General features: G+C 44.5%; 1 protein-coding gene across 1 annotated transcript; it reads right to left on the reverse strand.

Moving 5' to 3' along the window:
- Positions 1 to 392: 392 nt before the first annotated feature.
- Positions 393 to 26,464, reverse strand: CDC16 (cell division cycle 16). The gene is made up of 18 exons (XM_063102283.1): positions 26,330 to 26,464; positions 24,559 to 24,613; positions 24,355 to 24,452; positions 23,053 to 23,091; positions 22,592 to 22,732; positions 20,589 to 20,748; positions 19,549 to 19,640; positions 18,908 to 19,041; positions 17,999 to 18,078; positions 16,879 to 16,928; positions 15,926 to 15,999; positions 13,665 to 13,790; positions 11,351 to 11,503; positions 9,893 to 9,956; positions 7,317 to 7,378; positions 6,254 to 6,389; positions 4,720 to 4,810; positions 393 to 1,946 (listed from the first exon to the last, which is right to left on the reverse strand). The coding sequence occupies exons 1-18, from the start codon at positions 26,375 to 26,377 to the stop codon at positions 1,687 to 1,689; spliced, it is 1,863 nt and encodes a 620-aa protein (XP_062958353.1). The 5' UTR covers positions 26,378 to 26,464; the 3' UTR covers positions 393 to 1,686.
- Positions 26,465 to 72,089: the final 45,625 nt, after the last annotated feature.

The following is a 72,089-nucleotide window of genomic DNA, read 5'->3' on the forward strand; positions in this document are numbered from 1 at the left end:
TAGATATAGATAGATATATGTATAAAATGGATTATTCAGCCATAAATGAAGTTCTAACAAATGCTACTGTTGAGAAATGTAGAAAATATTATCCTAAGTAAAATAAGCCTGGTACAAAACACACATATTGTATGATTTCATTTACATGCAGTATCTAGAATAGGCAAATTTATACAAACAGAAAGTAGATTAGAAGTCAGCAGGGGCTGGGTGGGGGGAAGGAGTAGGAAGTTATTCCTTAATGGGTTCAGAGTTTTTGTTTGGGGGATGAACAAATGTTGGAGGCAGTGGTGATGGCTGCACAACGTGAATATAATAATGTCACTGAGCAGTACTCTTAAAAATGGTTAAAACAGCAATTTGTATTTTATATATAGATATAGATATATGTATTCTTTTTTAATTAATAGACTTTATTTCTTTGAGCAGTTTTAGGTTTATAGAAAAACTGAACAGAAGGCACAGAGTTCCCTTCACCCCCTCTCCCTCCATCTGCCCACAGTGTCCCCCGTTAACGTTCTGCACTGGTGTGGTAATGTTACAATCGATGAACCAATACTGATGCATTACTATTAACTAAAGTCCACAGTTTACATTATATATATATTTTACCACAATAAAGAAAAAAACAAAAAGCAAATGGATGGGGGTGTCTTACAGGGACATAGGAGCCAAGCTGAAAAAGCTCTCAATGGCCAAAGCTGAAACAATTTAAGCCTCAAAGTAAATAACATTGTATACGGTTATAACTCGAAATATAAAATAAGTACACAGGAGTCCACACTGATAAATGACTGAATAAATAGATAAATGGGAGAGAAGAGACAAATCTTCAAGAAGAATTCCAAATAACAAGTACATATATTGCCCCTCCAGGGTGAAGCTTAGACCCCCGCACCCCATAAAGTATGGAAAGGGAAAAACAGTAACTTGACAGTGAAGAGACATGGCAGACACCACTGTGACCAATGATTGAGGTCGGCATTACCTGTGACAAGTCACGTGGACGTGATGAGAAAGGAGCTTTACCTTCGTGGTATTTCCCCCAGCCCATAATCTAGTCCAATCATGAAAAACACATTAAACAAACTCAAACTGAGGAACATTCTACAGACTACCTGATGAGTACCCCTGAAAACTGTCAAGGTCATGAAAAACAAGTGGAGTCTGAGAAATGGTCACAACCAGAGAGCATAAAGGAGACGTGCAGTTAAAGTGCAGTGTGTCCCTGGATGGGACCCTGGGACAGAAAGAGCAAATGAAGGAAAAACAGGTAAAATCCAAGGAGAGTCTGGAGTTTACTTAACAGTGATGTGCCAATGTCCACTGTACACTAAGATGCTAACAACATGGGAAAACTGGGTGAGGGGCACACAGAAGCTCTCTGTACAATCTTTGCAACTTTTCTGTAAATCTAAATTAGTCCAAAATAAAAGTTTACTGAAAAAGAAAAGACATAACAGATGATTGACCTTCTTTATTCCACTAACTACTGTGTAGGTTCAGAGAATCAGAAAACATCTGTTGCAAAGGTGTACTATCCAGTCTTTTAAGGCAGGTCTCTGTTCCTAAATGTAAAGATGTAGTCTGGACTCAGGCTAGGAAGCGGGAATTCTTAGGCCATGGCAAGGATGTAGGGAATACAGACCTACACTAAGACAGACAGACCAGGACCACTGTCTCAAGTCATGTGCTGTGGTCTGACATAGATGTCTCTAACATCATGTCACTTTCGTTCATTTCAATTTCAAAGGTTTCTTCCAAGGAAGGTCTGGAATCTGGAGTTTTCCTTGAGGTTTCCAGTGGTGTAAGCCCCGTTTCTTCTGCAGTCTGTTTTTCTACTTCAAATTCCCTGAAATCCCACGGAGGTGAAATAATGTTTTTTAGTGTCTTCATTGTATGCACATCAAAGTCATAACATTTTAATTTGTCTTTAATGTCTGCTCCTAAAAAGAAACATCATAATTAGAATAAAATATGAAATTCCATCATCTGTCATTTCTATTGTTATGTAATGCTGCCTCCTATTAATTAAACCAAATTGTACTTTTAAGAGCACAAGTATAGGACAGAAGGAAAAAAATGTACCGATCTTTTTCTTTTACTTTCCACCACTTCCAAGGGCGATGCTAGGAAGACTGTGGAAGCACATGCAGGGAGCGCTCCAGGGTGGTGCAAAAGCCCCACTCCCACAGCCCCTGACTACTGATGAAGCCCACAGGCAACTTTTGCTCAACTGTTACAGACAAGAGCTGTCTATGGTATGCTTGCTGGGTACAGTCACCAGTCCTATGCATATAGAAACCATAATTAAAGGAAATCCACTTCCTACATATCAAAACCTTAAGAATAATGTATATTTGAATAGATATGAATACACATTGGTTTCAATCATTTCTGACATAAACAAAATGATACTTTTACATAGTTCAAACTAATAGCTTTCAGTAATAGGTATTTTGACAGATAAGGACATGCAAACCTTCTGAAAATAAAAACAGTAAATAATGAAAGATAAAGCTGGAAATCTCCCAAGACCATTTCCTCTGCAAGGACAGAGAAATGTCTGTCTCACTCATTATGGTACCCCCAGCCCTTACTTAGCTTTCTATGAACTTTGTATTTAAGCCACACAACTCCTCCTTGAACAAATGAGGAAACTGAGGCTCAGACTTGCCCCAGAGTCACAGGGGCTACTACTGAGTGGCAGAGCTGAGGCTACAACCCAGGGTCGTTAAGATGCTGGAGCGCAAGCTTTTTTTTTTAAGTTGAGATGTAACATACAAACAGGTAAGTGTGCTGGATGAATCCTTACATACCTGTACACCCACATAACCGTTGCCAGGCAGAAACACAGACCACTTCCAGTTCCTGAACACCACCTCATGCCCCTTCCTGGTCAATACTCCCAGCTTTCTTTAGCCTAAAATAACCCCTACTCTGACTTCTCTATCACCACCAATTACTTTTGCTTATTACTAATCTTCCTATAAACAGAAGTAATCATAACATACTTTCTTTTTGTCAAAATCTGTGAGATTTGTCCATGTCACCACATGATTCGTTACTCTTTTTAATTGTGGAGTGTTCTACTATACAAATATAACACAATTTACTTCTCCCTTCTTCTACTGGTGGACATCTGGCTCATTTCCAGTTTGGTGTATTATGAATAAAGCTGCCGTGAACAACCTTGTACAACTTGTTTCTGTTGGGACACCTGGGGGTAGCACTGCTGCATCAGGTCAGTGTGGCTGATCACTACCCAAATAATACCAGTACATCTCCAAGCATCTTCATCTTCAACAGTCCCCCCACACACTGACTGTGAGCTTAATTATGTGGCTTGTTGTGATGAACAGAATATGACGGAAGTGATATCGTGCAACTTTCAAGGTCTTGAAGCTTTGATTCTTGTCTTCTAGAAACTTGAGACCACCATGCTACAAAGAAGCCTGGGACAGAGAGAGTCCCAGTCATCCCAGCTGAGGTCCCCCACCCACGAGTAAGGCCATCTTAGACCACCAACCCAGCCAAGCATCTGCCGACCACAGGTGCATAAGTAAACCTAGGTAAAACCAGCAAATGACTCAACTGACTCAAAGAACTGTAAAAATAACACACCGTTGTTGGTCAAAGTTTTGGAATGGCTTATTAGGCAGCAACAGATAATGGATATAATCGGCTTGTTTAACTTTAGTAGATATGTCAACAGTTGTCCAAAGAGGTATTTCCCATTTTATAACCCCCCCCTCCAATAATCAATAATATACAAGACTTCCAATTGCTCCACATCACCACCAACACTAGATACTACCAGGGTTATCTGATGGGTGTTATCTCACGATGGTTTTCATTTCATTTCCCTGAAAAGTAATGATGCTGACCACCTTTACTTGCTTCCTAACTACCTAGATATCCTCTTTAAGAAGCTGCTCGTCAAGTATTTTGCCCGTTTCTGGACCTATTTCTTATTTAACGTTTTCATGCTGACTTGTGGATTTGTGTATTCTTGACCTGGGTTCTCTGACAGGTCTGTGCACCGTGAGTCACCTCCAGCCCACGGCACGCCTTTCACTCTCTTCATTGTGCTTGTGATGAACTGAAGTTCTCAACATTATTGAAGCCCAATCTATCATTTGTTTTTCCTCTTATGATTTTACGTCCTGTTAAAAAAAACTTTGCCTCCCCCAAAGACCAGATCTTAAGATATAACTTCAATGCACCCTCCTAATCTCATAATGTTCGTAACTGAGTGCCCTGTATAGACGTTCCATTCAAATACCCTATTACTAGCCTATCATTAAAAAAACTTTAAAAGAATTACATATCACTGTTATGTGAATGTAAGGCATCTTAATATTCCACTGAAATGTAAACATTAAAATTACGTTATACGCTGCATTATAAAATAACAAGGACAGAGCCCCTTCATTTGTTTATCAGAAAAATGTCTCTAAGATTTCTTTTCCCATTACGCAATTAGATTAACTCTTCTATAACACAGTGCTTTACACATATTCTGTAACAGTATTTTATTCTGTAACAGTAATACAGCAAGGACTTGATCCTCACAGCACTGTTTTAGCAAAATAAATGGAGTTTCTTGATATTAATGTGGTTAAACTTAGAACCTTAGATGAGAATTTGAGAAAACTCAACATAGAGATACAAAATCTAAAAACTGGAATACAATGCTGAAAATAATTATGATCTTACCGATATAAGCTTCAGAATCACCAATGTACATTTCGATGCAATGGCCAAGCATTGTAACAGAAAATGTGTCATCTCGCCTAAGACCAAGGGCCTGCCGAGAGAGATTCAGCATGCCTGTTAAAAGAAAATGTACTTCCTTCTCTTTGGTTTAAAGACATTCCCACAGTGATTCGCTTCAAAATACTCCAGGGAACCCCAAGGAGGAGGGTAAAGGGGTTTGTTTGTGGGGTGGTGGAGGCGCATTACACTATTCTGTTTTCTTATGCTTGAAATCCACACCCCTCCACATAGAGCCCTCTGAGCCTTCTATACTGATTAACCACAGAAGAGAGATAGATTATACAATATGAACATACACATATTTGAAAGAGCACATAAGACTAGAGAAGTTGCTTAATACACACTGCTGACTTCATCAGTATTCTGGTTACCATGGTGGCACCTTCAGGACTTCATTTAGCCTGAAAATCTCCAATTGACCCTAGGAAATCAGCTATGAACCTATATCTCATGAATTTATTTTTGAAATATTACATTTCCTCATATTTTATCTCCTTCTCCAAATGTGATTCCCACATTTTCTGAAATTCCAACATTTCTGAACCTGGATGTCTTACAACTGCTGGCTTCTTACTAGTACTGCCAGCCAAGCACAGCTGTGACTCACTGTCCCTCCTGTGAAGTGTGGGCTTGGTGGCTGTGTTGGTGGCACAGACTAGACAACAAACCATATGAGGAACATTCAAAGAAGACACGTGCACTGTAGCTGTTGTCTAAAAACCTTCTGTCGGCACTTAGTAGACTGAGAGGTTTTGAGAGAGATTTACAAAGCAGTTGTCTGTGGCTAGGAGGAAACCCAGGGTCAAGAACAGCGTGTGTGCTGCATTAGGAAAGGACTTTGGGAAAACAAGGATATGGACCACCTGGGCAGAATATCGTTAACCATTTATTTCATTTATTTTCTTTTTTATGTATGTACTAGAATGATCCCTAATAAAAGTCTATGTCTAAATAAGCAATAGGAAAAAATCATGTTAAAGTTTAATTGGCAGCATTTTGTTTCTTTATCTTCCTTATTAATGGCGTCCTAGGTTTGATGAAAGACGGTGTATGGATTAAGGAAAAATTCTTTCCTTGTGATGAATGCACAGATTGTTTTGTTCATCCACTAAAGTGATCTAAGGGAATTAATTATACGAGTCACAATTAGGAAGACTGGAAGTTTCCAAAGGGCTCTCACTGTGAACTGGTGTTTCTGAACCCCTGCCTAGACGGGAACACCTAGGCTACACTAGCTGACAGTGTCCCTGGCACTTGTGAGCAGCACTGTTCGCTCAGGACAGATCTCATTTGTTTCAGTTTGAGCAACACTGCACAATGAGCACGTTTTTCTCTGCAAAGGAAAGAATAACACACAAAGTTGCCTAAAGAATTTTAAAACAGTAAACAAACAAACATTGCCTGCAAAAGATCTTTTAAAAAAAAGTAGTGAACGTTAACCGGATTCAAAGTTAGGTACAAATAAAAAACATACTGTGTGGAAATAGTCCACAGCATTTTCGAAGTTGCCCATCAGACTATGGATATATCCTATGGCAGAATAGGTAGATGCATTCTGAGGAATCAACACCAGCGCCTGGCGGTGGTAATCCAATGCCTCACCATACTTTCTGCGAGAGAAAACCAGGCGGGGTGGGGGAGGGCAGAAGGGGAGAGAGAGAGAGAGAGAGAACAATTATTGGGTACAGTACAGCACTACACTCCTCAGTCTAGGAAGAGCAGTCATCTACATGAACACATAAGAAACACTTTTCTCTATTAGAAATGAAGTCTACACTGGTAACTTTCCTCCATTCTCACTTTCGTGTACCTCAACACCTCCTTACAATGAATTTTCCTGGCATGCTCCCTGAGCCAGCCGAGGGCTCTCCTGCATGAATACCTGCTGTCCACCCGGAGGTCTGCTGGAATGTCCTTATCACACACTGCCCCTTCATGTGGCAGTAAACCTCACACACTGAGGTGGTTAAAGGCAGCCAAGGACTTTTGCTTTAAAGTCCAAAAGATTTACTTAGAATGGTGTTCGCCAAAGTTCTCTGGAATACCTGCCCTGTAAAATCTTTTGTATAAAAAAAAAAAAAAGGTTGTATGCTCAACTGAAGTTTGGGAAATGCTGCAGCTCATAATGCATAAAAGATTCCAAGAAACCCTGCAATAGAAAACCTTGTTAAATTTTGAGTAACCTAGAATTTCCCAGACTTATTTCACTAAAGAAATCCACTTTTCAACTTTCATCTGTTAGACTATGGATATGATTTTAATTAGATACTACTGTCCTAATCCTTCTAAATTAATTTGAACACTAAAAACTTTTTAGTGTAAAAAAACCAGCTACTAATTCTCAATGTTTCTAAAATAAAATTGTACCAACAGAGATAAATAATAAAAACAGCTGATTTTGATGCTTTTTATATCTGAGCAGCCAAGTACAAGAAAGCTGGAGGATCTCATGAGATAAAAATATGAAAAAGGCTATTAAAAATTAAGTAAACTTTTAGTCACAAAGTATATTTCTGAAAATGCTCTACTTCACTTACTTAAGTTTTCTGCAGACATGCCCCAAGTTGTTCAACAAAGGTTCCCATTTGTCAACTGTTACCTAAAACACAGCAACATCAAGCCCACGAGTTACATATGTCACAATTCAGCCTGAGCTGAATTACTGCATTACTGCATGTCTCTGCAAGCTGAACTCTCTCCTGGTGTATGCCTCCACCATAGCACTAGGCAAAGGCATCTGCTGGTTTATCCACTTTTCTTTACCACCAGAGACTCCCTGAAGACTATTGATATCAGCACAATTTTATCAAAGAGCCCATCCACGCTGAAGCAGTTCAAATTGTATACCTGCAGCCCCGAGCTTTCTGAAACACCAGATCTTTATATCTATCTTCCTACTAAATATTTTTACTTAGAAATGTTACAAACACTTTAAATTCAATGTGCCACACACCAAATTCATTGCTCCTGTCATCCCAGCTCCCTGACCTCACTCAAGAACCCTGTCAGTCCATGAGTGACACCCATGTCATCCCTGACCCTTCCGAGAATCACCAGGGTATGTTCATTCTACCTCCTGGGCATAACTCCAACCCATTTAATCTTTACCTTCCCCATTAACAAAAGACTTGTCTAGGCTCCAGTCATGCAAGTCTGACTATGTTGTCCCCTCCTAAACTCCATTGGCTTTCCTATCTTCCTCAGGATAAGGTGTAAAATCTGTAACATCATTTTCAAGGCCTTAATGACCCACACGTAACCCTCCTGTCCTATTTCTTGACATTCTCTGTGAACTCAAAATCCAAACCATACTGAGTTAGCTCAAATCTTGCACACACCATTCTCTACACCTGACATACCCTTCTCCCTCGTTTCTGCCTGGCTAATATCTAATCACCTTCAAGACTGCGGTGTATGATGTTATAACCAAAAGTGTCCCTGACCACCCTTGTGTCTGGGTGTAGTGCCCTTCTATGCGGACACCTGTATTTCTTCAGTGCCCTGTATTATCACTGCCAGTTTACTTCTTTGCTTTTCCCAATAAATGTGGGGCAGGAATTATCAAACTAGTTCTCTGCTACGTCCCAGTGCTTAGCTCAGAGCCTAGGACATGGTCAACACTCATTAAATACGTGTCAACTAAATGAACAAACAGACCCGAGCCAAGTGCTCTAACTCTGTTGAGATTGTCTCTAGGAGGCACAGCCCAAGTGAATGAAAAACAGGCCCTTTAATGATTCCTAGCCATGACTGCTTTACCTTGACTACTCTGACATTTGCTGCAGTTTATAACTAAGTCAAACAGTATTACCCCCTCTTCATAAAACTTTTTAATGGGCATTTTGATATTTCAATTGTATTGTGCTTTCATACTTAAAAACATTACTTTAAATTTCTGTAAGACTCCATAGTGCCGCTGAATCATCAAAGAAGATAGTTTCAACTTTACATGTGGCTTACAAGAGTGCTTCTCAAACTTTTCTGAGCACAAGAATAACCCGGGGATCTTGCTAGGACTGCAGATTTTGATTCAGTAGATCTGAGATTCTGCACTCTAACAAGCTTCCAGGCGATGCTGATGCTGCTGGGCCTGTCTGAGAAGCGAGGCACTCAATTCTTTGAAAACTGGCAAGGTGTAAGTGGCAACCCTACATTAACAAAAACACTCGGATTATCCAGAACTATCCGAGACTCAGCTGAGGAAGAACCTGCTTCATATATATGCATGTCTAAACACATAAAGACACAGTGTTTGTAAGTTCAGATGACAAATATTAACAGACTGGGCAGACTGCCACCTGCCAGGGAGACCTGTGGCGCTGTGTCTGTCATAGTAGAGAGGAGCCAACAGCGAAGGAAGGAGGGAACTGTAGGCAAATGTGCACAGAAAGAAGTGAAAATCAGAACAGAAAAAAACAAGATAAGTAGGAATAAAAATAATTGGGAATCAGAAGTGTAGCAAACTGCAAATCCCTCACCTACAGAAGTTTATATCTAAAATTGTCACTATTGTTAAATACCAATGTACACACATCCTTGCTAGTTGGGAAGTTAATTCATGAGCACCAATTCATGGGGAACATCTTTCATATGACAGAACCTAGTCAAATATTTCAAACACTGAGGTCTAAATATATACTCAGCACACGGTAAGAAATGGCGATGAAAGGTCTGAGCTGATCATCACCTGTCACCACCCTATCCCCACAGAAGTGGGGTCTGCTGCTTTGCTGTATTTACCCTTCAGTCACAGACAAGAGTCTCTGAAGTTCTAGAAGAGGAGGAGTATTAAGTTAGATGCTACAGAGCCCACCAGTTTCCACTAACCATCAGATATTACTGGTTCCAAATGATCATCTAATCTATCTGATTATTCCCACACTTCAAAAGCCCTCTTAAAAAACAAAGACTCAACACTGCCCTCTTAATTAGAAACATTCACTTTTTGCCAGTTAACTGCCTGACAATTCCAATATTAACAATTCATTTGTTATGATAAATATTATGTTGTTATCTTCTAGGCCAGAGAGACTGTTTATATTATTTTCCTCATTCAACAGTAAATATACTCAGGGGTGTGTATGTCTGTATTTACAGATATTACATAGAATACCTCATTCCCAATTGCTTTAATTTTTTCCAAAGCATCGAGAAACCATTTTTCTGCTGTTTTCCATCTAAAACAGAGGGAAAAAAGGTTGAAGGTTATTTAAAATTATCAAGTATATATATTTTAAGAAAAATTTGACTATCTCTAGCAGTACTAAAATGAAATGAGACTGCTGGAAATAAGTGATTAAAATTAAAATTCAAAATTGGATAAATGACGAATTTTATGGCACTAACATCCTAGTTCAAAATTTTGGGAGATACAGTCGATAAAGTTGCTGTAAACGCTGATTTAGCAAATACTGAACTGCTTCCACAGGAAATAGTCAGGCTCCTGCAAACCTCTGGTCAATTTTCATCAAGTGATCAATACATAACCTTGTTTTATGTGTGTTTCTGTTTAAAGACACCTTATTTGATATACAGCATGGATTCATTAACGCTGAACTCATGGCCAACAGTGCTGTAACTCATGCCTCTAATAGATGTATTTCCTAATAAGGAACATATCTAGTACACATCACAGTTTCCTGTGCTTGGGAACATGAAAGCGCACTTCAGCAGTAAGCTTGGGGATTATTTTAAACAGTGAAGTCACCACAAAAAGCACAAAACTGAAAAATGTGGCACTAAATGGACCACAGAAAGGACACTATTTACAGTATGACCTGAACCAAGGAGAGTATCACCTTGTTTGGCCTCAGTGAGAATGTGTGCATCGGGGGACTCAGACTCCTCCCTGCCCTGCACACGTCTGCGAATGAACACCCCGAGGAGCTGACTCGGGGTCACAAATACAAATCAGTGAGCAGGCAAATGTGCAAACACTGCGGACGGGCTGTGTCACACTAAATCATTACTGTGTATTTTCAGAAGCTTCAAATTTTCCTCCTTCATAAATTCCCAGATGACCTGAATTTTAAAACATGCACATGCCACAAACAACACTGAAGTGGTACTAATTTACTGTTTTTAAATTTATGTATAATCTAATGCAAAGGACCACAGATATTTTTCTCTTTAAGTGTGACACCAAATCCCTTATTCTATAAACACAAAGCCTCAACTGACCAAAAAACTCAGAGACCGGATCATTCTAATTAGTTTAATTTTCTGATTTACTAGTAACAGAAAACATTTTTGTTTCAAAAACTGTGAAAAATCTTTCTCCAGTGTATGAATCCAGCTCCTCATGAACAGAGTAGCAACTCTACGGTAGCTCCAGGGCCACGATGGGGTATCAGTGATCTCTCCGTAAAAGATACTGGTTTAGTATTTTTAATGAAATCTGAGATGAGTTTCTCTTTTGTTTTCCTTTTCAACTGTTTACCTCCTTCTCCTAAAAAGAACATTCAAAACTAAAAATCTACTGAAGAGTCACTCTGGTCAGTTATGCTCCAGTGATTGAGCTTTGACTCTATCTACAAAGAAAGGGAAGGGCTTGTGGCCTTTCAGTACTTACTCTCCGTTCTGAAATGCAACCACGCCGACCTCGTGCATAACAAAAGGGTCTTCTGGGGCAATGCTGAGAGCTTGGCCGAAGAATCTTTCAGCCAGTTTTGAGTTATTGGTCAAACCATATTCTAATCCAATATACAGCATTGGCAAATGACACCTAAAAATATTGGACATATTCAACACCAAAAACTTTGTGATTCAATAGAAATTAATTTGTCAACTTCAAATCCTGTCTGCAAAATAATTTAAATGTAGCAAAACCACAGCATTTACTTTTCTCTAACACTCAATTTACTAATACTTAATGAATGCCTAATGGGTTTTTAGATTAATCAGCTGCCACTTATACAAACTATCAGCAACATATTTATCTTTGTTTTCATTATCCCACAGTAAAAAACCAAAAACTCTCCGGAGCAGAAGGGCAGTCCTACGAGGTGCCTGCTTGCCTCCGCCATGCTAATGTCATGCCCCCGCCCTGGACTGTCCTCCTCCTAGTTTATTCAGCACTGTTTATCCCTCCAGATTGTGTTCAAGTTCCACTTCCCTTTAAGAAGTTACCTCTGACTTTTCTGACCTAAATGGCTCTCCCTTTTGTGAATTCCCATTGTAATCAGTTATTATCCGTTCTACATTGAAGAGTTCTGAATTATGTCATGTGTAGTAATTCTATTTCCCCAGCCACTGAGATAGTTTTAGGCACAGTCAGTACTAACTTCCTTTTCATTGAATTTTTATCTGTTTACACTACCAGATTAGTGATTGCATTTCAGCAAATGCAGTAAGATAATCTCTCTTTGAAGAACATCAATGAATATCGATGGACTGGTTGGTATGTACTCTGGTTCTAGAGTAATGACTCAAATTAAGATTCTATCACCTACAGAACCCTTGAAAAGTATTTACCTGGAGGAAGTACTTTTGAAATGGCAGGTTAAGAACCTCCAAGATCTGCTCCTCCATAATAGCAAGAAGAACACTGGCAAAAATTGTCAAAATCAACTTTTTCAGAACTCTGGAAGTTAACCAAGGGCTTACAACAACCTGAGGAGTGCACATTCAAGAAAGACGGCTGAATCTCAGTAAGGCAGCACCTCTGTGGTGCTTCCACTTGCACTCCCCCACCTCCCCTTTCCCAGCCTCACACTAGCAACCGCACAGGCACGGCAGCTATAAAGCCATTAGCCTGGCAGCCACTGCAGGGTGTAGAGTGAGTGTGGAGCTTGTCAAACACACCTCAGAGAACTGTCACTATCCGATCTGTCCAGCAGCTCCTGGCAGCCCCACTCATAGCTCTTTCAGTGAGAAAAGCTCTAGCCCAGGGCATTTGTTGAAAACAATCAGCAGCAATTATTTAGCATCTTAACAAGAGGCTGTTGGGGCAAATAAGAGGCTGGCCAAAAACTTAAAAGGAAATCTGGGGAATAAGATGTCCAAAGGGAGCTTTGAAGAGTTCAGATCCATTCCTGGGGATCCAGAGGCCACACATATGCGTGGGGCTACATGCATGGACAGAAAAGACCCAAGAAGGCCCTCATCTCCCATCTCTGGCTGACCTTGAGGCTCTGTGCAAGAAAGAAGAGAGGGCTGAGGCAGAAAGTTGTCAGCTATCAGACTGATGAAGGCGAGCCCCAGCACAGAGTCCTTCAGCAAAGGGCATACAACAAAGCCACCGAGCTAACTAAGCAGAGGCTTCAGGGGCCTCAGACAGCATAGGATAAAGATGACAGAATGTGGGTCCAGCCAGTCTGACTCCAGACCAGCTCCTTGGACCACCACACTCCACCACTTCTCCACACAGGGACAGAGCTGCTGGTCAGCAGAAGTAGTTCCCACGAAAGAAGCCGGCAAGGTGTAACCAACGGGGAGGCCAAAAAGAGTCATGGGAATAACAGGGATACCCTACTCCCCAAAGCAGCGCACTCTCACACTTACCTCAGTTTGTATCAACGTATATAGGACTGATATAAATCCAGAGCATTGGCAGATGCAGTCCTGCACTACAACTAAGCTACCTCAAACACCATTTGGTAATAGATAAGATATAATAACTTTGCTCAGGAATACTTTAATTCTTCCACAAGCATATGGAAAAGAGCTTCCTCTCTCCTCTCTTCCCTTGGCTTGACCTCCTAGCTCCTTCCTGTACTGGGTGGGATACACACCAGGCAAACTCACAGCACCAACTTCTTTCCCCCACTGCTTCCACAGTTATTTTACAATCATGAGCTACAAGACAACAGGCAAGTAAACTGGTCTAGTTTAGTTGAGAAACCAAATGGCAGTAACAGCAGTAACAGAAATGCTGCTCACAGTACCCTTTCATCAGCTGTGCTGCTGTGAAGTAAGCAGCCATGGCTTGGTCATGCTCACTCTCCACTGCAAAGGAGTGCCCATAGGCTATCCAGGCAGGCCCATAGGTCTTCTCGAGCGTCGTAGCTTTGCTGAAAGACAGTTCACTCAAGTAATATAATACTTCTTCTTAAAGTGTTAAGTTAATTTTCTATAAGCAGATGGCCTCAAAGACTTTAACATTAATTAAATAAATCAGAGTTGTCAACATAGTAGACACTAATATAATATTTGTGCTAATTCATTTGAACTACAACGTTTAATAGTACAAGCAAAATTTTAAGAAATTTTAGAACAGAAGTCCACAACTTTTTAAGTACTATAGCTGAACCCATTAGCATTCTGTAGAGAACTTACAAATATTACTTAATTCGGAAGTTCCACTTTGTAACCCAGTAGATAAATGGCAGCAGAAGCAACAGCAAACCATCCAGTGAGAGCCTTTTTGTGCCAGGCACCATGTCAGATGTGCGAGGTGCATGATCTCATTCTAACAACTTGCAAGATAAATTTGTTTATATTTAAAAGAAAAGCACATCAAGGCTTGAGAGATTAGCTGATATCCTACAAATAGTTGTGAGAGATTCACCCTGGTTACACAGACTGGACCATTTATAAATAGTCTTCAATCAGTGGACCCACTGTAATGGTTAACCCACAACAAGGAATAAAGAGAATAGGAAAATGGTCAGGGGAACTCAGATGTTCAGAATCTTCAGATGTAAATACGGACGTGTGCCCAGGTGTTCCTTGGTTATTGTCTAATGTAATTACACATGTGCACCTAGGTGTCCTGGGTTATGGACTTAAGTATAAAGGACAAGTGGCTTTGATCCACGGCACCCCACACCCCCAGGGGGGCCACATGGAGGCCGCTACTGCTGCTGGAGGCTGTTGCTGCCGGGGTCCCTGAGACCCTCTGCAAGGCCGCCGCCACCACTGGACCTGTAAGCTGCTGCTGCCGTTGCTGAGGACTGAGCTCGTATCCTCTGCCAACAGCTCTCAGGATCTTTCCCAGTTACTTAGTGTGGACCTGTGTGTGAGGGGTCTGGTGACCCGGTCTGTAAAATGGGTTTGAAAGGTCTGAACCCTAGCCCTGACAATACAAATGGAAACTTAGTATAACTAAAATAATGAAACATTATTGGCTAAAGCCAAACTTTAAAGTTATGAACTAAAGTTATGAATTGCCTTACTCAACAACTGGAGTAGTCATGTAGCTTTACAGGGTGATATCCCACTTCCTAACATTTTACTTTCTAAGTTTTCTTTCACCCAAATGTTCCATTTCACGTACAGGCCATCACTGAATTGCCCACTAAATCAAAGCATAGTTCAAAACAACTTTCACAATACCAATCATCTTCCTACTCAAGTTTTTCTAAGATGCTGAACACACAACTAACCAGTTCTTTCTACTTTCTTCCTGGTGCAGGGCCATTTTGTGTCATCTCATCAATTTTCCTAACAATCCTGGGACAGGAGTATTACATCATCCTCACTTTTACAGAAGAAAGAAGAGACAGTAGGAGAAATTAACTTTCCCATGGAATTACAGCTGGTAAATCACAGAACTTGGATTGGAATTTAAGTCTGACTCCAAAGTTTATGCTCTTTCCCTTACAGACCATTTTCTACCTTGTTTGCATAAAGGGAATTAAACGAATTATTAGATTTAAAGTATTTGAGTAATTAATTATATACTAGGCATTTTTCTACACTTGAATAGTACTGGTTAAGGGCATGATTGAGACACATGGCTTCCCTTAATCTAAAACCACGGCAGATCCTTATATGAACCAGTTTGCTCTATATTGTTCTACAGACACATTTAATGACCCCAATCTCATGTAAAGTTTCATTGTAATTTCGCAACTATGAACAAGTCCTAAAAGTAAAATTAATAGTATCTCTATAAATGAAAAACAAAACCTTTCAAACTACATTATCCTCTATTATTTCATATTTATTCTGATTTTCAAATTAAATAAAAAATATATAAGCTCCTGGAGAACAAGGTCTACACCACTGATTTCTTTTATCTCCTCTCATGGCCTCTTATAAAGAGCAAGGTACATAACTGGTGCAGCTGAACTGAATCTGTTGAAGAAAACATTTATTCTTTCACACTGCTTATAAAGTACTTACTAATTACTGCATTAAAGCATGAGCAAGAAATCACTTCCTATAGGTTCACTACAAAGGGAGGAAGAAAATAAATTCATACCTGAGATATCTTCTGGCATGTTCATTTTTATGACCAACCATAAGATAATAACATCCCACTGCAAACCAAGACACCTAAAAAGTTCAAAATTTACCATGATCAAAGGTGACTTTGAATGAGAATCTCTAACTAACAGGATACACAGAGGGTAGACTAGATGTTCCTACGTCACCTACTCTAATTCAAGTGAGAATTCTCTCCAAGATGGCCTATCTACTAAGGTCCTAGATGAGAATAGATGACATGCCGCAGCTCCTTCTCAGGTGCCTTCAATAGAAGTCAAGGCTCCCGAGCACTCCCTATTTCAAAACAAGCCTGCGGGACCTGGCTCCCTGCACCGCGTGTCCACCCTGGTGCAACCTGGGCTCTTCCTTGCTCTCTGACATGGTCTGTTTCTCATCTAGCTGACTTCTCTTGCACTGACTTCACAGTGGGACAGGTGCAGATTCTTGTCTGAGACTTAGACCCTGAATCCTGACTTTTTGTATTTAAAAACACAGTTCCTGATTCAATTTCCCATTCCCAGTTCTCCATTCTAATCCACAGCAGTTTAGAAGACACACTGATTCGATCAGTGTACAATTCAGTAAGTCGTTCTCTATGTGCAATGTGAAAAGCTACTGATTATCAGCATTCCTCATGAAACGGGGCAGTATGACATCATGGTTAGTGTTGAATATTTCTGTACTCTAAATATTTTAAAATAATAAGCATTTATACTTTGTATAACCAGAAAAAGAAAAGGTTTTCATTTTAAGTTATTGCTTCAGTATAATTAAAAAACACCCTCAGGGACTGAAAAAGTCAGTGCTGCTTCTGCTCCAACGCTTTAAAATAAGACATTATTTGCTTAAAATTAAATATAAGCTACTTTCTAAATACTAGTTAAGTATTTTCTTAAAATTCAGGTAAGAGAAAACACTGAGAGAAAAAAAGATATTTATATTACTTACAGGATTACTAGGATATAAATCCACCAGTTTATGAGAGAGATAGAAAAGTTCTATAACAGGAAAAAGGAAAAAATAATACAATTATTCACATCAAATGCAATTTAAGATATGACTTCCCCCATTATAATTCTTCACAATCACAGAAATTCTGTCCTCACAGCAATAATTTAAGGTCTTTCTTTCCTTCTAGATACAAAATCCATTTACCTAACGAAATATAAAAATTCTCCCAGGCAGATACACTCCCCTGTAGGGTCAGACCTGTAGTGAACATTGAGCACTTGCTGAATGACTGGAAAATTGGATGAAGGGCAAAGAGTGGGAAATGTGGGAACAGGACCACCTAACGAGGACCTACACGGTGCTGCAGAGGTTACCACAAAGCTCCTCTCCTGTCTCAGAAACTCACATCTCTTACGCCACAGGCCCATTATGGCCCATCTTAACCATCCACAACCAATTCGGTTGACCAAACTTTCAAATTTATCAAATCAGTGAGAGTATTTCCTCCTGAGAAATATGCAAGTCTAGCATTTTATGATGACACTTCCTACACCCAGACCCAGATTCAGTAGCCTGGAGTGGCCAGAGGTTCTGCATCTCCAACCAGCTTCCAGAAGACGGGGTGTGCCAGTCTGCAGACCACACTCTGAGTAGCAGGGGTTTGTAGCCAGAGCATCTGGATTTTTTTCTTCCTGACAGAGCTCACTATTCAGTTTTAAAATATTTAAGGGCAAGAATAGCCCAAACACAATTATGTTTCTGAAATGTTAAAACATGAAAACACGAATAAAAAATCTGTTCCCTTCCAATTGCTAAACAGCTACTGATTCTTGCTATATTGGTTTCTTATGGGATTTACAAAAAAAAGGAAAAGAGATAGAGAGAGAAAAAAAAGGCAACGGTGACACCCAACACTTCAAAGCTAGCATACAGTAAGGCACAAATTACATCTGAAAAAAGGAAGGAGAAAGTCATAAACTGTTCTGTTCTGGAACACATAATAGACCGCTGGCCACTTTGATAAACATTTCTTCCCCAGTTATTACATTCTTGAGACAAAATTTTCAGAGTTACAGAACTTTGTCTTAAGAATTATTTTAATTAAAAAAAATCTTACCGTTTGCTTTATTCAGCTCCACAAGTGTCCCTATATGTACAGGTAAACAGTTTGCATGGAAAGGATCTTTTTCCATTACTCTGAAAGTCAGAGCAACAAATTACTACCCCAGAAACAATATGAGGACAGCACTCATTATAATTAGCTATGTTTAAATAGTCATCACAGCATTATGTCTGAAACCGTGGGTTATAGTATTTTTTTTTTACTTTCTTCACACCATTATCTTCAACTTGGTTCAGTTAAGGCAATGATGAAGTTATAAATGAAAGGGAAAATTCTGGTTTATTTGGAAGGAATAAAGTAAACATCACATCATTTACTTTAAAGTCAACAGAATTGTAAGTACCTCAATTACTAAAAAGGATCAAAAACTATATGAAATATTAAATAGATTACAAGTATTTGCCAATTAAAATTTTTGTGATTTTAAGGATTTTGCAGAAACCAAAAGACCTACAAAAAACAGTATATATAATTTAGCTAAAGGACAAGTTTGAATTATGTACACTAGAAAACTAGTGTGTAGGAGAGTTGGCATAGTGACTGTGCCAGACTGAGCATGCAGTATCTACAGATTATATTAGTCTCTACTTTAATAAAGAACAAATCTTACAAAAACTATGTGCCAAAACGGTATTTTCAAACTTACAAGTTATCAAGATTAAGAAGAAGGACATGTATATCCCTCCTGAGTTAATGTAATAAATCTACAAATATGCATAAACCTGTGTCTGTAAATTGCGCTTTTAAGACAGCACCCTATTCAGCACTCTGCAAATGCTAAAGGTAACTCAAATTATTATCAACTAGTTTGAGATTACTCAGACAGCATGGCTGTGAATTACTCAGGTAAAATGGACAGAACCTCATGTTCCTGCATGAACATGGATGGATATACATACTTACACGGAAGTGAGCTTGTAGCACATTTTAAAATCACAGTTATAATAATGTCTCTCAGCTAAAGACACTACCACATCCAGATTCTCTTGCAAGCCATCTACAGACTCAGGGATGACCGTTTCACTAGGCTTATTATACTGAAATACAGAGAAATTTAAACATAAAGTCAATGAGCAGTAACAAATCAAAAGGCGGACTCAACTTGTGCTTGGCCCAAGTGGTTAAAACATTTAGTGAAGAACACGTGAGGCTCTAAAAACTTTTTTAACTTGAAGCTTCATCAGCACTCCTCTCAATAAGTTTAATTCTCTTCTCAATTTTATCACAGAATTCCATGGTAGGACATATTCCACAAAGTAGAAGTTCAGGAAGCATAAGAAAAGATCCTCGTTTTTATGTAACATCGTTCCATATATCTTTTAATTCAATATTTTAGTATAAGGAGTGCTTGGAAGGAAGACAGATATTTTTGGAAGCTTTTTTAGGAATCATATATTTTAAATAATGTAACTCTATTCTGACAAATGTGTTAAACTAATAAAACTTATTTAAAAAAAATCTAACTAAAAAGAATAAAGGCTAAATTTAATGCAAGAAATAAGATATTTAAGTAAAGCAAGTGCTAACTTTGTATTTTTACGTACCTTTTTTAATTTGTTCTCAAATAGAAAATGCAGTAATTCCTGTTCTTCAGTACAGAGCTTGCTGAGAGGTAGCGATTCGAGAAGTTCCTTTTCTTAAAAGTGGAGTGAGGAAAAAAAGAATGTCCTCACAATATTTATGGGGGAAGAAAGTCAGCAACTAAAAATATTCTTTTACAGCTCTTGGTCTAAGTAAATCAAACTCGAAAGAGAAAATAACGAGATCAAAATGTACCAGGGAAACTGACAACGTTCCCAGGCCCAGGAGAGAGAGCCACCCAGACTACTAGGAACTACCCACCACAGCACTCCTGACGCTGTGTGGACCGTTCAGTCATGCAGGAATCCTGCACAGTGCAGAGTGTTTAACAGGTTCTCAGGCCTCCACCCATTAGACGCCAGCAGCAACCACTGACCTTCCCTCTGGGTCCCCAAGTTGTGACAACCAAAAAGATCTCCAGACCTTGACAAATGTCCTCCAGGGGGAAGGACAAAATTGCCCTGGGCAAGAACCACTGCACTAGGCTAAAATATCTGTGAATCCCATTAATACAACAATCCCATTTTCTGTTTCTCTTGTTTACCCACTTCATATCACTGCCAACATACTTGGTCAGGGTTTCTCAGTCCCTGTGGTACCTTAGGATCATCTGGGAGCTTTAAACCATCTGATGCCAGAACCCCACCTCTGGAGATTCTGACTGAACTGGTCTGGATTTGGGACCTAGACACTGATGTTTTTATAGCTCCTCAGGGATTCAAAGTGCAGCCTGGTTGAGAATCACAGAATCAGATATTAAAATATAGATTTATACTACCTCAGATCACTTCTCAAAAAGATGACCTCATCAAATCATGATCCCTAAAGATTCCGATAGCAAAGCCACTGCATACTATTGTATTTTCAAATGTGCTTTATATTTGAAGACATTTAAAAAGTTAATTGGTCTATATGTACTTGCACATAGCCTACTCTCGGTTCCATAGATTTTTGAGAAAAAAGTCTTAACTGTGCAAAACAAAAAACACCTGAGTTTCCAAACCTTCTTGTGCTGTCAACATGTGGTGTGACGTTAAAAGATCAAATGCTTCAAAACAGTAGACGTCGAGTTTCAAAGCTTCCTTGTAGCTGTAGGTAGCCAGGGTTCGGTTATCCAGAGCATCATAGATTTTCCCTCGCAGAAGACAAATAGAACTCTTTATCTATTGGAAAAATGTAATAAGTCACATACTAAGTCAATATTTTTAAATCTAATTTTTGATCAAAAATTATATATTATATATTATTAGAATGCTCAGAAGTTTTTATTACATCTAGAAGGATCTGGTTCACCCCATTGTCAAAGCATAGTATAAATGAAAAAAAACATGATCACATGGTGAAGCTTCTCCGTCTAACTTCCCTGGGCGCTAATCACTTTATTCCAACAAATCTTTATAACTATGTCTATGCCACAGCTAATAGGATCATTACTTGTTTTGGCCCAAATAAGAACAACAAACAGCGTGAACATGTGTGTATGAAGTCAAACTTTAAGACAGACAGTTTGATAGGTAGACCCCAATGAAGGGATCTTAGTGAGTATCAAACTGGCTGCACAGTGGTCACAGTGGTCAGGAGCATGACCTGCTGAAGCCAGACAGACATGAGTTCAAATCCCATCTCTGCCACTTACTCACGACTGTTGACAAGTTGTTTAAGCTTTCTTGGCCTCGGTTTCCTTATTTTTAAAAAAGAGAAAATACTATCTAACCTGTAGAACTGTGAGGAATAGAGATGCTACTGTCTCTGTGGTGCTAGCACATAGTAAGGTACTCAACAAAGTGCCACCTCGCCACTACTAGGAACAAGAAGATGTGGAGATCTGACTCACATTCCAGACTCTGAGCCTCAAGAAACACATAACTGAATTTAAAGATGATCCAGAGATAGGCAGCTAAAATCATTAAAGATATGAAGAAGATTCATAAATCACAATTTAAAAACTAATGCCACTATGAGAGAATCTTGGACCCAGGCAGTGTCCTGAGTTGTTAAAAATAAAATAAAATAAAATAAATTTCATAAAATAAACAAAATTGCATTACAAATAAATCACACATTTCTTAGCAGATAAGTTGCTGGATAAGAGGTCCAAAAATAATAATGATAATACCAAGCTCCCTCATAAACGCACTTCTTAGCAGAAAAAATAACGTGCTCCTTAGCACAAAGAAAAAAGAGAACACCTAGAATGTGTAATATTCTTAACTTTTTAAGGTGAAAAGTAGAAAAGTAGAGTAAGCAGGTTCCCTCACAAACATGTTATAAAGAATACCTGGGGAGATGCAGAAGTTGGAGAGTGACAGCTAAGGGGGGACGGGGTTTTTTTCTGAACAATAAAAATGTTCCAAAATTGATTGTGGTGAGGTTTGCAACAGCTCTGTAAATATACTAAAAGCCATCGAGTTGTATACTTTAAATGGGTGAATTGCATAGTATGTGAACTATATCTCGAGTTGCTTTAAAAAAAAGAACAGTCCAGGTTAGTAATCTGACTGTGAACATCACTTATTAAATCACATTTAATACATAAACAATCTCTGCTAGCAAAGAATTTATAACTTCATGGAAATATGAAACATACAAACTGAAACACACAAAACAACATAAGAGACAATATACTGCTAACTAAATAGCAACACCAACCAATTTCTGAAAAGAAACAATCAACCTAAGCTATTCAAGGTTTCTTGGGGTAGATCCAAAACACTGTGGAAACACAGAAAGAAGGGAAAAGACTATTCCACATGTGGGACGTTTTTATGACATCAGACATGAGAAGGAAGATTAAAGGCAAGCACCTGAGGATATAACTACAGCTTCCAACTGATGGCTCAGAAATGTCTCAGAATCTTTTCGGGTTTTCGTTGGAGAATTAAATAAATGGCAACCATAATTGTTTTAACATGGTGATATTCAAGTAAAAGAAGGTAACTTATTTTTGGCATGTAATGTGGTCAATTCTTCCTGATGTTCCTGAAGCATGTTAACAGTATTACTTACTGAGGACGGTGACATTTCCCAGTCATTGGAGGGGTCTTTAAAGCCACTTTCATCCTTTAAGTATTTTTCAAACAATCTTTTGTTGATGGGTTCCTCCATGTCAAGAATATCAAGAGCCTGCTGGTGCTCTTTTGCAGCATACTACATAGAAAACAGAAATGTTATTCATCACCCATGACTTCCAACACTAAATATCCCATATACTTTAGGCTTTAAAAGAGCAATAAATATTATATCCATTACTTTAAAATATGTAAAGTAGAATTTCTGTTATGCATGTCAGTTTTTAGTAAATGAAGAATCAATATTTCACAACAAATAACACTAAAGAACATCTCCTCATGAAATACTTTACTAACCTGCCAAGCTCCATCACTAAGATTCTCACACACACACGAGATACATAACGTTCACATAATCACACTCTCACCAAACAAAAATGAAACTGAGAGCATACTTACATGGCATCTAGCTGCAAGGTAACGACACGATTCATACAACTAGGAAAGAAATTAATCTATCAAAAAAAGTGTTCCAAACAATATGTACCTTCACTTTAAAACTATAGCATAAAATGAAGAAAGCTATCTTCATAATTTCTCCTGTTACTCTTGCAGTAAAAAAAAATCCAGTCTTTTTCATCCATACTCATTATGAACTTGTTTACTAGGCACCAAGGAGTCAAAAGGAGTAAGGACCTGCCTCAGGAGGTGAAGGCACAGCAGGGAAGCTCTATGAAAAAGGGCGTGAAAAGCACCAGCCAGCTACAGAAAGAAACATCTGCAGGGGAGAGGGCAAGTGAGGAGTTCGTCAGGCAGTAGAATGGAGGGTTGGGTTGCATTCCAGGCGCTAAGTGTGAATAACTGTCACACGTCCAAGGAACTGAACGTAGTTCAACATACTAGAGTTTGTGCTACATGTATTGATGGTGGTGGTGGGTTAGGAATAGACCAGAGAGAAATCATAGAGGGACTCAGATGTCTATTAGTGCATCTGATTTTACCCTGTAGGTAATGGGAAATCACTGATGATTTTACGGGTGATATAACCAGATCTGTGTTTTAGGAAGTCCACCCTTGTGATAGTTTGCAAGATGAAGTAGACACAGGGAAAGCGGGAAGGGAGAAAATGTTACTGGAGAAGAGAGAAGAAATTAAAGTCCTGACATATATGAGTGGTGAGGAAATGGAAGGGAATACCCATGGTTTCAGAGTTATTGTGAAAAACGAATATTCAGAACTTAGTAACTAGATGGGAGACGGGGGAGGGAGAGAAAAACAAGGTGACAGATTAGGAATAAGAAGTTTCTCTTCATGTTCAATAAAAAATATTAAATCCTTTTAAATAATTTGGAAAAAATATAACACACACCTAAAATAACTAACTTAATAACTATTCTTATAGCTTTGAAAAACTTTAAATTTCACACAATTATAGTCAGCCCTCTGTACCCATGGGCCCCACATCTGTGGATCTGATCACCTACAGATCGAAAATATTTGGAAAAAAAATTTTCCACAAACTTCCAAAAGGCAAAACTTGAATTTACTGCATGCCAAGCACTACACTGGATCCACACAAATGAAGTGATATATAGGCACTGTGTTTGGTTTTATAAGTTATCTAGACATGATTTAAAATATACAAGGATGTGCATAGCTCATATGCAAATACTATGCCATTTTATATAAGGGACTTGAACATCTGCAAATTTTTGTATCCAAGGAGGCGGGTCCTGGACCCAATCCTCCATAAATACTTACTTTGTCCAGTTTTCGTGACCGAAGCGCATGGGCTGCTCTGTGATACTGTGCTGTCAGGTAAAGACACTGAGCCAACCAATAAATGTCCTGGGGTTCCTCTGGAGGGAGAAGTTATATAAATGGTCAGAGGTGCAAGGTGAAATAGAAAGATTTTTAAAGATTAATGGGGGGGAAAAAAACCAAAAGCAAGCATTTGTCACTTACCATGAGACAGTGAAGCTACTTTATCTGCCCAAAATAGAGCACTTTGATACTGTTGCTGTATACAAAAAGAAAAAAGTGGCAACTGCCCTGTTATTTCCATAGTTTTAAATAGTTATCTAATTAGAATGCTATAAAATAAATCAATATCTCAATACAATAATTTTTTACACGTAGTATGGGATCTATCAATCATATGTCTAGCTTATATCACAGTGAGCGTTTTAGTTCAATGCTACAATAAAAAACATTATTTATAAGATCTTTGTATATACAGTTCATGAAGGTAGTTTTTCAAAAACTCATACACTTCAACTATCAAAAACAGTAGATAACTTAATTACTTTGCAATACCTAGTCATAAGCTCTTCTTGTGCTGATATTTATATAATGACACTTTTAGTGAGCTGTTAATGAATCTCAAAGAGGAATTTAGTAGATAGACCATATACTCAAATAACTTATGTAATACAGTTGTAATTCTAATAACACTCAAAATTTAAAAACATACATACATAACTAAGCCACTCTGACCATGGAGAAAAAGTCACCTTCTCTAGGCAACTCTAACAAAAATGAAGAGGCTGACAATGGAAAGCCACTCACATATGTACCATGGCTAACTTTAGTCCCTGTTCTGGTTCTGTCTTTCCCCAATCTTTGCCTAAGTTACCTTGCACGCTGCCAGTCAGGTGGGCAGAAGACATGCTTATGGCATGGTTACAAATCTGCTCAATATAGGTGTCCCCAGAGTGGAAACCAGGCCTGTCTTCTTCCTGACTACATCCCAGTGTCAAAGAAAAGGTGATCAGAAAATATTTACTGAATTCAGCTGATTTATTATAAACAAAAACACAGCCCCCAATGTACTGCAAACATCTGGCCACATCATTTAGCATCCAGTTTCAAATGTTTTGCCCTGAACAAGGTTTTCGCCTCCCTTTTTCGTTTCCGATTTACTGGGAGAGCAAGCATTTTAACAAGAACAGACAGCACGGATAAAACTGATGCTGCTGATTCTAGAGACACTTCTATCCACTTAAGGGCAGTGCAGGGAATGCAGATGTAGTTAGTAAGAATTTTTAAAACACTGACTTGAGATAACAGGCTTGTATATATCTTTATTCACTTAAGTTCAACCAAATAAGAATTACAACTAACCCTCTCAAAAATGCTCTGCACTAGTCCCGCCTCACCTGCGGCCTCGTCAGCTACTCGCTGAACGAAAACAGGTGAGCACACTTCGCAGTACAATAAGATACTTTGAGAAAGACCATATTCACGTAACTCTTACTACGGTATGCTGTTATAATTGTTCTATTTTATCATCAGTGTGGTTAAAACCTTACTGTGCCTAATTCACACACGACACTTCATCACAGTAATGTACCTAGAGGAAAAAGCACAGTGCACACATCAGCCTCGGTACCGTCCCCGGCTTCAGGCGTGCACCGGGGCCTGCGACGAGGGGGGACACTGGCTCAGCTACCGCCTAACCCTGCGGCTCTCCTCCTCAGACCCCCCTTCCGCTTCCGTCCAGCACGCGGTGTCTGCTGCGCGCCCACTCCGGGCCAGGCGCTCGGCCGGCCGCAGGGCGGGACCTCACGGGGCGGCCTCCAGGCCCCGGCTCCGCATCCTCGGCGCGCACAGGCGGCTCGGCAGGAGGACAGGGCCTGCCCCACACAAGGCCAGGCCGGTCCCCTCCTTCCCCGCGAGAGCCCCTCTGGCAGTCACCCCAGGCCCCAGGCCCCGGCTCCCGGGTCGGGCCGCCCACCTGGTCGAGGTACTGCCGGACGCGCTTCCGCAGCCGCTCCAGGTTCATGGCTGCGCGGGCCCGGGCGCGGGGGCCGGCCGAGCGCCTCCCGCCTCCGCCCTCCGCCGCCCGGCGCGCGCCTGGTCCCGCTGCCCGCTGGGCTCGCCGCCCGGACCCCGACTCCGCCCGCCGCGCCCCGGCCCGAACCCCGCGCGCCACCCGGGATCTTCCGCTCCCGGACAGGCCCCGCCCCGGAAGTCCGCTGCAAACGCGTCCCCTCTAGCGCGGGAAACGGGCGTCGCGCCGCGGGTTCCGGGCACTGCAAGGCCCGGGGCCTGTGCCTGGAGCCTCCTCGTGTGAGCCCAGCCTCTACGCGGAGGGACGACACCTGCCGCGCGGCCGAGCCCTGGCACGTGCGCGGTGACACTTAAGCCTCTCCTGTCATCACCCCGCATTTGATCCTGGCGGGGGCAAGAGACCCTTTCTATCGTCTTTGGGCGATATCCGAGAGGCTGGTCCTCCAGCCCCAGGTAGAGGGAGCTGCGCACAAACACAAGGGAAACGTGAACAAGCTGATGTGTCGACGTTTCTGGGTCCACACACTGCAGACGGCACGCTCAGTGGAAGCGGCAGCCGGTCACACAGAACTCCGTGTCGCCCGCCCCCTGAGTGTGAGGCCCGGCTCGGGCCGGCCGCAGAGCCGCAGAGCCTGGGGTCTCAGAGTGGCTGGGAGATGGGCTGTGGCGGTGATGCTCACCTCTGTGAATACACCGCACACCTGAGAGTCTACAGGATGTGACATGTGCCTCTATAAAGCCGTAAAAACCTATTCTTTACAAGTTAATGCAAAACGACACATAGTTCAGCCGATTTTTCTGTACCTGACTCAGTGTACCCAACCTGGCACTAACAGGTGTGTGCAGATGAGCAAGTTATGTGTACCCCCTTGGAGAGCCCACAGGGTGACAGAAGGGAACTGTGTGATCATGTCAGTGTGTGATGCCAGGCTCAGCCAGGCACGGTGGAGGAACCAACGGGGGACAGATGCCACCACCCAAGTGAAAACCAGGTGACATGCAAGCGACGGAAATGGAGGGGACACGACCTGAAGCTTTCTTCCCCATAATGAGGTTAATTTTTTAAAAAATAGAAGCAATGCATTCTCATTACAAAAACAAACAAAAAATAATGAACACAGACAAACAGCAGATGAAGTCAAAAGAAGAGCTAGCTAAAAATTTGAAACCTACTGCAAAATGCTAATTTCCTTTAGACATAATAAGCCAATGTGAAGAGACCAATGGCTCTAGAGAGAGATGGGCCAAAGATATAAAAAGACAGTGCATAGGGAAAGAAATGCAAATGATTTTTAAACATATGAAAGAAAGCCAAACTTAACTCATAATAAGAAAAATTAGAATTATAGTGTGCAACTTCTCATATGTCGCAAAGATCAAAAGGTTGATGATAGTTTGTTGGCAAGAGCGTAGGAAAACAGGCACCCTTTTATGATGCTTTTTTGAGCGGTATTGGTATAGTCTGTATGGTAAACAAATTGGAATATCTTCCAAAACTAAAAATGTGTACTCTTTGACCTGACAATTCCAATTCTGGGAAATATACTATACATATGCATTTTTGCTTGTGTACAAAATGACCTGTATTATGAGGTTAGTCATTGCAGCACTGTTTGTAATAGCAAGAGGTAGCAGAAAACTTAAAGGCCCATCAGGTAGGAAACTGATTAAATAGCCATGGTATACTCACATAATAGAATACTACACAGCTGTTTAAAAGAACAAGGCAGTTTTATATGTATGGATATGAAACAACCTCTAAGATATAGTCAGTGAGAAGGCAAGTGCAAGATGGTGTTTACCATATACTTCCATTTGGGTAATTTAGAAAAGTAGCAAAAGAATAGGTAGAAAGATCCTTAAACTATCACCGGAAGGACCAATGAGAAGCCTGGCCCAGTGCAGTGCCTTCTGGGAGGGGTGATGGAGTGACAGAGACAGTTCCCTGGACATCTTCTTGTGCTTTTTTGAATTTTAACCCATGTACATGTATTTTCTTTTTAAAATAAATATAATTTTTACGCATATAAAAGCCTAAAAAGGAAAGAGAATGCAGGGAAGCCAAAAGAACATAAACCTTCCTGTAAAGAATCCTACCCACTCAAAATTTCTCCTCTCACTACTGTGAGTGATTGGCTTTGTCCTTTTCCATGCGTTCACATGCATGCATGACTGGGTAGTGTTTTTCCCCTGCATGTTTTCCTTTCCTTCTCCTTCACCACCCCTTCTGTGCAAGCAGGTAGTAATCAGCTCTGTGTTCATTAACTTGGGCAGGCATGTGGCACAGTGTTTCAAGCCATATTTTCAATTGTTTCTATTTGTTTAATAATATTCCCATATAATTATGTGTGTCTTACATTCTTCGGCTTTGTCTTTTTTTGTCATATGAGTTACACATGAATGTGCTCTCTTTATAAAAGAGTCCAACAATAAAGGAGTATAAAGACTGTGGAGGTTCCCTTCCTTCCCAGAAAACTGTTACTGGCAGCTTGTGGTTGTGCTTTTTCTGCTTCCTTCTGTGCTTTGGATGCACGTGTGCACAATCACACATATACCCCTTTTTCTTTGCCACAAAAAGATTGGATGATACAATTTGTAATAATTCTGAGATTTGCCTTGTCCACTGGTATACCTCAGAGATCTTCCCCCTTCAGTGTCTACTTTGTTTTTTTAGTGACTCAAAAAGTTTTCATGGTATAGCAATCAGAGTAGACTGGGCTATGATGCCATACAAACTAATCGTTTATCTCACACCCGAGTGGCTATGATGATTAATGTTTTGTGCCGATGACTGGGCCACCAGATGCTCAGATATTTGGTAAAACATTGTTCTGGGTGTGGCTGTGAGGATGTTTCTGGAGGACGTTAACATTTGAATCAGCAGACTGAGTAAAGCAGATGCCCTCCCCAATGTGGATGGGCTTCATCCAATCCGTTAAAGCCCTGAATAGTGCAAAAAGGCTGAGTAAGAGAGAATTCACTCTCTCTGCCTGACTTTGAGCTAGAACATCAGCATTCTGCTCCAGACTCAGCCTTGGACTTGGACTGGAACTTACACCATCAGTTCTCCTGGGTCTCCAGCTTGCTGACTGCAGATCCTGACACTTCTCAGTCTCCGTAATCATGTGAGCCAATTCCTCATAATAAATCAACATGCACATTAGACTATGAGTTCAAGTCAAAAAAAAAAAAAAAACCAACATACATACACACACAAACACCCAGACACACACACATACACATACACTGCTGGTTCCACGTCTCTGAAGAACACGGATGACAATAGTGGCCATTTCCTCCAGGAAACCATTGAGCTCCCCACATTGGGCTTATGTGTCCCTCCTATACTTTTCGGCAACGTCTCATATTTTTCTTCTAGACACACCCAGACTAATGTTTAATTGCCTGTTTTCTTGGTCATATAACCCTATAGACTGTATGTTCTTTTAGGATAAATATGGGGATAGAATGTGAGAGGGTGAAAATAAATTAAATTTCTCTTCTTAATCAAACTACCCTTGGGCATTTAAACATTTGGCACAGCTCTAATTTTGTTTCCTTTTTTTTTTTTCTGGGCTCACCAATACAGGGTTGAACCCTGGAATCTGGTGTTATCAGCACCACGCTCTAACCAGCTGAGATAACCAGCCAGCCTTGTTTCCTAATTTCTCGTCACTACCTGAAATGGGTCTCACCATGATATCAAGGTGTCCTCAGGACTGTTCTGCTGGAGGATCTGGGGAGAATCCAATTCCTCACCTTTTCCAACTTCTAGAGGCTCCCACATACCTCGGCTTATGGTCCCTTTCTCCATCTTCAAAGCCAGCAGTCAAGGAGGAACAAGGAACCGAATGGGAGGGTACAGGGGGAGGAAAGCCAGAGTGTGGGGTCCTAGGGGTTTTCTTTGGTTTTCAGGAGGAGCAAGCAGGCGAGTAGTCAAAAGCTGCTCGCTGGCCCCATAACGTGAGGAGCAAAAACCAGCCCTAGGATTTGGCCAAGGGGAGTCCATCGTTGGCCTTCCCAAGCTTGGTTCTGGTGGAGAGAAACGAGGAAGAGCGATTGGCAGGGGAGACGCTAAGGAGAGGTTTTGTTCTGAGCAGAGTGAGATTTGCTACAGCAGCCAGAGTGGCAGGTGGGCCTAAGTGGCTGAGTGCGGTGGCAGCCGGCTGTGTGCCCAAGTGCTGCTCACACCCCGGCCACCCCGCCTGGAACTCACACCAGGGACCATGAGGGTATTGTACATGACCAGGTGACTGTGATGGCAGGAAAAAAGTTGAGGCCGGCTGATAGACCATTCCCTGTGGACGATGGCACAGCACAGCCAGGTCCTGGCATGTCAGAATGCACCCTTCAATGCATGGGTCCCCATTGTGATAAGCAATGGGATTCCTTTAATCACCTGTTATGGACACAATTGTGTCCCCTCTAGATTCATGTGCTAAAGCCTAATCGCCAATTTGACTGTATTTGGAGATAGGGCCTTTTAAGAGATAATTAAGGTTTAATGGGTGGACTTTTGATCAAGATGGTGGAATAGACGGTCCCCAGAGCCATCCTCTCCCACAATCAATCAATTTACAGCTATTAAAAAGCAACGACTGCCAAGCTGGGGCCACTACAGCTCAGGGGAAGAGGAGGAGAGACCTATGGAGTGCATGAAGGCAGGAGAAGCCACGATGAGAGAAAGAAAGGACCACTCAGACTGTTTCAAGTCCTGACCACTTCAAGGTTGGCCCTGGTGAGCACACGGAGCAAGAGCTGGCAAAAGCCACCACTGTGCCCTTTGTATGCAGTTGCTTGGAGGCTGCAAGAGAAGAGGGTCTTGATGGCCCCTAGGCCAGCAAGACCACTAACAGTGTTCCCGTGGACCCACATAGGAGCAGGGAGCCACAGACAATTGAAAAAAGGAGCCACTCAGAGGCTGGTGAGTCATGGCAAGGGACCAAAGCTTGGCCCTTCCCATGAAGTGTTTGGAGTGGGGGGATGGGGCGACAGGCCCACCGGGAGAACACTGGGGCACAGCAAGGACAGCTCATCTGCCCCGGAGTCAGCAGGACCACTCAGAGGAGACTGGTCAGGAATATAGAATAGCAGGAGGTGCAGTTTGCTGGAAAGACTCAGGCCCAGACCAGAGTTCCCATACAACCCAGGTGTATTGGACCTTGCAAGACCTGGGCCATGCAGGGCTGAGACCCTCACAAGACACCAGGCCTGTGGTACCTTGATGCTCAACTTCCAGTCTCCAGAATCGTGAGGAAATGCATTTCTGTTGCTTAAGCCACGCTGTCTGTGGTATTTTGTTATTGCAGCCTGAGCCAATGACTGCAGCATCGCTCCTCTAGCTCGAGCACCATGTTAAGATTCCTCAGTGGAGGGCGTGGCAGGGACTTCGCAGGAGGAAGAGGCTTCCTGAGTTCCCACGTGAAAAAGGGCTGTCAGTGTGGGTGTCCTGGACATGGGCCAGGTGCACTCCCTCCACAATCCCACTGCCTTGGGTAGCCATGGTCTTCCCTGACCAGATTGGGCCCCCACGTGGCCTGCACACAGACCCCACTTCATGCTCACCAGTGGCTGATGCCTGCTCCCACCTGCCCACAGGTGGGCCACAGGTGGGCCTGTTGCTTGCCCAGAAATTCCAGGCCAGCTTTAGCCTGGACAAACAGCAGACTTGTCCAGCGGCCCAATCCCAGCTTCTGTGGCGAGGTTTGAGCCCTTCCAGATTTGTTCCTCAGCCCTCGGACACCTTATAACCTTAATCTCATAGTTTTTCTTTTATTATCACAAATATTTTTAAATTTAACATTCCCTACTGCGTGGTCTCTGTCTCCTGAGTGGACCCCGAGCACTACAGGTGGTTTTCTGCAGTGCTGCAGCTCCACTTGAAGGGCCCAGAGGATGGGGGCGAGGATTTAGACAGATGCCCTCCTGCCCACCATGTTTGGAGGGGAGATGACCTGTGCAGAGCAGGGCAGAAACAAGCCCGAGTCAGGGTCGGGCAGGGTTGTGTGGATGGACCCCTTAAGTGGGCCCAGAACGGGAGACTGTTTCCCAACAGATGCTTAGCAACGTGCTCTCTGTGGAGCAGGCTCTCTGTAATCCTGTGGAAGTGGCGGCCTGCACTGGGGTGGTAGCTGTTCCTCTTCTCCTGGGGTCCTGCAGCATTTGGACAGGTGCGGCGAGAAGGGTCCTGTCTGTGCTGAACCCTGGAAGCCCTGCCACTGAGAAGCCCAATGTGCAGTCCTGACTGTGGGTGGGTCCTGTGACCCAGGGGTCCAGCCTGCAACTGGTGGCAGGTTGATCACCTGGGACTCTCACCACGGGCAGGGGCAGCACTTCTTTCTGGAATAATGACTTTGTCTGGATTTGGATCTGCTTTTCCTGCCTTCCATGTTTGTTCAGATCACCATCTGTGGACTTCGTGGCTACCCTGTCAGTCTTCAAGGTGTCCCAGCCAAGGGTGTGATGTGAAGCAACAGCAGCCACTATGGGGCTCCCGGGACTCATGGGGCATGTGCGGAGACAGCCGCATTCTTCAGGGAGCAGGAATTTTGAACAACATTCCACCAGGGGCATGTGTGTTTGTGAGCTGGGGACGATCTAACCTCACACCTAAAGCCCATGACCTGATGCAGCCACTCAAAGGCCTGAGACTGCGCTAAAGCAGGGAGACAGTCAGAGGCTGGGGCATAGCACCAGCAACCGCAGTGTGAGAGCTCCCAGCATGGAGCGGTGGGCGGGCGCTGACCCCACCACCCTCAAATTACCTGTTTTTCTGCAGAAGGGATTTCCACTGCCTTCAAAATTGGATGATGAAGAATTGTGTATAGAAAGAAAACAGGACATTGATATCATCAACCAAGTCATGAATTATATTAGACAATAATAAACTAACATCAAAGCATTTCTAAATCCCCGACCCACGATTTTCCTGGTGTGTGAAGTCGTCTGAATCAGCCGAATGCAGGGGAATAGCTGCACAGTGGTGTTTTTGTGCAATACTAAATTCTGTGAAATTGGATATGTAAAAACCTCTGTTCTGCTGTTTTTGAAAATTACTCCTTTAGTAAAGTACTCCACGAAATGCATTCAGGAAAATAAGACATGGATTTTCAGTATGACCAGAATGTTAAACATCCCAAGTGGTTGCTCAAGAATTTAAATTACCCTGAAATAAAGAGAGAACAATAATCCTTCTCACTGGGTTGAGAGTGATGTGATATTGTCACCACAGGAGAGTAATAGAAGAAGTGGGAAAATCCTGTTGGCTGAAATAAAAAAAAACATTGAGGCTTTGAAATGACAAAAACAATGATTAAGATGTCAGTGATTTGCAAACATCTCTGTTGTCATTTGACAACAATCCTCTAAGTTTGGAATTAGCCTCTGTCTAAACATCAAATCTCAGTTTACTTTGTGTTTCCCGTGTCCTGTGTGCGCATGCAGGCGTGCTGCCACAGGTCTGCACCAAACACCCACTTAGAAACCGTTCAGTTGGATCCATCTGGGCTCCAAGGGCTGTGGTGCCCCCAGCAGAGCTGTGCGTTGGAACTCTTCAGGGCCTCCAAAGGAGAAAACAAACCTTCTTGGCTAATGGCTTCCCTTTGAATTAACCTCTATCCAAATCATGTTTTAAAAATAAATGTTTGTTAATTAAAGCTGATATAGGAGGTGCTCAGTTTCCTTGGGTTCAGGTTACAAGACACATCTTGGTTACAAGCCATTGCCCAGCGTTTCAGGCCCTCTGGGCTGTCCCCTAGAGGAAGGTTACTGCTGCCAGTTAGACCTACTTTCAGCACAAACAGGGGAAAATGAGACCACAAGGGGCTGGCTTATGCAAATCCAGTGGCTGGGCATGCACTGGAGAGCACAGAACATTCTCGAATATGTCTGGTGCATGTGACAGGGTCTGACCAATGAACGTGCTCCAGGAAGAGACCGACTGAGCATGTGCAAGATGAAATGTTATGTAACTGGGAACCACCCCTTAATTGAATATTCATTAGATGGAGAATCTATAAGAGCTGAATCCCAGCAGAAGGCGGGGTGTCCCTGGAGGTGGCCATGGTTTGCTGGCTGAGGTGTGTGGGCTTTACTTTCATCAAACTTACTTTGAGCAGGTGGCTGCTCACCCTCTTGAGCCAGCCTGCACTTGGTACTGAACTTTAAATGTGTGTTTCTGGCTTTTGTGCTAGACTTGGTGTGGGCTCTGCTCAGTCTCTGGAGCTGTGACACACTCTCTCAGTGGAACCTGCATTTCTTATCTGTTGTATTAAACTAGTTCTCACTGTCTACTGTGACTCTGCCCTTGAATTCTTTCCTGTGGTGGAGTCAAGAACCTGGTGAGAGGACGGGGTGGGTTGGGGCCGGCTGTCGGCCCCCCGTCCACTACCCCTGACATCAAAGCTGTCTGCTGATGCATACCCTTTCATCTTTGTGACACTTACTGGTGTGGAAAACGAGACCCAGCAAGGGTGACTTACCTGAACAAGGGCACAAAGCCGCACTGAAGCTGAAGTGTTGGCCTGGTAGTGGCCTCTTCATTGACTGACCCACGAGTGACTCGGACTGTACATTGAGACAAGTGCAGTCTCTGGGGAAACATCTGGGATCTCCAGAGTGTCGCAGAGCGCCTGCTCCTGGGACCCAGTGCTCCCTGGTACGTTGACAGCTTTGTTTCCTGGGCCTCTCACAGCTGAGTGCGTGGGGTGTATTATTTCCTTTATGGAACACTATTGGTTTATTTACTGATGTATTCAGTTGGTCAGAGTCAGGGCGTATCACTTTTCTGTGACTGTGGGAGCCAGGGCTTTACCCTAATGAGCATTGGGATCCCCCAGTCTATGGCTCAGGAGCTGTCCTGCAGGGGATGAGGTCTGAGACTTGAGGATGGGGCACCCTGTCACCTTATTCTTCTGTGATGAGCTGAGGGGACATGCCTAGCTAAGGACACTGGAGGACACCCAACTGGGGTTTGCTCTGGGAGCAGGCAGCCTCTCTTCCTGCTTCTCTAGGGACGATGCCCTCCAGTTGGGGGCGATCGTGTTCTGCCTCTGCAGGTGAAGCTTTGCCAGGTCAAGGGAAGCCTGGAAAGGGCTGACCGTGCCCCCCCCCCCCCCCCCCCGTCTCCCCAACCATCACCTCCTGAAACTGCAGCATCAGGATGACAGCAGAGCTGCCTGTAGCAAGCCATGTCGCCTGGACATAGCATCTTGTTTGAACACCTTTTCTTCCCAGCACCAGGGCGTCTTGCCACACCTTCTGCAGGACACCATAGTAACTCGTCATCGTACACGTGCTCCCTCTGCAGCTGTTGCAAAGGCAGACCCTGTGGGCACAGGCAGCTGGTCACCCTGAGGTTACCTCAGGGCAAAAGCCAATTCAGAAGTGTGTTCTTTAGCTGGTTACCTGATTATCTACCTAAATGTATCTCACTGAATGATGGCAGATTTTGTGTTAAGCAGACATGAATCTCACTGTAAGCCGAGGAAGAGCCGCTGCTCTCAGTTCCGATGTGAGATTTAGGAAAGCACTTTTCAGCTCAAGATGTTCTTCCCATGGGCTTGTTCACATGGGCTTTCAGTCTTGCCTGCCAGCACTGTGCCAGGAGCGGGTGGCAAGGGCATGGCTGGAGGCCAGGGCGGGGTCAAAAAAGGGGCCTCGAGCAGGAGGAAAGGCTGGTTGGGCTCAGTGAAGGGGGTGGTGGAGAGAAACCCGGCTCATTCGGGGAATGGACAGAAACAGTCTGGCCGGAACCGAGAGGGAGGGGCCGCGAAACGAGCAGCAGAGAGTGCCCTGCGGTGACCTGCTGGTGCCAGAAAGACAGCCGGGTCTGGGTAGTCGGTGATGTCCAGAGCCGTCGCCCAGTGTTGGAAGGAGTAACATAGCCTGTTTACAGCGGGGTCCATCATCACAGCTGAAAACGTAGTGCTAAGGGTGGGCCTTGTAAATGACAGCAGCGTATTGCTGATAAAAGACCTGAATCATTTAAACTGGAGGTACACAAACACGGAGACATCACACCACACACACACCACACCAAACACACACACCACACACGCACACACCACATCACACAAACACAGACATACACCACACACATCACACACATACACACCACACACACCCACACACCCACAGACATACCACACAGTACACCACACCACACACACACATCACAGATACACACACCACACCACAGATACACACACCACACCACACACACCCACACACCCACAGACATACCACACACACACCACACCACACACACACACACACACACACACACAGACACACACGCCACGCCACAGATACACACACAACACCACACACACCCACACACCCACAGACATACCACACAGTAAACCACACCACACACACACATCACAGATACACACACCACACCACAGATACACACACCACACCACACACATACACACACCCACAGACATACCACACACACACCACACCACACACACACACACACAGACACACACGCCACGCCACAGATACACACACAACACCACACACACACACACACACACACACAGACATACCACACAGTACACCACACCACACACACACACACAGACACACACGCCACACCACAGATACACACACCACACCACACACACACACACACCACACCACACACACACACACAGACACACACGCCACACCACCGATACACACACAACACCACACACACACACACACACACACACAGACATACCACACAGTACACCACACCACACACACACACACAGACACACACGCCACACCACCGATACACACACCACACCACACACACACACACCACACCACACACACACACACAGACACACACGCCACACCACCGATACACACACAACACCACACACACACACACACACACACACACACATACCACACAGTACACCACACCACACACACACACACAGACACACACGCCACACCACCGATACACACACCACACCACACACATACACACACCCACAGACATACCACACACACACCACACCACACACACAAACACAGACACACACGCCACATCACAGATACACACACAACACCACACACACCCACACACCCACAGACATACCACACAGTACACCACACCACACACACATACACACACAGACATACCACACAGTACACCACACCACACACACACATCACAGATACACACACCACACCACAGATACATACACAACACCACACACATACACACACCCACAGACATACCACACACACACCACACCACACACACAAACACAGACACACATGCCACATCACAGATACACACACAACACCACACACACCCACACACCCACAGACATACCACACAGTACACCACACCACACACACATACACACACAGACATACCACACAGTACACCACACCACACACACACATCACAGATACACACACCACACCACAGATACATACACAACACCACATACATACACACACCCACAGACATACCACACACACCACACACACACACATACACACACACACACAGACATACCACACAGTACACCACACCACACATGCACACACCACATCACAGAAACACAGACATACACCACACACACCACACACACACACACACCCACAGACATAGCACACACACACCACACCACACACACAAACACAGACACACACGCCACACCACAGATACACACATTACACCACACACACACACCACACCACACACACAAACACAGACACACACGCCACACCACAGATACACACACCACACCACACACACACCACACCACACACACAAACACAGACACACACGCCACACCACAGATACACACACCACAGATACACACAACACCACACACGCACACACCACATCACAGAAACACAGACATACACCACACACACCACACACACACACACACCCACAGACATAGCACACACACACCACACCACACACACACACCACACCACACACACAAACACAGACACACACGCCACACCACAGATACACACACCACACCACACACACACCACACCACACACACAAACACAGACACACACGCCACACCACAGATACACACACCACAGATACACACAACACCACACACGCACACACCACATCACAGAAACACAGACATACACCACACACACCACACACACACACACACACCCACAGACATAGCACACAGTATACCACGCACACACCACACGCACCGCATCACACACACACCCCCTGTACATACCTACATATATAGTCATGTCTCAGTAGTTAAGCCCCGTCTGGCACTTTGGATACGACAATATGGAGCAGAGCTAGTCCGTGAGCACCACGACCTGTCCTCCCGGCCTCCCACGCATTTGTGTTGTGTGGGCAGCTGCTTGCGCAGGATGGAGGTTCTGCAGGCGTTTCTGAACTGCTGGAAAGGCAGGGTCAGCTCAGTGTCAGGTTTTGGTGTCACCGGGTGTAAAGTGCAAATCGAGGGCGGGAGCGGAACTGCCCAGGGAAGCAGAAGGGAATTCCAGGCTCTGTGGGAAAAGGAGAGAGAGAGAGGCGGAGAGGCAGCTGGACTCAGAGGGGCAAGCCAGGGCAGGACGGAGGCGTCTGAGAGGGATTCTGGAGGATGTTCGCTGTTGGGGCTCAAGGTGAGCTGTCACCTCTCCCCCTCTGAGGCTGTGGGTGACATCTGTGCCCAGGGCTGGTGGGTGTGCAGGTGGAGGTCCCCTCCATGTGGGCGTTGGGGAGGGTGCTCTGGGGTGAAGGGGGCAAGGTGGGGTCCACTCTGCTGGAAAAGGGAAGCCCAGACGCTTTGGGCAGCGGAGAAGGGACTGGATAGAAGTCGAGGCCTCTGTTCCAGAGGAGGGGGACAATCAGTGATCTTTCACATCAGTGACAGGGGTCAGGCGCTGAGGCCAGTTGAAAACGCACATCCGCCCATAGTGCAAATCACCATGTAAACAAAGAAAAGCACCTGAAGGCAGAGACACAATGTGCTGGCACGAATCCTCCTATGACAGCACTGACTGTGTGCTGTGGTTATGTGGAAATATCATTTTCAGTGGGTTTTACGTGACGATCTTACTGCACTCCTTAAACACGATTCTGTTAAGATTCCTGGGAACTCTAATATCTTCCCCAAGTGAATTTCTTAATTTGGAGATTCTTACGAAACAACCGCCTGTACGTACATTGCTGCGCTGAGCAGCGCTGACTGCAGGGAAGGCAGCACTGGGGCCTGGGCGCAGGCCTCGGCACGTCCTCGCTCTGGGCCGCGCAGGGCACGCTCGTTTTCAAGCGTCCGTTCAGTGTGCCCCGGCCCCTTCCTGGCTACTCCTCCGCGTGGCTATGGCATTCTCTAAGGTCTTCGTCAGGTGGCCATGGCTGGCCTGGGGCATTTTGTTTTTGTGGACGTGTCTGGCGAGACATCTGAAAGTCGTCGTGATCCCACATCCTAGAATCTGAGAAGTAATACGGGCTTTAAAGGTGGACCCCACGGGCCAGTTAAGAGCTGCTGGGTTCTCTCCATGTTGGCCAGTGTTTTGAGGGTCTCTGTGGCTTCCTGTGATCTTCTCATGGGTTTCATGAAAACTACTTTGGTCCTTAAAGAAGAGTTTATTAAGTGAGTACAGTGAAGACAATTAAACAAATACCTGTATGAGAAAAGTCCTAGCTGGTACACAGCAGAGCCACGGGGACATCTCTGGGCCTGAAGACACAAACGCAGTGGAACGTGGACAGACACACGTCTGTTTCTTCAAGATCACCAGCTCTTGCTTCCTGCTGTCCTGAGCCTGTGTCACAATTTCTAGTTTTAATTATGTTTTGGGATGTGCCCTTACTGTCCTTCTACTAAACCCAATTGTCAAGCCCAGCTTCAGCTCACAGGAGTTTGCTTTTTCTGCTAAGCAAGGCTAACCTCCAGGCTTGACGACCATTTCTGGAAGTAAGAAGTTGTAGAACTTTAGCACTGGAAGGACCTGGATCCTCCATCCAACAGATCATGCCTGCATTTCCAGAATATTCCCTCACATTTAGTGCTTTGTCTACTTGGCAACAGACACTCCAAGGCCAGAAGAAAGGAAACCACCCTGTTACAGTGACCTCATTCTTTGCTTGAGACAGAATGAGGCTGAGGAACCCGGGCAGTGGCCTCATGGGATCCTTCTCGGTACCTCTGGCCCATCCACAGCAGGCAAGAGGGTGGGCAACATAAAACCTGACATCGATCCAAAAGAGACTCTGAGATTTCTGGCCAGCCTGTGTCTCACTGTCCTTGAGGAAATGGAGAGTGGCCACTGCTTGGTGGTCTTGGCTTTGCCACCAAAGGGCAGGGACCAGGGTGAGGCGGAGGAGGAGCTCGGGGCTCAGAGCTGAGGGAGCTAAGCCGCAGGCTCCAGGGTGCAGAGCCAGCCCTGCACGCCCAGGCAGCACCTCCTCCCGTCCCGCAGGAGGCCTCCCCTCAGTCACCCAGCACTGGCCTGGGGTACGGCGCCCAGCATGGGCCTTCCTGCTGCTCCTCCGTCACCCCACTCCCCTTCCCCTGCAGTAAGGGGCCTGGGATTATTCCATTTAGACATAAGGAACCTGAGGTCATCTGTCAGCTCCATGAGCGGGGAGCGCATCTGTGTTCCTCGCCGTTGAAACCTAGGCACAGAGTCCTGTCCAGTCAATCGGTGACGGTGCACAGGAGTCTTTTAACTCATTTCTGTGAGGCATTAACTACAGGATATAGATGTCAGTTACTGTGGAACAGTTTGAACATGGTCTTACTTGGGAGATCCTAAAAGGCTCAGTGTAACCTTTAATTTCTCTGACCAAGACTCGCCAGGTCCTTTTTGCATCTTAGGTTATGTATGCTGGAGTCGGGTTGTAGTTTCATCATGTTGAAGAATTTTAATGTGACTTATTTAGATATTTGTTAAAGTAACAATGACAGGGCTTTTCAGGTAATTACACAAATCCTCCCAGGAATTGTAAACAAACCCACGACAGATCAAGATATGGTAACAGAATATGTATTGATAGTTAGAGAAAAAAATCTAATTCAAAATCCTTTAACTCCCAACATTACTCTGCATAATTTGTTTTCAGTTATCATCCTAAGAAGTACAAAAAATAGTTTTGCTGCATCATCTAGTCAAGTGCATTGTCTCAGCACAGCGGTTTCAGTGCTGCCTCACGGCACCTCGCAGCTGTTGTGGGTGTGATCGCAGCAGAGAGGAGAGTGGACGCTGCCTCGGGCAGCAGAGGTGGCGTCCCCAAGGAGCCCGAGAGCAGCCACATTACTGTCCCCTGTCATCACCTTCATCAAACTTGTCTTCTTTTCCTGATCTGTGCTCTGGATCTTCACCCTTGGATATGCCCTTGCTAAACGTCAGTCTCAGTTCCTGCTGGATCAAAAATACAATTGAAACACTTAGGCAAGAACAGTAAAATATCAACATACTAGAATGCTTGGGAACTGTAGTATTTCAATTCATTGACAATTCCTTATTTAGAATTAATCATATAATCCTTTCTTATAACAGCTTTATTGAGATTTAATTCTATACCATAAAACTCACCCTTTTAAAGTATATATTTCAGTGGTTTTTGCAATATTCAGAGTTGTGCAACCTTCACCACAATCTAATTTGAGAACATTTTTACCACTTCCATCCCCCCCCCCAAAAATCTACACTCCTTAGCTATCACGCCCCTACTCCTCACCCCCGGCCCCTGGCAACCACTGATCTACTTTCTGTCTCTATGGATTTGCCTGTTCTGAATATTTTATGTAAAAGGAATCTGACGATCTGTGGCCTTTTGTATCTGGCTCTTCTGCTAGCATGTGTCTTTAAGGTTCATACACAACATAGTATGTATCAGAAACTCATTCTTTTTCAGGTAGAATAGTATTCCATTGCGTGATTATACCACTTTTTGTTTATGCATTGATCAGTTGATGGACATTTGGGTTGTTTCCACCTTTTGCCTATTATAAATAATGCTGCTATGAACATAGGTGTGTCAATTTTGGTATGGATGTATGGTTTTCAATTCTCTTGGCTATATAGGAGTGGAATTTCTGGGTTATATGGTAACTTTGTTTAACCTTTGAGGAACCACCAAACTGTTTTCCAGAGTGGCTGCACTATTTGACATTCCTGCCAGCAGCGTATGAGAGTTCCAATTTCTCCACATCCCTTGCCAACACTTGTTATAATCTGCCTTTTGATTGCTAGACCATTTTTGGAGTGCAATTTGGTGGTACCTATTGAACTTAAATGTGCATACATTTTGACTTAATTTTACTTCTAGGAATATGAGTTACAGAAGTAACTATGTATAAAGACATGCGATTATCAAAGTTTCATTTGGAATAGTGAAAAACTGAAAACAACCTAAATTTCTATAATTAGGCAACCAATTAAATAAACTAAGGCACATCTGCGCAAAAATACTTTTTAACTGCTAAAAAAAAGACCTTTATATACTGAAATGAAACTATTACCATGATACATTACTAAATGAAATGAGCAATTTACAGAAAACTGTGTAGAGTTTGATCCCATTTTTGCTTAAACAAACATACATATAATAAATAAAAAAGTTCACATGCAAGTTGTTAACTGCAATTACTTCTAGGGAGTACAGTCCAAGATGCTCACCTTTTAATTAAACACTATGTACTATTCGATATTAAATTTTTACAAGAAGCAAATATTAGCTGTATTAGTCCGTTTCTGTTGCTTATAACGAAATACACAGAACTAGGTGATTTATAAAGAAAACAGAATTTATTCCTTACAGTTTCTGAGGCTGGGAAGTTGAAAGTCCATCTGGTGGTGGCAACAGTGACCCAGGAGTCTCACATTGCAAGATGGTGGGAGCAGAGAGAGCAGAGAGAGTAGAGAGAGAGACAGATTCTCCTCTTCTTTTAGAGCCCTCAGCACCACGCCCCTGACCACCATTATTAATCCATTCACTACTGCACGGTCCTACAATCCAATCACCTCTTCAAGACTCCACCTTCCAATTACCATAATAGGATTTCCCACACTCTCAACAGTCACAGTGGGGACCAAGTTTCTAATACATAAAACTTGGGGGACACAATTCAAGCTTCAGTGAGTTTTGGGGGACACAATTCAATCCACTACATCAGCTTTGTAAATAAAAGGAAGATTTGAAATGAAGTGTTCTAGTTTTCAATGTAAACTGAAATACAAACCAGATTTTCCAAATGCCTTAGGAATTAGTATCTGGAATCTGAGGAATTAGCTCATTAGTTAAACATCTTTGCAAAGGTATTAGTTCTCCCCACACCTCAGGATTCTATAAGAGATGTCCAGGCAAACAGGCAGAAGGTCTAAGGCTTCCCAATGTCCTACCAGGGATGGAAAGAAGCACCCATAGAGCCAGCACCATTCAAATGCCTCTGGGTGCAGCAGGAACCAAGAGCAGCAGTCGCCCCACGCAGGAGGTGCAGAGGGTGGCTTGCAGTCCTGGGGTGTGCTCGTGGTGGGTGTGCGGCCCTGGAGTGTGCTCGGGGTGGGTGTGCGGCCCTGGAGTGTCGTCTTGGTGGGTGTGCGGTCTAGAGTGTGCTTGGGGTGGGTGTGCGGTCCTGGAGTGTGCTCGGGGTGGGTGTGCGGTCTAGAGTGTGCTCACGGTGGGTGTGCGGTCTAGAGTGTGCTCGGGGTGGGTGTGCGGTCTAGAGTGTGCTCGGGGTGGGTGTGCGGTCTAGAGTGTGCTCGGGGTGGGTGTGCGGTCTAGAGTGTGCTCAGGTGGGTGTGCGGTCTAGAGTGTGCTGGGGTGGATGTGCGGTCTAGAGTGTACTAGGGGTGGGTGTGCGGTCTAGAGTGTGCTCTGGGTGGGTGTGCGGTCTAGAGTGTGCTCGGGGTGGGTGTGCGGTCTAGAGTGTGCTCGCGGTGGGTGTGCGGTCTAGAGTGTGCTCGGGGTGGGTGTGCGGTCTAGAGTGTGCTCGGGGTGGGTGTGCGGTCTAGAGTGTGCTCGGGGTGGGTGTGCGGTCTAGAGTGTGCTGGGGTGGATGTGCGGTCTAGAGTGTACTAGGGGTGGGTGTGCGGTCTAGAGTGTGCTCTGGGTGGGTGTGTGGTCTAGAGTGTGCTCTGGGTGGGTGTGCGGTCTAGAGTGTGCTCGGGGTGCGTGTGCGGTCTAGAGTGTGCTGGGATGGGTGTGCGGTCTAGAGTGTGCTCGGGGTGGGTGTGCGGTCTAGAGTGTGCTTGGGGTGCGTGTGCGGTCTAGTGTGCTCGTGTGGGTGTGCGGTCTAGAGTGTGCTCGGGGTGGGTGTGCAGTCTAGAGTGTGCTCGGGTGGGTGTGCGGTCTAGAGTGTGCTCGGGGAGGGTGTGCGATCTAGAGTGTGCTCAGGTGGGTGTGTGGTCTAGAGTGTGCTCGGGTGGGTGTGCGGCCCTGGAGTGTCGTCTTGGTGGGTGTGTGGTCTAGAGTGTGCTCGGGTGGGTGTGCGGCCCTGGAGTGTCGTCTTGGTGGGTGTGTGGTCTAGAGTGTGCTCGGGGTGTGTGTGTGGTCTAGAGTGTGCTCGGGTGGGTGTACGATCTAGAGTGTGCTCGGGGTGGGTGTGTGGTCTAGAGTGTGCTCGGGGTGGGTGTGCGGTCTAGTGTGCTCGGGTGGGTGTGCGGTCTAGAGTGTGCTCGGGTGGGTGTGCGGTCTAGAGTGTGCTCGGGTGGGTGTGTGGTCTAGAGTGTGCTCGGGTGGGTGTGGGGTCTAGAGTGTGCTCGGGGTGGGTGTGTGGTCTAGAGTGTGCTCGTGTGGGTGTGCGGTCTAGAGTGTGCTCGTGTGGGTGTGTGGTCTAGAGTGTGCTCGGGTGGGTGTGTGGTCTAGAGTGTGCTCGGGGTTGGTGTGCGGTCTAGTGTGCTCGGGTGGGTGTGCGGTCTAGAGTGTGCTCGGGTGGGTGTGCGGTCTAGAGTGTGCTCGGCGTGGGTGTGCGGTCTAGAGTGTGCTCGGGTGGGTGTGGGGTCTAGAGTGTGCTCGCGGTGGGTGTGCGGTCTAGAGTGTGCTCATGTGGGTGTGCGGTCTAGAGTGTGCTCGGGTGGGTGTGCGGTCTAGAGTGTGCTCGGGTGGGTGTGGGGTCTAGAGTGTGCTCGGGGTGGGTGTGCGGTCTAGAGTGTGCTCGGGGTGGGTGTGCGGTCTAGAGTGTGCTCGGGTGGGTGTGCGGTCTAGAGTGTGCTCGGGTGGGTGTGCGGTCTAGAGTGTGCTGGGGTGGGTGTGCGGTCTAGAGTGTGCTCGGGGTGTGTGTGCGGTCTAGAGTGTGCTCGTGGTGGGTGTGCGGTCCTGGAGTGTGCTCGGGGTGGGTGTGTGGTCTAGAGTGTGCTCGGGGTGGGTGTGCGGTCTAGAGTGTGCTCGGGGTGGGTGTGTCACGTAGAGTGTGCTCGGGGTGGGTGTGCGGTCTAGAGTGTGCTCGGCGTGGGTGTGCGGTCCTGGAGTGTGCTCGGGTGGGTGTGTGGTCTAGAGTGTGCTCAGGGTGGGTGTGCGGTCTAGAGTGTGCTCGGGGTGAGTGTGTGGTCTAGAGTGTGCTCGGGGTGGGTGTGCGGTCTAGAGTGTGCTGGGGTGGGTGTGTTATGTAGAGTGTGCTTGGGGTGGGTGTGCGGTCCTGTAGTGTTGTTCTGGTGGGTGTGTGGTGTAGAGTGTGCTCGCGGTGGATGTGTGGTCTAGAGTGTGCTCGGGGTGGGTGTGCGGTCTAGAGTGTGCTCGGGGTGGGTGTGTGGTCTGGAGTGTGCTCGGGTGGGTGTGTGGTGTGGAGTGTGCTCGGGGTGGGTGTGCGGTCTGGAGTGTGCTCGGGGTGGGTGTGCGGTCTAGAGTGTGCTCGGGGTGGGTGTGCGGTCCTTGAGTGTGCTCGGGGTGGGTGTGTGGTCCTGGTGTGTGCTCGGGTGGGTGTGTTGTAGAGTGTGCTTGGGGTGGGTGTGTTGTAGAGTGTGCTCGGGGGTGGGTGTGTGGTCTACAGTGTGCTCGGGTGGGTGTGTTGTAGAGTGTGCTCGGGTTGGGTGTGTCATGTAGAGTGTGCTCGGGGTGGGTTTGCGGTCCTGGAGTGTTGTCCTGGTGGGTGTGTGGTGTAGAGTGTGCTCAGGGTGTGGTCGGGGAGCACTTCCATGAAGACTGATGTCTGTGCATTTCCCTAGGATGGACTTGATTTCAAAGAAGCCTTCTGTTGAACTGTCCAGAACATCATGGTTCTATATTCTGATAAGGAGAGCGAGTGAAGGTTTTACAAGTCTTTAATTTAATTGATCCATTGGGACCTTATTAGCAGGGTAATTGATGAAGAAAGCAAACTGTTTCTGTTCCCTCAGAATTATGGTTTTGCCGCAATGTGGGTTAGATGAGGAAGGAGGATTCGAGTTGACATCGTCAGGCACACTCTTAAATGATAATTTTCTTTCTTTCTTTTTTTTTTTTTTTGTCTTTTTCGTGACCGGCACTCAGCCAGTGAGTGCAGCGGCCAGTCCCATATAGGATCCGAACCCGCGGCGGGAGCGTCGCCACGCTCCCAGCGCTGCACTCTCCCGAGTGCGCCACGGGCTCGGCCCTTAAATGATAATTTTCTTTGCTGTTCTGTACTCTGCGTGGGTGGCTAGTCCAGGGCGGTTACAAGATCCCTTAAGGAGGTTTATGCATAACATCGGGCTGTATAGTTCTTTTCTGTCGCTTATAATAGCTGAAACTGGGTAATTTCTAAAGAAATTAAATTCACTTCTTCCAGTTTCAAAGGCTGGGAGTCCAAAGTCCAGGGGTGGAACACAGTCCGGTGAACGCCTTGCTGTCTGTGACACCTGTCTACAGGGTCCCACAGCAGTGCAGAGTGTCACACGGCTGGTGGGCTGAGCACGAGGGAGCCCAGCTTCCCGGTCCCTCCCCTTGCACGGCCGTCAGGACCAGGCCCATGGCTCCATGAACGGATCGGCCTACGGGGCAGGCACGTCCCCAGTTCAGTCACCTCTTCCAGGTCCCACCGCCTCCGGTCAGCACAGGTGGTTCTCCTGCCCTCTGTACGCCGTCCTGGTGGGGTCGAGTGTCCACACATGTCACAGCTTGGCCAAGTCATCATCTCTCCATCAGCCGAACTCGCTTTTACCTTCTGTGAGGGGACAGGGACCGACTCACCCGCGGGTTGTCACCGCGTTCCCCACGGTGAGGAGGGGACCGCCTGGCACAGGCCTGGGGACAGCAGGCAGAGCGCTGGGCATCACGTCTGACATCCTGACAGGGTGACATTGAAAACTCCAGCCGTCACAGAGAGGCGGGGACAGGGCGGTGTGTGTTGCTCGCTGCGGGGACCCTTCCCGGAGCGCAGGTGTCGCCCGCTTCAGAACACAGTGTGCCGTCGCGGCAGCAGCACATTAGCATCGTGACACTGGGAGGTGGCACCTCCCGGGAGACCGGAGTCCCAGTGACCAGGAAGGCACAGGTGTGCTCGACCTGCCACTGTCCCCAGTCCCTGGGGGCTGTGGCCCAGCCGTGCTGGGAGGGGACCTCGGCCAGTCCGGCCTCCTCTTCCTGCATTTAAACTGCTTGTGTGGAAGACCTCGGGCCACATGGGGTTTAACGGGGTCAGGTAACGTGCCCCGGGGCCTCCCTGTGGGCGACACGCTGCAGGCTTAGGGTCTGTGCTGCAGAGGCCTGCGTCGGGGCCTGCACGGCTCTCCTGGGGCTCGTCCTGACAACATAAAGCAGGTGTTTCTGGATTGTTCCTTGTTTGTGGCTGACCCTTCCTTTCTCTCCTGCTGGCACAAGTGACTGGCAGCGGCTTCCTTTGTCTTCTTTCCTCCTGAATTTTCATTTAGCCAAATTCCACCTCTAGGGTTTTGAAACTCCTTCCAGAGCAAAAGACCAACGAGTCCTATTTAGATTCCCTGAGGGAAGAGGTGCCCATGGCTGTGGTCCTGATGTCCTTTCTGAATACGACAGGGAGAACCCGCTCCTTGTGGTTTCTGGAGCCCAGAGGAAGGCGTCCTCGTCCAGGCCACTGTGGAAAACTGGACGCAAAGAAGGAGCCAGTGAGGAGTTTCCAAAGCAGCCCCCACCTCTCCCTGCCAGGTCGGAAGACGGTCCCGAGCGGATGTAGGAGGTTGTCCAGCCCAGAAGACCACAGACTGAATTCGGGTGTCCATGAACTTGGATAGGAAAGTAATTACGTGGTATTCTCAACTATCCTTTGCTAAACTTGGCGGCACCTTCGACGGTAATCGGAGGCAACAAGCACAAGCGCGCGTGGCTTTCCCACCAACAGGAGCCGCCGATACCATGGTCGTTGCGTTCTTTTTGAAATATTCTTTTTGCTTGTGACTTCTATGAAATTACGTGGCTATTGAACCTGCTGCAAGAATCTGTTAATATGTTAATAAATAAGCATGTTATTTTATCATAATTTTAAAATTATTGTGATAATGGGCTTCAGTATAATTGACTGCCTTTGAAATCATATGGATTTAATTATATTCATTTAAACACATGGCTCTCAGAAAGTGTCTATAGGCTACATCATTCTTACAGCGCAGCCCTTTGCATGGAAAAGTTTAAGGACTCTTGCTCCAAAGCATCTGTACATGAAGTATAAAGAAGCTGATGGCAACAAAACAATAATGACCGACTTAAACTGAGTTCTGAGCACGGTCTAAACATTTTACATGTATTAACTCATCTTATTCTCAAGACAATCCTGCAAGAAAGGCACAGCAGCTCCCATTTCACAGATGAGGAGACTAAAGTGCAGAGAAGTTAATAATTTGCCCAAGGTCACGGGTAGAAGTAGAGAGCCCGGGCTCCACCTCAGCTCCACACGGCCTGGAGACGTCTGAGGGCCTCAGCGAGGCACATACTGATTACAGATCTTTCTATTTTCTGGATTCAGCTTCTCCTTAATTTCTGGCCAACGTCTCTCAGAGGAGTCTGGGACTTTTTTTTTTACGTGGGTTGAAGCGCCAAAGTGGGATTAAAACTGACCACATGCTCTAGAGGGCAAGACTGACGGTGGCAATGAAGTCCGTGTGTCTGAGTGAGAGCCTTTGCTGCTTTTGGAAACTGACACCTTCGAGAACTGCCTGAACATGGCCCTGGAGCTCGACCTGCGGTCCCCCACTTCTAGCTGCATCCTTGGCCAAATTATGTCACCAGACTGTGCCTCAGTTTCCCCATCTGTAAAGTGAGAAGCACAATAGCCTCTGCCTCCCTGGTCATTGTGAGGATAAGAGTAAACCGATTAAGCAGGCTTGGAATAGTGCCCGACACATGGGAAACACGCAGTCATGTTAGCTAGTGCCTGGTGGCCCATTTCGGTTGTGTGTTGGGGAAGCAGCCTGGAAGCCTCGAGTACCACTGGACTCGGGAACCTCTGAGGAAAGGCCCTTCCCTGCCCTGCGGCTCTCTTGACAGGGGCGGACACGCCCGACTTGGATGCTGGGCAGCTCTTCTGCTCAGCCTCGCACCCCCTCCCCGGAGCCCAGCACCCGGGTCTGGGGCTGGCTGTGCTGGGTGCAGGAGCCCCTCTCTTACCTCCTGCGCGTGCAGGCGTTTCTGCTGCCAGTCTGCGCCTGGGTCCGCAGGGTGGAGGCCACCTTCTCCAGAAGCAGGCGGTTGTCCCTGTCGATGGTGGAGAGTCGCTCCTCTTCCATCTGTGGGCAGAAGAGGCCCCCGTGCAGGGTGAGAGGACCCCCAGCCCACAGGCTGTGTGACAGCGCCCTATGGCGTAGGCTGCCTCCGCAGCATCATCTACGACTGAACGGACCAGCAAGAACTTCACAAAGACGTCTTGTCAAGTCAGTTCACCTCTAAAACCGACAAGTGACAGTGACCTGAGGAAGTCATTTCCTATTTTAAGAGAGATAAGTGACACTTCATACTGCCCAGAAGAAGAGAATGTTTGAGCCCAGAGGAAAATAACATGCTTCTTTTCTTTGGTTTTTACATTGATCCATCTGCTGATTCGTTCAAGACGGGTGGCTCAGCTTTTGCCCGGCCCATGGATGGCATCGTTACGTGACAGGCACATAGGAAGTGCACGGCACAGCCGAGCGTTCTCCCTCCTGCCTAAACTTCAAGAAAGGAACATTCCCAGGTGCTCAAGAAACGGTCCAGTGTAAAGGAACGATGCCACTTAATTACTCTAGAGCTGCGCCGTCTAAATCGCCACAGTGCTCCCCTGGCCCTTGTCTGAGACACGAGGGGTCCGCATGAAGGCTGGGGAGAGACTCGAGTGCAGTCACCATCTCTATTCAGGGCGAGACAAGGTTGACCGGCTGCCTAGACTGCATCTTGTCCTTGGTGAGTGACTTGCTCATTCCTTACTGAGCCTGCCTTTCCATTTCCCTGGGTTTTCAAGCTGACATTTTCTAGGTGGCTACTACATTAACGAAGAGATAGAACTGGAAGTGCACCTTCACCCGCTTGAGTTTCAGGTGGAGATGGCTGAAAGTCGGCGGGGCACGGGCGTCCGCCAGCGGCTGGGCATTCTGGACCTACGGCACAGAGCAGGCAGTGTGACCCCAGGCACGGTTTCAGCAAATAATGAAAGTGAGCTTAGACTGTGCAGCTTCTGAGTTACTAGCACTGGAGACTTTTACAGACCACTACTCATGGCGCTGGAAATTCCAAATCAGCCTATGGCAGAAAGTCCTGAATGAGGCTCATGATTCATTCAGCATCTGAATATCCCCTGGAGAGAACCAAGCACCCCTTGGAAATGAGCCTATCTTGTTGTTTTAAAGTAGAGAATTAAGTAGGTACAGGGTGAGAATTCATCAAGTGCAAACCACCAGATGCCATTTTCTATTGTGCACTCTGTTGCCAAGAGCCAAGAGCCTTTTATACAGTGAATTATGTCCCTGTATCCACCTCAGTTTAATTTCTGAGCCCTCCAGAAATATTTTCAGGATGAATTCCTTAAACTGCAAAACAATCCCTGCGGAGTTTTCAATTAGAAAATGTACAAATAAGGGACAAAATTTATATTTTATAATGTGATAGATTAAATCCATAAGGGCTATATCTATGCCTATTTGCAGTAAAAAGGAGCCCCTCATATCCCAGACACCTGCTGATAGACCACGAACTGCTGGGACCTATGAGCTGATAGTCTGAAGGTGACAGTATCGGGAAGCTCCAGCAGCCAAGGAATGAATCCAAAGCACGTCTAAAATGAAAGTGCCAACAGCATGCAGTCTGGGGGATCAAACCCACGTGAGCTTCAGGGTGTCAGCAGAGGACTGTGAAGAGGCAGTGAGGTGGCCAGACCTCTGCAGAGCACTCTCAGGGATCGGAGCACGGCCCCCAAAGGGAAGGGTAACTACTGAGTTATAATGGACTCGATAGTTATAATAGAGGTGCAGGAGGGATGTGACCATGCACACTTTTAAAGACCCTTTTTTGCTGTGAGCAGAAGAACACAAGACACATAGGTTGGGGCCGGGGCCTCTGTGCTGGTCCAGGAAGGAGGCCAGGGACAGGGCCATTGCAGCCATCCAGAAGGAAGTCAGAACCTACGGCATGCCCAGGGTCATGGGTGGCCACCAGACGGAGCGAATCACCAGGAGTCAGGCTTGTGAGGCGTGGTCTTTGGGGGTGGTGGTGAAAGTAGGGAAGGGGTGAAGTATGCCCCCACCAGTTTCTATACCTGGTGACACCAAGGCTGGATAAGGTGGTGAGCGGATTGGGACATGGTCAGCTGATTCTGTGTGGACACGTTTGATCTGAGATGACCATGTGGAGCTCTCTGGAAGAAGCTTGCTCGGGCTCCAGATACGTATTACAGACTCACTACTTTTAGTAGAAATACAACCCCAGCTCGACCTACCGTAGAGCTTGCTGTTGGTCAAGGTCTTCTGAGCTCCTTGATGATCTGTGATGTGACAAACGTTGCATACAAGGCGGGAAGGGAGTGCTGCATTAGAATAAAATGCCAGTCGACAAATGCGGAAGGAATAGAGGTCGAAAAACATGGCCATCTTGTAACCATCATGGCGGTGAAGATTGGTTTGGGCAAAATCGTCAATGGATGCTCAGTCTCGGGGAGAAACGAGAGAAAGATGGTCTTAACATGCGCCAGTAGAGAGCTCTGAGCTTGAAGTTATTCCAGAATAAAAAAGGCCATTTCCGTGTCTGCCTAGGCCATTGCGCTCCCCCGTCTCCCCAGGCAACCCCTGCCCTGAAGCCGGCCTGTAGCATTCCTGACCCTGTGTACTAGTCTGTTTGCTGTTGCTTATAACTGAATACCTGAAACTGGGTAATATATAAAGAAAAGAGGTTTATTTCTTACCCTTCAGAAGCTGGGAAGTCCACAGTCCAAGGGGCACATCTGGTGAGGGTCCTCTTCTGGGTGGGACTCTCTACAGGGTCCTGTGGTGACACAGGGTGCCACATAGTGAGAACAGCAAGAGTGGTCCCATGTGCTGTCCTTATAAAGCCACCTGTCCGTACCCAGGATAACCCATTACTCCACGAATGGATCAATCCACGCACGAGAGCACGGTCCTCACAATCTAATCACTTCTTAAAGGCCCCACCTTCAACACACCATAATCAGGTTTCCTGCCCTCTTAGCACTGTTACAACGGGGATCAAGTTTCCAACACTGGAATTATTGGGGGACACATTTAGCTCATAGCAGCCTCTTTTTATGTTTTCATCCATTATTTATTATGATTACATTTATGAAAATTGTATCTAGCTGTAATTGCTATTCTGCTGCTTTTTTCACTCAAAATTGTTTTTTTAAGAGTCGTATAAAAATCAAACATAACTAAAAATAGAGAAAACAGTCTAATGAACCCCCATATAGTGCTCACCCCGTTTTAGTGAAACCAACTCATGGCCGGAGGAGTCAGGTTCAGTTTCTTTCCTCGGCTGTACTAAAGCACAGGTGGGACGGTGACATTTTATCAGGCAGTAGACATTTCTGCTTGTCTCTAGTTTTTTAGATCCATTCCTTGATTAGGGGTTCAAAAATAGAGATATCCTAATTTTATTACTCATTCTGCATTTATTAGTTATAATCCCTCTATAAAGACAAACTTCTCCTTAGTTGGATAAATACTAGATTCTCTTCATTCACCAATTTTCAAAATAGTCAGTTGATTCTTAGCATCTTCCACAGGTGACTGGAGACGTGTTTTTGATTAATATCACTAGGAAGTCAAATATTAAAACATACTTGAAGTGTTTTAATCTATTGCCATTCACTTCCTCATTGATGTCCAACTTGTCCCATCTTCGGCCAGTGACAGCCTCTGCCAGTTGGCTCCTGAGCCCTTTCGATGCCAGGCTGGGAGTCTCAACAGCGTCCTTTACAAAGTCACATCTGCCGAAGAACTTTTTCTAAGAGGTCCAAGTTTTGTCCCTATGGTCCTCAGCCTATTCCCTATTGATGGCTCTTCTGATTTTAGGGTTACTCCTTTCATTCCTAAAAATGTAAGGATAAATACAACATGTATGTATGATATGTCTATATGTGGGTATGTGCATGCGCATGCGTGCGTATGTGTGTTTTCATCTCCTCCTTTTTAGATAAACATTGCAGATTTTACACTTTTTTTCTCCACCTTCCTTTTTAAATTTCCTATATATTCTAGAAATAACTTTATAGTGGCATGCAGACATATCTTTTGCTCTGTAATGAAGTACTTACTATGTAAGTACTTCATTTTGTGAAAAGCATCCTAGTTTATCTACCCAGCTCCCTACTGATGGACATTTGGGTCGTTTCCAATTTTGCTATTACAAAAAAAATTCTGCAATTAATATCTTCTGCAATTTCTTTTTGTACTCTTGCCCGTGTATTCTTGGAATTGGGAATGCTGGGTAAAAGGTTAAGGGATTAATGCACTTGTGCTTTCATTAGACGTTGCTCAGTCCCTTGAGAGCTGTGCCCTTTCACATGCCACCAGCAGTGTGACAGAGCCTCTCTCCCCAGGCCACTGCCAACATCTTTTTGGATTTTTGCTGACCTGATAGTTGAAGAAATGGTATTAGAGTACAAGTTTTATTTGTATTTCTCTATTATAAGTGAAGTTGATCATCTTTTTACAGGTTAAGAGCTTTTTGCCATTGTTTTTCTGTAAACGTCTTCATAACATTTGCACATTTTCATATGGGATTGCTTGCATTTTTTTTATTTTTAAAAGTTCTTCATATTTAAGGATAATAACCCTTTGTGATATAAGTTGCAATTATTTTTATTAATTTATATTTGTGAGTTTTTTTACTTTGCTTTTTTTTTTTGCCTTGTGATATGTCTTTTTAATTCGGTCCAATTTATCAATCTTTTCCCTTGTTCCTTCTGAGTTTTGGCTTATGTTTACTGAAATTTTCCCCACTCTCAGTTTACAAAATAATTTTTGCATCTTCTCTTTAGTACTTGTAGAGTTTAATTTTTTATATATTTATATCTCCTATCCACTTGAAATTTATCTTGGTATAGAATATATGTGGTATATACTGAATTTTGTTCCCCCAACATTCATGTTGAAGCCCTAACCCCAGTGTGATTGTATCTGGAGACAGAGTCTTTAGGAGGTAATCAAAGTTAAATGAAGTCGTAAGGGTGAAGTCCTGATCCTACAGGACTGTGGCCTTATAAGAAAAGGAAGAGAGAAAGAGCACTCTCTGTATCTCTCTGCTGTGAGGACACAGTAAGAAGGTGGCCATTTGCAAGTCAGGAAGAGAATCCTCACGAGTAAATGAACCTGCTGAAACCTTGATCTTGGACTATCCAGCTTCCAGAACTGCAAGAAAATAAATTTCTGTTTTTTAAGCCAGTCTATGTATTTGCTATGGCAGTCTGAGCAGACTAAGATGAATTTTGGTACCAAGAAGTGGGATTATGCTGTAACAAATACCTGAAAAGATGGAAGTGTCTTTGGAACTGGGTATTGAGTAGAGGCTGAAAATGTTTTGAGGTGAGGACTAGAAATGTGAAAGCTAAAGGTGATTCTGTTAAGGGCTCAGAAAGAAAAGAGGAGAGGAGCTACTATCTTCTTTGAAAATAGATAAATAATCATGAAAAGAAAATATAAGAATATGGATGTGAAAGGCCTTTCTGGTGAGGTTGCAGACAAAAATGAGGAACCATTTATTGGAAACTGGAGGAAAGGTGATCCTTGTTATAAAGTGGCAAAAACTTGTATGAATGGTGTTTAGTGTTCTGTGGAAGGTAGAACTTGGGAGCAATAAAATTGGACATTTAGCATAGGAGATTTCTAAGCAAAGTATTGAAGGTGTGGCTTGGGTCCATCTAACTGCTTATAGTAAAGTGAGAGAGGAGAGAAATGAATTAAATAAGAAATTGTTGGGCAAAAAGGAACTAGAAATTGGAGATTTGGAGAATTCTCAGTATATCCTTACTTCAAAAAATGAGGTTTGATGTGATAAGAACACTGAGATTGTGGCTGAATCACCATTTGATAAAGAGATCATGGGTGTGACCTGTGGACTTAATTAGCCATATCAGCAGAAGCCAGGAGTACATATGGGATTGTACCAGCAGAAACACCACCAGCTGAGACTAAAAAGGACAGAAATAATGAGATAAAATGAAGAAAGACCATCAGGATTCTTAGATCTTACAGGACTGGACCACAGAGCTATAAGCTGTGAATGTGCACCATTCTTCAAGAAAAGGGATGAATGACCGCAAAGAGATGATCAGGGCTGCCTCTTAGGTTTCAAAGGGTGAGGCTATCACCTCAATTTCAATAGGCCAGATGGCCTCCAATAAGGGCCTTGGGGGTGGAGGCATTCAGACTCTTGGGGGTAGAACACACACCGGGATCCTTGCAGTGCCCATCTGGAAGAGCCACAGGTTCCAGACCACTGCCTGACTGGGTCCCTAAAGTGAGGCATTGAGCCAAAGAGGTTTGTTCTTGGGACTTTAAGATCTAATGATATTTGCCTTGCTAGGTTTTGAACTTGCTTGGGACACATACACACCCTTTCTCTTTCCCTTTTTTCTCTTTTGGAATGGCAATGTTTGTCTTATGCCTGTCTTACCATTGTATTTTGGAAACATGTAACTTGTTTGGTTTCACAGGTTCACAGCTGGAGAGGAATTTTGCTTCAGGATGAATCACATCTGGAGTCTCACAATATCAGATGACATTTTGAACTTTAGGCTTTAGAGATGCCTAAAATTAAGAGAGACTTTTGGGATTGTTGGGATGGCATGAATGTATTTTGCAGGTAAGAAGGCCGTGAATTTGGGGGGATCAGGGGAAGAATGCAATGTACTAAATTATGTTTCCTCAAAACTCATATGCTGAAGACCAAAACCATAATGTGACTATCTGGAGATATGGTCTTTAGGAAGTACTTAACGTTAAATCAGGTCATAAGGGTGGACCCTAGTCTTATAGAACTGTGGCCTTATAGGAAAAGGAAGATCTCTCTCTCTCTCTCTCTCTCTCTGCCTTGTGAGAACACAGTGAGAAGATAGCCATCTGAAAGTCAGGAAGAGAGTCCTCACCAGAAACCAAACAGTATTGGAACCTTGATTTTGAATCTCCAGCCTCCAGAACTGTGAGAAAATAAATTTCTGTTGTTTAAGCCAACCAGTCAGTAGTACTTGTCCACGGTATTTGAAGCCTGAGCAGACTAAGGCAGTGAGGAATAGGTCCAGTTGTATCTTTCGCAGCATGACTATCCAGTTATTCAACATTATTTTTCTCAGTGGTTTGAGATGCCACGGCTATGGTCTGGATGTTTGTGTCCCCCAAAACTCATATGTTAAAATCCTAAATCCCAAGATGATAATATTGGGGAGTGTGATCTTTGGGAGGTGATTAAATCATAGGGGCAGAGCTGTCATGAATAGCATTAGTGCCTTTATAAAAGAGATCTGAGAGAAACCCCAGCAAAAAGGGCACAGAAAGAAGGGGCTGTCTATGAATCAGAAAGTGAGCCCTCGGCAAACACCATATCTTCCAGCACCTTGATCTTAGACATCCCAGCCTCCAGAACTTTAATAAATTTCTGTTGTTTATAAGCAACACAGTTTATGATGTTTTGTTGTAGCAGACCAAACAGACTAAGACACTGCTATGGTCTGAGTGTGTCCCCCTCAAAGTTATGTGTTGGAAACATAATCCCCAATGCAGCAGTGTTGGGAGGTGGGGCTAATGGAGGTGTTTAGGTCATGAGGGCTTCATCCTCATGAATTGGTTACTGCTGCTATGAAAAGGGCTTGCAGGAGCGAGTTCACTTTCTTCTGTTCATCTACCATGTAGGCTGCAGCAAGAAGGCCCTCAGCAGATGCCAGATGCCTGCATCTTGATCTTGAACTTCCCAGCATCCAGAACCATGGGAAATACATCTCTGTTTTGTATAAATTACCCAGTCTGTGGTATTCTGATATAGCAGCACAAACAGACCAAGAGAGACCCTACTTTTATTTTGTTCTAATTTTTTATAAGCAATTGAGTCTATCTTAATATTCTATTATCTTCCATTGATCTGTCTTTCTAGTTATGCTCCAATACCAAATTAATTACAGAGGCATTATAGTATTTTTTAATAGCTGGTATCATTAGCCTCCCCCATAATTACTCTTCTTTTTTTAGCATTTCCTAAATATTATTGTATGGTCTACCAGATAAGCTTTATGACAAATGTGTCTATCTCCAGAAAAAACAAAATGGGTATTTTTATTGGAATTTCATTAAAGGTGTACACAGGGAAAAGTGATCCCATTGTGTTATTGAGTATTTCTCTCTGAGATCATGTGCCTCTTTCTATTTGTTCACTCTACTATCGTGGTTTTCAGGAATGTTTTATTATTCTCTTTGCATAGATGTAATATTGTGAAATAAATATTTGGCCCCCCACACCGCATCTCCTGGCATATAATACCCAACATTTTTAGACTGTCCAGAGTGGTAAAGCCTTTTTGCATGCTAGTGAATTGTCTGATGGCTGGGGGTTCCTGGGCAGCCTCAGGATGAGTGGTTTCCAGGGGAACCGACCATGTGATTAGAGGGTTAGGACTTTCAGCCCCAGCCCCCCAACCTCTGGGGAGGAGGGGGCGCCTAAAGTTGAGGTTGAACATCAGTGGGCAATGACTTAATTAATCATGCCTAAGTAATAAAGCCTCCATAAAAACAGATCCAAAAGGACAGGATCTGGGGGGCTTTCAGAGAGCGGAACACATGGATTTTCCTGGAGGGTCGTGTTCCAGAAGAGGATGTGAAGCTTCACTTCTTCTCCCACACCTCCCTTGGCTTCTTTTCCATGTGTCTGTTCATCTGTACTCTTTGTAATATCTTTTATAATAAATGGGTAAATGTGAGTAAAATGTTCCTATTAGTCAGTGTTCTCCAGAAAGACAGAACCAATGGGATATGTGTATGAATATATAACAGGGGATTTAGTAGGAGAACTGGGTCACTTGACTGAAGGCTGCAGGCCGCCTGCAGATTAGATGCCAGCAACGTGGCTCAGTCAAGTCTGGAAACCTCACTACCGGGGAAGCTGGTGGTGGGATTCTCAGTCCAAGGCCAAAGGCCTGAGAGCCAGCGGTGCTGCTGGTCTAAGTCCTGGAACCCAAAACCTGAAGACGCCCCCGTGAGATAGCAGGGGCTCGACTTCCATGCTCGGGTTCCACCACACGCCTTTGGGTTTCAAGCCACTCCCCAGGGTCCCAGGCCCCTCCTCTAGGTCCTCTCCTAGAGGAAAGTTACTGTTGCTAGTTGGACCTATTTGCAGCACCAATAGGAGACCTCGGGGGTAAATCCAGTGACTGGGCATGTGCGGTAGAATGGGGGTCTGTACCCTTGATAGCTGAGCATGCTCAGTAAAGTGGAGTTTGTATTCATTACACAGCGTGAATATGCATTAGACAGCGAGGCTGTAAGTGTTGAACCCTGGCAGAGGCTGCTTTGCTGGCTGAGGTGTGCATGGCTTTCTTCTGTGTCCGACTTACGCACAGCAAGCGGCTGCTCACTCTCGTGGTCCAGCCTGCACCCTGGACTAGGCTCGAAGTGCGCGTTTCTCACTTTCATGTTAAACTTGGGCGGGCCCTGTTCAGTCTCTGGAGCAAGGCTGCTCTTTCTCTGTGAAGTCTGCACCTCTTCTTTGTTACATTAAGCCTGTCTCACTGTCTACTGTGACTCTTGAATTCTTTCCCGCGGTGGAGTCAAGAGCCTGGTAAGAGGACAGGGTGGGTGAGGGCACCTACCAGGCCACCCAGACTCTTCCTCCAGCATCACAGGGTCAGGAGGGAAGAGCGCATCCCAGCTCCAGCAGGTACAGAGGGGTTTGCCTTTTCCTCAGTTTTTATTCTCTCCAGTCCCCCAGTCGAGTGGATGGTGCCCACCTATGTCGAAGCTCATCCGTTTGGGAAATACCCTTACAGACACGCATCCAAAAATAATGCTTTAGCAGGTTTCCAGGTACGCCTTAATCTAGTCAGGTTGACACCTACAATTAACCATCACAGTGGTTTTCTGAGTATTAATTGAGCCCAAGGAGGGAGTCATGGGAACCCTGACTTACAGTCAGAAGTTTTAGGTGACAACCTGCTACCTGTTATTGGCATGTGAAATAGGGGACAGTCGAGGGACTGAGTCCTCAACCTATGGGATCTGATCCTATCTCTTGGAAGATGGAGTCTGAATTGAATTGAATTAGAAGACACCCAGCTGGTGTCCCCTAGAGAATCTGCAGCATTGTAGTTGTGGGAGAAACCCACACACATCTGGGGTCACAGAAGTGTTCTGCGTTGTGAGAATATACTAGAAGAAACTGAGGGTTTTTTTTGCTGTATCTTTGCAATAGGTTTGAGCATTTCTTTTCTTTTTAATTTTTATTTGACATGTAACAATTGTACATATTTATGGGGCACAGTGTGATATTTTGATGCCTGTATAGAGTATAATAATCAAATCAGAGTAATCAGCACATCCACCACCACAAACCAGTTCATTTCTTTGTGTTGGGAACATTCAAAATCTCTTCTAGCTATTTCAAAATATAGAATAAATTACTGTTAACCCCACAGTGCCAGAGCCCTAGAACTTATCCTTCCGATCTGGCTGTACTGTTGTATCCGGTGACCAACCTGTCGCTGTCCCTCCTCCGGCCACTGCTCTCCACCTCTAGTTGCTGCTGTTCTGCTCCCTACTTCTCTGAGATCAACGCATTTAGCTTCCGCTCTCTCTCCACGAGTGAGAGCATGCAGTGTTTATCTTTCTGCTCCTGCCTTATTCCACTTAACATGATGTCTTCCAGGCTCACGCACGTTGCTGCAGATGACAGGTTTCCGCTCTTTTTCACGTCTGTGTAGTATTCCATCGTGTATACGTACCACGTTTTCTCTATACATTCACCCATTGGTGGACACTTAAGTTGGTTTCATTCTTGGCTATTGTGGCTAGAGCTGCAGTGAACAGGAGGGTGCAGACATCTCATCGATGCACTGATGTTCTTTCCTCTGAATATATGCCCAGTGGTGGGATTGCTGGATCATATGTTAGGTCTATTTTGGGGTTTTTTTTGTGGAACTGCATCCTCTTTTCTATAATGGCTGTACTAATTTACATTCCCATCAACACTGTGTAAGAGCTCCCTTTTCTCTGCATCCTCGCCAGCATTTGTCTTTTTGATAGCAGCCATTCTAACTGGGGTGAGGTGATATCTCGATGTGCCTTTGATTTGCATTTCCTTGATGACAGTGATGTCGAGCATCTTTTCATATATTTGTTGGCCATTTGTATGTCTTCATTTGAGACCTATCTATTCAGATCATTTGCCCATTTTTTTAGTTGGATTATTTGTTTTTTGTTTGTTTGCTGTTGAGTTGTTTATATTCTTTGTATATTCTGAATATTAGTCCTTTGTTGGATAAATAGTTTGCAAATATCTTCTCCCATTCTGTAGATTGTCTCTCCAATCTGTTGGTTGTTTTCTTTGCTGTGCAGAAGCTTTTTATATAGTTTGATATAACCAATTTGTCTATTTTTTTTCTTTTATTACCTGTGCTTTTCAGGTCTCATCCATAAATTTTTTGCTCAGATCAATCTCCTGAAGTGCTTTTCCTGTGTTTTCTTCTAATAGTTTCATAGTTTTGGATCTTATATCTTTTAGGTCTTTCATCCATTCGGAGTTGATTTTTGTATGTGGTGAGAGATAGTGGTCTGGTTTGGTTCTTCTGCACGTGGATGTCCAGTATTCCCAGCACCACTTGTCGAAGAGACTGTCCTCTCTCCGATGTATATTCTTGGTGACTTTGTAGAACATCAGTTAGCTGCAAGTACATGGATTTATTTCTGAGTTCTCTAATCTGTTCCATTGGTCTATGTGTCTATTTTTATACCAGTACCATGATGTTTTGGTCACCATATCTTCGTGGTATATTCTAAGGCCAGATAGTCTGATGCCTCTAGCTTTTAATTTATTGCTTCTTATCTTAAAGCTCAGGATTGCTTTGGGTCTTTTGTGGTTCCATATGAATTTTAGGATTGTTTTTTCTATTTCTGTGAAGAGTGTCATTGGTATTTTGACAGAGATTACATTAAATGTGTAGATAGCTTTGGGTAGTATGGTAATTTTAACAGTATTAATTCTTCCAATCCATGAACACAAAATGTCTTTTCATTTTTTATGTCCTCTTCAATTTCTTTCATCACAGTTTTATAATTTTTATTGTAGAGATCTTAAGTTTCTGCTAAGGAATTTTAGTCTCGTTTTTACTTTTTAAACAGGGTATTCCGTTCCATTATATCTTCAAACTGGTGTTTCTTTATATATAGGAAGTTTTGATTTTTGGATGTTAACTTTATAGCCCATTACTAATGTATCTTACTGCTTTTAGTAGTTTTTCCATTGATTCTTCTGGGTTTTCCAGACATTTACTAATATTTTCTACAGATAAGAAAAAAAAAAGTTTTCAATACCTTCGTGTTAATGTTGAGAAGCAAAATTTCCAGACCATACAATAAGGCTATGTTTAGTTTTGTAAGAAACTGCCAGTCTTCCAAGGTGGCTGCACCATCCTGCATTTCCACCAGCAATGACTGGGAGCTGCCGTTGCTGCCAACCCTGAGCAGCATTTGTGTGGCCAGTGTTCTGTATTTTGGCCATTCCGATAGATGTATAGTGGTATCTTATTATTGTTTTAATTTGTATTTTCTTTGTGATATGATCTGGAGCATTTTTTCAAAGCTTATTTGCCATCTGCATATTTTCTTTGGTGAGGTGTCTGTTAAGGTCTTTAGCTCAATTTTAAAATTATTGTTGTTGTTGTTGTTGAGTTTTAAGAGTTCTTTGTGTATTTTGGAAAACAGTTCTTTATCAGATATGTCCTTTGCAAATATTTTCTCCTATTCTGTGGCTCATCTCCTTGTTCTCTTGACACTGTCTTTTGTAGAGCTGAAGTTTTTAAATTTTAATCAAGTCTAACTTGTCAGTTATTTCTTTCATGGATCAAGCCTTTGGTGTTATGACTAAAAAGTCATTCCCATACTCAAGGTCATCTAGGTTTTCTCCTGGGTTCTAGGAGATTCACAGTTTTTCCTTTTACATTTAAGTCTATGATTCATTTTGAGTTAATTTTTGTGAAGGCTGTAAGGTCTGTGTCTAGCTTCATTTTTTGCACATGGATGTTCAGTTTTTCAAGCACCATTTGTTGAAAAGATTATCTTTGCTACATTGTACGGCCTTTGCTCTTTCAGAGACCTGTTGACCATGTTTCCGTGGGTCTATTTTTCTGGCTCTCCTTTCTGCTCCACCGATCGATCCGTCCACCACTTCACCAGGGCCATACTGTCTCGATGACCAGAGCCTCACAGCAAGGCTCGAAGTCAGGCAGTTACACTCCTCCAACTCTGTTCTTTTCCTTGAATATCAAGTGACCTATTCTTGGTCTCTTGCCTCTCCATATAAAAATTACGATGATTTTATTGATATCCACAAAATAACTTGCTGAGATTTTGATCAGGATTGCATCAAATCTATAGATCAAATTGGAAAGAACTGACGTCTTGACAATATTGAGTTTTCCTACCCATAAACATGGAATATCTCTCCATTTATTTAGTTCTTTAATTAAACTAATTGGAGTTTTGTAGCTTTCCTCATATAGATCTTGCATATTTTGTTAGATTTATACCTAAGTGTTTCATTTTTTGAGGTGCTAATATAAATGGTATTGTATTTTTAATTTCAAATTCCACTTGTTTATTGCTTGTGTATAAGAAGGCAATTGACTTTTGCATATTAACATTACATCCTGAAACCTTGCTATAATTGCTTATTAGCTCCAGAAGTCTTATTGTTGATTCTTTGGGATATTCTACATAGAAGATCATGTCATCTGCAAACAAAGTCACCTATTTCCTCCTTCTCAATCAGTATACCTTTATTTCCCGTTCTTGTCTCATTGCATGAGCTAGAATTTCCAGTACAATATTTGAAAGGAGTGGTGAGAGGGGACATCCTTGCTTTGTTCTGATCTTAGTGGGAAAGCTTCTGGTTTCTCACCATTAATATGATGTTAGCTATCGTCTGTCTGTAGATATTTTAGTTGGGGAAGTTTCTTTCTATTCCTAGTTTACTGAGGGCTTTTATCATGGATGGAGTTGAATTTTGCAAAATGCTTTTTCTGCGTCTAGTAATGTGATCATGTGATTTTACTTTTTTTTTTTTAGCCTGTTGATGTGATAGATTACATTCATTGATTTTTGAAATATGAACCAGCCTTGCACACCTGGGATAAGTCCCACTTGGTCGTGGTGCATATTTGTTTTCATAAACTGTTGGATTAAACTTGCTATTATTTTGTTGAGGATTTTTGCATCTATGTTCATGAGAAATATTGGTCTGTAGTTTTCTTTTCTTGTAATGTCTTTGTCTGGTTTTGGTTATAACATAATCCCGGCATCAAAATGAGTCAGGAGGTGTGCCCTCTCCTCCTGTCCTCTGAAAGAGATTGTATAAAATTGGTGTAACTTCTTCCTTACGTGTTCAGTAGGAATCACCAGTAAACCATCTGGGCCTAGTGCTTTTGGATTTGGAAGGTTATTCTTTGTTGATTCAATTTCTTTAATAGATATAGGCCAACTCAGATTATCCATTTCTTTCTGTGTGAATTTCGACGGATTGTCTTTAAGGAATTGGTCCATTTCATCCAGGTTTTCAAATTTGTGGGCATAGAGCTGTTCACAGTGTTCCTTTATTATCCTTTTGATGTCCATGGAATGTTTAGTGTTGTCCCCGCTTTCATTTCTGACTAATTATTTGTGTCCGATTACTTTTTTCCTTCATTAGTCTGGTTACAGGCTTGTTGATTTTATTAATCTTTTCAAAGAACAAGCTTCCATTGTTTTTCCCTATTGATTTCCTGTTTTTAATTTCATTGATTCTGCTCTAATTCTTATGGCTTCTTTATTTCTACTCCTTTGGAGTAGAAATTTAGTTTGCTCTTCTTTTTCTAGTTTCCTAAGGTGGAAACTAAAATGATTGATTTTATATCTTTTTTATTGTCTTTTTTTTTTTTTTTTGTCGTTTTTTCGTGACCGGCACTCAGCCAGTGAGTGCACCGGTCAGTCCTATATAGGATCCGAACCCGCGGCGGGAGCGTCGCCGCGCTGCCAGCGCAGCACTCTACCAACTGCGCCACGGGCTCGGCCCTATATCTTTTTTATTTTCTAATGTATGCATTCAATGCTCTAAATTTCTAGTGTATGCATTCAGTACTTTCACTACATCCTACAAATTTTAATAAATTGTGTTTTAATTTTTATTAAGATTAAAATGTTATTTAATTTCTCTTGAGACTTCTTCTTTGACCCATGTATTATTTAGAAGGGTAGTGTTTAATCTCCACGTTTTGGGATTTTTCCAGTTATCTTTCTGTTTTTAATTTCTAGTTTAATTTCACTGTGGTCTGAGAGCAGACATTGTATAATTTCCATTCCTTTAAATTTGCTAAGATGCATTTCGTGGCCCAGGATGTAGTCTGTCTTGGTGAATGTTCCATGTGAGCTTGTGAAGAGTGTGTATGATGCTGTTGTTGGGTGAAGTGGTCTATAAATGTCAATTGTATCCAGTTGATGGGTGTTGTTGAGTTCAACCATGTTCTTACTGATTTTCTGCGGCTGAATCTGTCCATCTCTAATAGAGGAATGTTGGAGTCTCCAGCTGTGACAGTGGCTCCGTTTACTTCTTCTTGTGGTTCTATCAGTCTTTGCCTCATGTTGTTTGAAATTCTACTGTTGGGCACAGACATGTAAAAGATTGGTATTTCTTCATGGCAAATCGACTTCATTATCATCATGTGACACACTTCTTTATCCTGAGAGTTCTCCTGGCTTTGCAGTCTGCTCTGTCTGAAATTAATACAGCCACTACTGCGTATTTTTGATTAGTGTCAGCATGGTGTGTATTTCTCCATCCATTTACTTTTAATCCATGTGTGTCTTCATACTTAATGTGCGTTTCCTGTGGACAGCATGTGATTGGGTCTTGCTTTTTGTTCTACTCTGACAATCTCTGTCTTTTAGTTGGTGTGTTGATACTATTGCATTCAGGTGACTGCTGATGTGCTTAGTTCACGTCTACCACACCGGTGACTGTTTTCTACCTGCTGCCGTTTGCTCTTGTTCCTGTTTTTGTCTTCCTCTCTTTTCCTTCCTTTTGTGGTTTTAACTGAGTATTTAACGTGGTTCCATTTTCTCTCCTCCCTTAGCTTATCAGTTATACTCAAAAAATTTTCTTTTACTGGTTGCCGCAGAGCTTGCAGTACACACTGACAACTACCCCAAACTCACTTTCTAGTAACACTATGACTGCTTCCTGCGTAGTGCGAGGCCCTTATACTCGCAAAATAGTTCTAATTCCTCCCTCCTGTCCCTTTTGTCATTGCTATCATTTATTTCACCTATCTAAATCATATGTATATGCACACGCACATGCACACATAATGAAACATTATTTCTATTAATATTTGGGAAAAATTTTATCTGTTAGGTCAGTTAAGAATAAGAAAAATAAAAGTTTTTATTTTACAGTCACTTTTTCCTACTCCAGTGGTCATGTAGACCCAACTTACCGATCTATATCATTTTTCTTCTCTCTAAAATTTTTTTTAACATTTCTTGCAAGGTAGGTCTACTGACAACAAACATCCTCAATTTCTATTTGTCTGAGAAAGTATTTGCCCTTCACTTTTGAAGGATAATTTCACAGGGTACAGGATTCTAGGTTGCTGTTTTTTTCTCTCTCTCAACACTTTAAATGTTTCACTCTCTTCTTTCTTGCATGGATTTTGAGGACATGTTAGATATAAGTTTTTATCTTTGCTCCCCTCTAGGTAAGGTAAGTCTTTGTTTGCTTGTCAGTTTTAGAGATTGCTATGGTTTAAATGTAGGTGTCCCACCAAAATCATGTTGAAACTTAATCCCTATTGTGGTGGTATTAAGAGGTGAGACTTTGGAGAAGTGATTAAGTCATGAGGGCTCCACCCTCACGCATGGGATTAATGCCCTTGTAAGAGAGGCTTTGTGGAGCTGCCGGCCCTTGCACCCCTTCTGCCACGTGAAGGTGCAGCAGCAACAAGGCAGCATCTTGGGAGCAGAAAGCAGCCCTCACCAGACCGCGAATCTGCCACGCCTTGATCTTGGACTTCCCAGCCTCCAGAACGGTGAGAAATAAATTTCTATCATTTACAAATTGCCCAGCCTGTGGTATACAGTTACGGCAGCAGGAACAAACTGAGGTAGAGATAGTTCTTGATACATCCTCAGGCTCAGAAATTCTTTCCCCATCTGTGTCCAGCGCACTAACAAGGCATCCAAGGGGTAGATGGGGCAGCACAGGTGAGGGAGGGGAGGAGGCATTTCTGGATGATGCAGCAAGCAAAAGAACAGTGATGTGCCCAGGTGGGCACAGCCAGCCTGACCGCAACGTTGCCCATGCTGGGGCGTCCTGGGGGCAAGGTCGGCAGGTTCTAAGTAGAAGCCCCTGAGACTCCAGGCTGATCTAGAAATGGCTTTGGGGGAGCCATCAGGGGCTGGGGGCACTGCGCTCTCCTACACGTCTTCTCTTCTCTGTATTGTATCAAAATCCCTTGTATTTTCAGGGATTCTCAGCCAAGCAACAAGAAACTAAGTTTCAAAGAACTGACTTTCCTCTACCATTAATAGGGTAGAAGGATATGTTTTCACCCAAGCTTAATGCCAGCTGGTGAAATCTGGAGTGGCAAGAGGTCCTGCCTGTCCCTTGCCGCCACTCCGGCCTCTCCTTGTCCTGCCAGCCATTGTTTCTCCTGTCAGGGGCCATTGGCATCTGGGCCACAGTCTGGCTCTCCTGCCCCCTGTCCCTTTGCCCATGGAGATAGCCCCGCCAGCTGTCACTCCCTCCACTCTCTGACCTCTCCGTGTCATGACCTCTCTGCGTCATGACCTCTCTGCTCCCTTTGACAAGTGCCAGCCAGGATGATAGGCGTCACCACCGCCTGGCAACTGCCCCTCTCTGAAGCTGTGCCCTTGGCTATCCCATTTGTCACATCTTTTGACTCTCCTAGTCACTGTGCCCAAGACTGGCTCCTGGACCCCTGTGACTTCCAGTTTCTCTCCTTCTCGACTGGCTCCCGGTCTTTGCTTCCTTCCCTCCCGGGTAAGGCATGTGGTCCCTCCCTCTGACCTCTGCATGCCGGGACTGTGGACCCCAGCCCCATGCCCTCTGCCGCCACCAGCAGCCACAGGTTCCTACAGCGGCATCCACAGTCTTGTAGGTTATTAAAAGGAGTGGTGCCGACTGATCTGTCCATGTTGCCACCATGTCATCCTCTCCCATCTCTCCCGCTGACAACCTCTCCACGAGGGCTCATCGTCCGCGCGAGGTGCTGAGACTGTCACGTGAGCAGGACCCAGCTGGCGTCCCCAGAGTGGGGAAAACAGACAAGACACAGACAATGACTGTGCCCTTCGCGCACGTGGAACCAGAGAGGGATGGGCTTCGCTTCCTAGAGGAGGGGACAAGAAGATTCTCGGGAGGCGGCATTGGAGCTGAGCTCTAGGGAGGTGAGGGTGAGCCCTGGAAAGAGCCGCGAGGAGCACTCGGTGGGGTCTCGCCAGTGACGGCAGGTGCAGAGGCCCCCGGGGGAGGGACAGCAAGGAGCACCACGCCAGACCTGCAATGAGTGTGACCCCTCACAGTGCCACCTGTCACCCAGGCCACAGAGGGAGGAGAAAGCCTTGGCCTTCCGAGCACTCCCTGGGCCGGGAATCCAAGCTTCACCCTCGATCAGCATAGACACAGAGACTCGACAAACGGAGCTCGGCCTGGTGGGATGATGCCACCGAGGCTGTGCAGGCAGAAGGCCGCAGCGGGCCATTCCCAAGCGGCACGGTGACATTCTCAAACCACGTCCACACTTGCATCAGTTCAATGGAAGTAACATGTCTCCTAATGGAGGTGAATGTGGGCTGTTTTCATAGGGAAAGGATCCCTCAGGTCTTTTTGTCTTAAGATCCCTTCAAGTCATTTAGGAAAAACTCAGCACTTTAGAAACACATGCTGTCACTGGAGATAGCACAGTCCTAACATGAAAACCATCATCTGCTTAATGGGGTTTTTATTGTATGGCAAGGAGTGGGCAGGAAATGTCATTCCAACCATCCCATCTCCGAGAAGAAAACCACCTTCCGGGTTCCAGGGAAAGCCTGGCGTTTTGTGAGCAGTGCCCTGCGCTGCCACCAAGCCACCAGGCTGGGCACGGGGCTTTCCTACCTTCCTCCTGTGGTCCTGGTAGGCCTTCGGCCATGTGCGCCGCAGGTACTCGCTGGCACAGGGACAAGCCAGCCAGGGGGCTCTGGCATCCCGGACAACAAAACGTCCTGTCCTGCCCCCTCACGGAGAGGAACTGGCCCGGGCGCTGCGAGCCTGGGCGGGCCGTGTTTGCGGGATCACAGGGCGGTCGTCATGGCGCCCAAGCTGCCAGAAAGGAAGCCAGGGGACAGCCCTGGACGCTCCAAACAATACACGGACAGAAACAAAGAACTGGGTCTTCCGCTACAGTGGGCATGTTTTCAAGAGGTCTTGAAAAGCCAGTGTCCTGTGTGGGTGGCCAGGAGCAGCAGACACGACACGGTGGCAGTGTGTCCCCAGCGAGCTCCTCACCCTCTGTCCCCGTCTCCTGCCCTCGACAGCTGTCCCTTCCTTGTCCACTTTCTCTCTCGTCTTCGAATAATTTATAATAATTTGTACAGCTCCACGACAGTCCTATTTGCAGCTTAGTGGCAGATCTCCATTCAATTTTTCTTCAATTGACTTGAGGATTAGTTATGAATAGTCTTAGCCATTTTGAGCCGTCTCTCCCTCCATGGCTTTTATCCGTTAGGATGAGGTTTCTTCTGAGACAAATGAGGTAAAACGATGCTAGAATAATTTTTGAGTCATTCCATCCTTGTCCAAACCATATAAGTAATTCTGGAGATGACAAGATAGAGGAATTTGTTAATGACAGCAGGACGATATTTTCTTTTCTTTTTTTATTAATTTTTAAACATTGATCGAAACCTAGTTGATTGTACATATCCGTGGGGCGCAGCATCGAATATCCACAGCCGTGTGCAAAACGTGGCACCCCAGGCAGGATCGTCAGTGTATTCAGCATGACACAGCGTCATCGTTTCTTGTGGTCCTTTAACGTGGCCACACTGATCTCATCTTCATCCTGAATTCTAGTCTTCAGTATGTTATAGTGGCCATTAAATAAAACTGTGGTGCAGAATCAGTGCGTGGGGCCCCATCGTCCAGCTACGTGTCAAGGAAGCGTAGAAACGGGGCCCCTGTGAGGACTTGTGTTCCACATATTAGCGTGACTCAGCGGCTCTCAGTCCGAAAGAAGATCAGCCGAGCTTGAATTGAATCAGGCTTGGGAGTGATAAGGTGTCAATAGATAGAAATATAACCTGTCCCATCCTTGTTCAGGCAGCCGCGGTCCCCCGGCTCAGCTGCTTCTCCTGATCCTCAGGAGTCGGGCAGAAGCCCCTGCGGGCTGCAGAACCGCTGGCGGACCGACAAGGGAGGTCTGCTGGGATTTTGAAATAAATGATTTATTTAAATCCAGAATTGTTCACAGGTCGTAACTTTTTAAAAAACTATGCATATACAGTAGAATATAGATGTAAGAATTACTAGCTAAAAAATACATCCACCACTTAAAACGCAGGCTTAATTGAGGTTTCTCAGCCTGTACAGTCCGTGTGTCCCAGTCAGAGGAATCCTGTTAAAACAACTCATTTCCTTTACTCTGTTACTGTCATTGGTGAAAACTAGCCAGAGCAGGCCCGGTATTCAGTAGGTGCTCAGTGGATACCTGCTGGTAATGACGATGGGAGCAGTGGTCCTAGTGCTGCTGAAGACTCTCCACCTCGTGCTCCGGGGACTCTGTCCAGACCGCAGGGCGGGCCCCTCGTGGCTCTTGTCCTTTCCTTCTCCCGACGCCCTCTCCGTCCCACCTGCTGAGAAATCCTGACGGTGCTCAGTGCTCGGTCCCGCTGGCGGCCGACTGACGGGTGGACAGTGTGTCGCTCCCTCACACTCACGAGGAGAAAGCACTAACGGAGGGCAGAGCGGACAACGTGGAATGCTTACGTTTTGTTTTGTTTTGTTTGCCACGGGGGTATTCGTCGTGGTCTAGATGCACACGCTGCTGTTGACGCGCCTGGTCGTGTAACGGGAGCCCGGGTCAGGAGTCCCAGGCATCTACCTGTGACTCGTCTATGTTCAGTCGCAACGGACCAACCGCTTAACTAATGTTTGTACTTGATGACTTGTGTGGCCCTGTGCGGGGGACCTGGAAGGATCAGACATGCCCCTAAAGAACCAGCGAGATCATCCTCAGATACGTAGCGTGGGCTTCAAAGCACCCACCAGGCTCAAACTAAGCTTAGGTTCACAGCAAGATCAGACCAGAAAAGTCAGTTAGCTAGAAGCTCCTGGAAATCTATCCTGAGGACAAAATCTGAAACACTGACGAGACTTTATACACATCAAAGAATTACTCATAAAAGTGGGAAACTGGAAAGTCTGGAGTTGACGTAAGTATCAGTGCTGGTTGCCACTAACGTACTTCTTCTGTTCCAGGATCCAATCTGTGGCACTGCGTGTCATTTTGTGAATTTTACAGTAAACAGAGAAGTTTTTTACATTTGTATTTGGATGTTTGAGAGTGTACAGTTTCTACCTACACTCTGCAGAAAACAGACACCAAAGCCTGTTTTTGGTTTTTCTTAAATATCTGTGTGTTCAGCTCCAGCTTCAATCAATGTTTTGGCCAATATTAACTTTACTATCGTGTTTTTTAGAAATGCCTTGAAAAGTTATCGAGATGCCCTAAATATGTGAAGGCCATTACGGATGACAGATTGTTATATTGTACATCTCATATGGCATAAAGTTTTTGGTATATAATATATATTAATTAAATTCTTAATATTCATAATTCTTGTATGTGTTCTTAACTATAACTTAAGTCCAAGTTTTGTTTTTATATTTCTCAGCCCTCCCACAAAAGACAGAGCATCAGAATTAAGCAACTGGCTTTGTTCTTACTCCACAGAAGAGCGTAGTTTAAAAAGAAATCTCAAATCACTTCAAATTCACTCAGCTTTTGGAGGGCAGAGGTGCTCACAAATATTGATTTCCAGAAAAAATGTCTCCAGGACTCTCTGCCAAGTGAGTCACAGGAGATCTGAGCAGAAGAACCCTAGAGCCGCCCACTCCC

Source organism: Cynocephalus volans, chromosome 7 (assembly GCF_027409185.1).
Source record: "Cynocephalus volans isolate mCynVol1 chromosome 7, mCynVol1.pri, whole genome shotgun sequence".
NCBI classification, from domain to species: Eukaryota; Metazoa; Chordata; class Mammalia; order Dermoptera; family Cynocephalidae; genus Cynocephalus; species Cynocephalus volans.

Bases quoted from the DNA above. Each gene is read 5' to 3' on its own strand.
- CDC16 (XM_063102283.1), bottom strand. From the start codon at position 26,377: ATGAACCTGGAGCGGCTGCGGAAGCGCGTCCGGCAGTACCTCGACCAG. The intron at 19,641-20,588 runs GTTTGGAAACTC...TCCACTTTTAAG, and splicing joins CATGTTGACAGCACAAGAAG to AAAAGGAACTTCTCGAATCG. The intron at 9,957-11,350 runs GTAAGTACTGAA...CCTCTGTTTTAG, and splicing joins GTTGCATTTCAGAACGGAGA to ATGGAAAACAGCAGAAAAAT.